The sequence below is a fragment of the Nannospalax galili genome, unplaced genomic scaffold (assembly GCF_000622305.1).
Source record: "Nannospalax galili isolate Female #2095 unplaced genomic scaffold, S.galili_v1.0 scaffold337, whole genome shotgun sequence".
NCBI classification, from domain to species: Eukaryota; Metazoa; Chordata; class Mammalia; order Rodentia; family Spalacidae; genus Nannospalax; species Nannospalax galili.
In genome coordinates, this window is record NW_008340932.1 from 1,096,442 (window position 1) to 1,157,166 (window position 60,725).

At 39.3% G+C, this 60,725-nt stretch overlaps 1 protein-coding gene across 1 annotated transcript; it reads left to right on the plus strand.

Annotated features, from left to right (window-relative positions):
* The first annotated feature begins 13,779 nt into the window (after positions 1 to 13,779).
* On the plus strand, positions 13,780 to 51,157 carry LOC103736614 (fatty acid desaturase 2-like protein FADS2P1). Its single transcript, XM_008836121.1, has 12 exons — positions 13,780 to 14,100; positions 23,737 to 23,847; positions 27,374 to 27,571; positions 30,238 to 30,339; positions 36,209 to 36,334; positions 39,182 to 39,242; positions 41,785 to 41,861; positions 42,028 to 42,125; positions 43,160 to 43,256; positions 47,133 to 47,212; positions 48,731 to 48,856; positions 51,109 to 51,157. Exons 1-12 carry the CDS (start codon positions 13,780 to 13,782, stop codon positions 51,155 to 51,157), a joined length of 1,446 nt encoding a protein of 481 aa, XP_008834343.1.
* The last annotated feature ends 9,568 nt before the right edge of the window (positions 51,158 to 60,725 follow it).

A 60,725-nucleotide genomic window follows, 5' to 3' on the forward strand; every position in this document is an offset into this window, starting at 1 on the left:
CCGCCTTCTTCATCCATGCCCCCGACTCCCACCCCCACTGGACTTCATGTATACCATTATACATGTTAAATCCTGTCTAGTCAAGCATTTGTACCCAGATGTCCTTCAGTGCAAATTCATCCCACTGGAGTCTAGTCAGCCTATCTAGAGATCATTGGTAAGGCCTGCTCTCCCTCACCCAGTAGTGATTAGTCTCCAGTAGTTTCCAGAGAAGGGCCAACCCACCACATATTTCCCTAGCTCTACTCTGTGCCCTTGTCTGATTGAGGTGGCAAGGGTCCTGTGCTTGATGCCACCATTGTCATAAGTTCATATGTGCAAGCTTCCAGTGACCTGAAAGCCTCTGTTTCCCTACGTTCATGGACCAACCCTGGCTCTTGCAATCTTTCCACCATTGCAAAGAGTGGGAGAGGTTTGATATAGTAATCCTATCTAGGGACACACACACTGCAGTCTCTTATTCTTTAAAATTTGACCTTTTGTGTGCATCACACTCTACTGTATGAGGAATTTCTTTTATGTAATAATTATAAAATGTACAATACAATTCTTTTATTGCAGTGCTTGGATTTGAACTCAAAGATTTGTGCATGCCAGACAAGCACTCCACCACTTAGCCCCAGTCCTAATATATATCAACTCTGTGCTGAAAATGATTTTTAAAATATACTAGAAGTCAAAGCAACCCAATAAATCCACAACCCCCTACTCTCAAACTATATGAATCACCACAGTGAATTCTTATCTTCACACAGAAATATCTATCTGGAATTTGCCATAAGAGCAGCTTACCCTGGCCAGTTTAATTGTCCCTCCCATGCTGCCACACGACAGACACTCTTACACTCCCACACATGAGTAAGGGGAAGTAACATCAGTATCTTGAGAAAAACATTTGTTTTCCATTTATCTGAAGAGATGTGGAGAAACAGGTCTTTATTATCCTCCTTAAGGTTCACAAAAAACACAAAGAATAAAATAAGGAGAAAGAAGAAGAGAAAAGGGTAAGAGAAGAGGGTAAGCAGAGGTGAAAAGGTAAAAGAGGGGTGAGGAAAGAAAGCAGATCAAGACACCATCAGGCTCTGTCTCAATAAATCATATTGCAATCATATTTACCCACAAACTTAATCCAGTGTGCCCAGAATGGGTGGATGGGAAGCCTGTAAAAAATTATTTTAAATGTGATCCTTCATTCTGGAGAACAGATCACACAAGATATATCAAACCTGAGACCCTGAGTCAAGGACTTCAAACATGAGGTAAAATAAGGGTGGAGTGGGGGAATACTGAGGGCTAAGGCATTAAGAGGAAGAGAGAGTAGAAGACAGGGGATGAGGGGATGGAGGATAGTTAATCAAAGCAAAGAGGTACAAAAAAGGCACTTGTATCTGATAACCCAATTAAAAACATAAAAGAGAATTTGAAAGCAGATACCCTACAAGGCTACACAATGTCAGGCCTAGAAGGAATGATTCACTAAACAAAACCCCAGTGTCAGGTGTGAGATTCTCCATAGGCATTATTGTGCAAGGGGGGCCACAGAAGACCTTAAAACAATACAGGCTCTTGTCACTCCTCTTGGTTGCCCAACCGAATAAATTGATAAGACCCTATTGCTGAAGACATCATACACTTTGGATACAAGGTATAGAGAAACTGGGCTGGAACTGAGCTGAAAGATTCAACCCTGTTGTGTAACTTATACAGTACTAGACAGGGCGATGCAGTCTGCTGGGGGAGCAAAATCATCAGCAGTATTACTCAGCTCTGAATTTTATGATCTATGAGAGCAACCTGCCAGGCAAGATGTGCCCCTTGGTGAAATAGTAACGTGACTGTTATAGGGGTAACCAACCATTCCCTGATTAGATTTGAGGTGCTCCACAAGGAAGAATCCATGCCTGGTACTTCAAACCCAGTTGAAAATCTATGAGATCTTCAGTACTGAAGAGGGACTTGTTACTGCTTTTCAGTTAAATTGACATAGCATCAAACTGTCTTCTAGTATCTATGTCTAAAATCATAAAGGATACTCTCATCCTTAGAGAAGTCTCTCTTTGCACTGAAAGAGGTGAATGCAGAGACACACGGCTGCACAAGACGGTAAGCATAAAAGACTGTTGAAGACGAGATTTATACCATCCTCTTGAGGCTCAAGGAGTGCCTCAAGAATGCCATCTTCTAAGGATAACACATCCATTGCAATTATGTTACAGCAACTACATCTACTGGCACTAGGCCCATGTAAGTCAAACCCATCCAACAACCAGTTATGGATGGGGAAGGGGCTCTGGGTTCCAATCATTTACTGCTGAACTAGTGACAACTAACAGATTCTTGGAAAAGAGGATGCACTATATGCATTTGTGCACTCATTGGTGAGCTCACTAGGTTCTAATGGATAGTTTCAAACTCATAGCCACACAAATGGCCATTAAATTTTGAGATAAAAAACAAAAAATGTCATGAATATAAGGAAGATGGATGTAGATAAGGGGAGCTGGTAAAGGTAGGAGGGAAATAAGTGAGAGTGGAAAAACTAGCATGCAATACGTATATATATATGTGTGAAATATATAGCAGTTATATATATATGCACATATTATATATAATTGTAAAAAATAAAACATTAATAAGCAACCAAAGGGAAAACTTACAGTGTCTTCCAAATTTAAGATGAGCAGGAAACAAATTGCTATTATATTTTTAAGTAAAACCGTATAAACTCATCACTTGAAGCCACCTGAAATATGACCCCCGAAGGAGAAATGTTAGGAATGCCACTTTCTTATCCACAAGTTTTTAAGTGCTCTAACCTCTGGCAGGATATTTAATCTATTTGAGTCTGGCTTCTTCTCCTGGAAAATATGCTAACACTTCTCATTATTGTGAGAATCAAGTGAAATGAGTTAAGTAAACAGGAGAGACACATGGTAAACATTTGACTGACAGAGGCCTTTTCACTCTTTCTTGCTACAAATGGCAAACCTGAGAGACCAGCTTTAGCAGAGGTCACTGGCAAATCTAGAATTCTCCTGACCCTTTGTTCGTGCATTTGTTCCCATACTTAACAAATATTTGGTGAGCATCTAATCCCATTTCAGGCTACACAAATGCAATAATGCACAAAACAGGCAAAAGCTTCTTGGTGCTGGGTATTAGGCTACAAACAATGCCCCTCTTTCCTCAATCTCTGTTCTGCTCTTCTTTGAGTGGCTAAGGACAGTACTCACAGGATTAAGTCTCCATTTCTGTCCCTTGGGTTGAGATAAGGCAGCACCACAACAGGAAAGGATAGTGTCGCCTCATTTGAATCTTACCTTGGCAGCTACAGGACCTGCCAATCCAATCACCAGCTGAGAGGGAACCAGCTAAAGCAGTCCATCCTGAATGTCTACCTCAACACAATGAGGTTGTTTTAACCCAAGGCAGTAGCAGCTAATTGCAGTGTTTTTCAAACAAATTTTGTTGAAACGATAAAGAACAATTGCCCTGGGAAAATGGGTGTGCTGTGTGAACAGTGGCTCATTCAGAGTCTGGGTGTGCCCCTGGTGAAAGAAAGCCATTTGGGAAGTAGCTTGGCCAGGTATAATGATAGGTGCACTCACACGTACATAAGAGCAGACCTCAGAGAACTCCAAACACAATTCAAAGCGAACAGGTGGATAGATGGTGAGTCATCACATCTGAATCCCCCTTACTGAGTCCAACTTTCTTTATAGTTCTGTGGTTAGGAAGAATAATTATATATTTTTTTCATCTGTAGCACAGTACATTCCAAGAAAATAATTCTCATGGAGAACCAGGAAAATCTTGCACTCATTACAAAATTACAATTATCATAATAACCATATTTCCACTTCTACTATCTCTCGTGAGTCTCACAACAGTCCTTTAGAGATAGTTATTATGGACACCCTACCTACTTTAACATAAAAGATAACTGAGGTTCTGAGAGAATTAGTGATGGATGAAAACACACAGGAAGTAGTATAAAAGAAATAAGAAGATCAGAGCTTTTATACTCTGAAAGGCCTTCACTCTCCATGAGTTACGACTGTAGTCCACAGCACTAAGAGTCACATTTGCTGGCATCTATACCTGCTGTAAAATACCTTTGTTTGTGATTTTCATTTTCACTGCCAAAGAGTGATGATCAGTTTAGAGAACATTGCTACAGACTGTACATGAGTTTTACCTCTTTGGTTGATTTAGATTATTACTGAGCTGGGGAATAGTCATACTGTAATCTAGATTTAAAAAAAAAAAAAATTGCAAGTGACCGGGCATGGTGGTGCACACCTTTAATCCCAGCATTTGGGAGGCAGAGGCAGGCGGATCTCTGTGAGTTCAAGACCATCCTGGTCTACACAGTGAGTTCCAGGACAGCTGGGATACAGGGAGACCCTGCCCCAAAGAAAAAAAGACCAAAAACAATTTGCAAGTAAAAGGATGACTACTTGGGGAGAGGAAGGAGTCCAGGAGATTGGGGAAGAAAATAAGACAGTAGTAGGGTGTGGTGCTTTAAATGACAAACATCCCCCACACAGGCTCAAGTATCTGTTTTGGGAGGGTCATGGAATCCCCAGGAGGTACAAGCTTGCTGGAAGAATCACTTCACTGGGGGTGGTCTTTTCATAGCCTTGTCCCACTTGCAAGTTGCTCACACTCCTTCCTGTGAGTGTTGGCGGATCTCTGTGAGTTCAAGACCATCCTGGTCTACACAGTGAGTTCCAGGACAGCTGGGATACAGGGAGACCCTGCCCCAAAGAAAAAAAGACCAAAAACAATTTGCAAGTAAAAGGATGACTACTTGGGGAGAGGAAGGAGTCCAGGAGATTGGGGAAGAAAATAAGACAGTAGTAGGGTGTGGTGCTTTAAATGACAAACATCCCCCACACAGGCTCAAGTATCTGTTTTGGGAGGGTCATGGAATCCCCAGGAGGTACAAGCTTGCTGGAAGAATCACTTCACTGGGGGTGGTCTTTTCATAGCCTTGTCCCACTTGCAAGTTGCTCACACTCCTTCCTGTGAGTGTTTGAACATTTCAGTGTTCAGCTTTTTGCTCTGGCCACCTCTGCCACCATGCCTCCCCCACCATGACTGACTCTAATCCCTCTGGAACGATAAGCCAGATAAACTTTCTTTGCTTTGGTTATGGTGTTTTATCACAGTAACAGAAAAGTAACTAATACATGGGGGTGAATATAATAAAAAAACATTTATGTACATTTGAAAACTTTACAATGAAAGGCAAGGAGAGGAAGTTAGCTCAGTCAGTAAAGTGCTTGCCGCACAAGCATTAAGACCCTTAGAATCTATATAAAAAGTTAGGTATGCTGAATCATGACAGGTAGATGCTTAAGGTGGATGCTCAGGCCAGCTATCTTAAATTAAGGTGCAAACTAGAGGCAAGTAAGAGACCCTGTCTCAGAAAGCAAGGTAGACTCTGTCTGGGCAATACCCAAGCTTCTCCTCTGGTTTCCACATGCCAGCACACGCACGTACCCACACACATACATATATACATAAAAGAAAATGACACAATGTAACCCATTAATTTTTACAATTAATATATGTTGAAGAAGGGGGGGAGGGGGGAGGAGGAGGCTTGAAAGGAGATTCAAAGCAGTACAGTTGAGGTTCAGAAAACCAAGTCTTGTCAGCGGGAAAAGCAATAATCAGACTGCCTCCAGCCTATGATTTATATTTGATATCCTTTCCAGCAATTTAATCACTAAACTCATACGTGTTTTTCCTTTTTCTCTACCCATTTGAATATCTTCACATTTCCTTCAGGGAAATCAAATTATTATAAAGACTCAGTACCTGACAAGAGCAATTGTCATCAAATATATGTTGTCATTGAATGGCATGCTGAATCACAGATAAATGCTGGCAAAGATTTAGAGAAAGGGGAATTCTCATCTATTGCTGGTAGGAATGAAAATTATTACAGCCTTTAGAGAGAGAGAGAGAGAGAGAGAGAGAGAGAGAGAATAGAGTTGTTTTATGAGTGAACAATCCCACTACTAACTGCATATCAGTCAGTAGAAAAGAGATCAGAAAGAAACGAGATCAGTAAGTTAAAAAGACATCTACAGGGACCAGGCTTGGTGGCGCATGCCTTTAATCCCAGCACTTGGGAGGCAGAGACAGGCGGATCTCTGTGAGTTCAAGGTTAGCCTGGTCTACATAGCAAGTTCCAGGTCAGCTGGGGCTACAGGGAGCACCTGTCTCAAAAAGACCAAAAAAAAAAAAAGAAACCACATTTACACTGTCACATTCATTGTAGCTCTGTTCATAAGAGCCCAGAAGGAGAGACAAGCAAGGTGTACGGTGGCAGATTAATAGATTAAAAATGTGATTTACAACACATACACACACACACACACACACACACACACACACACACACACACACGGAGGAATAGCATTTAACCATAAAATGAAATCTTTTGTTGCTACGTGGATGAAACCAAAGGATGTTGTTAAGTGAATTAAGGGAGATACCACACCTTCTCACATGTAGAGATCAAAGCTTAGTCTCATGAGTAGTTTGGTGGTCACCAGAGGCTAGAAAGAAGGGAGAGCATGAAGCAGGGAATGTGCTTATGGGTAAAAATGTGCAGATGGATAGCAATAATCTCTGTAAGCTATAGTAAGCAAAAACCAAGTATGTATTTCAAAATAGATAGTTGAGAGAATTTCAATTTTCTCAACACAATGAGTATATAAGGTGATGAATATACCAGTTACTCTGATCTGATTATTGTACATTTTATATCGTACAAGACCCCCACAATACATATTATTGCTATGTCAATTTAAAATTTTTTATTTTTTACCATGTTATTCATTAGATGTGTCCTTTGACAATTGCATACATGTATATAGTCTGTTTACTCTCGATTCCCCACCCTTTCTTATCTCCCTCCCACTCTGTCAATGACCCCTCCTCCCTATAGATTCCTTTTTCATGTTTCTATATTTTTATTTTATTTTGTGACCCACTGAGTTTGACCAGAACCATCTGTGTATCCATAGGTTTGGAATTAGACATTGAAGGCTGGTGAGCTCACCAGTGGGTATACATATGAAGATAATGACTCCCTCTTTCCCTGAATCCATTAGTAGCCAATAGCTCAGCAGGGAAGGGTAGGAAATCACGAGCCCCTCCCACATCCACTTCTGACTGGTAGGCCCAGTTCGTTCAGGCCTAGTGCAGACAACTGTGGTTGCTGTCAGTTTATGATTGCAGTTGGCAGGTCATGCCCAAAAGATAGCATTTTGGGCCCTTCTCCCTACCTTCTGGATCTTAAGTTCTTTCCATTCCCTTATTCATGATGTTCCCTAAGCCTTAAATGTATGGCATAACTGTGCTTGTTAGAGCTGAGCACTCAACTGTATTCTCAGTACTCAGAGCAGCCATGAATCTCAACATTCACTGGCAATCACTGCAGAGAAAAACTTCTCTGATTAAGGCCGAGAGTAACCTTTATCTATAGGTATAAATATTTAAAAAGCAATTTGATTCCATGTCGGTTTAGCTAAATAGCAGTACTAAGTTCCTTCCCAGGGCCTATGACCTCCTCAACCATGGGGTTTTTAATTCTATCTCTCTGTCTCACACACAGATTCCCATGGAGGAGGCCTCAATCCTTATCCAAGAGTAGTTGACTATCCCTATAACAGCTGTGCCAATACTATACCAATGGGCATGTCTTGCCTAGCAGGTTAGTATTGTACTTTATAAGCTTCATAACTGGACAAGACCATTTCTCCCACAGCAACCTGATAGCCTCTTCTGGCACTGTGAAAGTTAGCTAGTAGGCAGGGCATTTCCAGCTTGATTTCTCTATATTCTGCAACCAAACTGTATTGTGTCATTAGCTAGTCCTGTTGAGCAACCAAGAGTATGGCTAGATCCTGCATTATTTGAGGGGAGGGGACCTCTGATGCCTTCCTGACCAACAACACATAAGGAAGTATCCTACACTTGGCACTTGGAGTTTTGATCAATAATCCATGTCTTCTAAGGAGCATCATTATTCAACTATGCAAGATCTCTCCCTTCAAATCCCTTTTAAAAAATAAAATTTAATGCCAGGAACTGGGGAGATAGCCCAGTGGTTAATGTTCTTGCCAAACAAGAGTGAAGACTAGAGTTCAGACTCCCATTATCCACTCAAAAACCATGTGGGTATGGCCACCCACCTAAAATTCCAATGCGTAAGAGGTAGAGACAGGCAATTCCCTGAGTGAGCTGGTCAGCTAGACAAGGTAAGCTCTGGATTCAACTCAGAAACCTTGCCTCGGTAAATTAAAATGGAAAGTAATTGAGCCAACCTTGGACACACACACACACACACACACACACACACACACACGTGTACTCAAACACATGCCAACAGGCATACACATACACATGCAAAAAAAAAAAAAGGTTTTGTCTTAGGGACTGTACATGAATTCATGTATTTAATTGTCACAAAGGAAAATCTATAAGGCATTACTACTAGCGGCCTCATCCACGTTTCTTTGGTGAAAGATTTCATTTTTAATTATGTGTATATGTGTGTTTACATATGTGCTTATATACACATAAGTGCAAATGCATGAAGAGGCCAGAAGCTTTGGATTCCCCTGGAGCTGGAGTGTGTTCCCCTGGAATCCTGGTTCCTCCAAGGAGCAGGGCCTGCTGCAGAGAATTGACTGTGGAGAGTTAGCCAAGGAAGGAGGGGCTTGTAGCACTATCTTGGGATGGAAGCCATGAGCCTCCAGGAACACTCAGCAGTGGGGCATGGGGAATGCAGGGGGGGCGGGGCATGGAGAGAAAGATGGCTCTCACCCACGTGGACTCGAGAAGGGGCATTTACCAACCTAGGGCAAGACTGTGGGCCCAAGATGCATGGGTGAAAGTTAATGGAGAGTATGGGTGGGCCCAGGTGCAGTCTGAATTGGTGGGCTCTGAGACCCGGTGCAAGAGTGCTTGTCTCCTTGTAAGTTCCCCCATTTACCCCCTCCCTGCCCAAGGGCTAAACTATAATAAATTCACATAAAAATATATTATATGGTTTGTCTAATCACCCAAGAGACCCCTAGAGAACATGGAGTTACAGGCAGTTGTAAGCTCCCAAATGTGGGTGCTAGGAACCAAACTGGAGTCTTTAGCAAGATCAGTGTTCACACTCAAACATTGACCCACCTCTAGCCCCTTTGTCTGTGTTTCTAAATTGAAGAAATTGAGCTGGGTTTGTTGACTCACATCTGCCATCCCAGTACTTGAGAGCCTGATACAGGGGAATCGTGAGTTTACAACCAGCTGAGGCTTCTTCATAGTGAATCCACACCATCTTGGGATATACAGCCAGATCCTTTCTCCAAAAAACAAAAAGAAAAAATAAAGTGAGGAAACTAGGTACAGCCAACACAGAGACTGTCAATTGCCAAAGCCTAAGAAGCACATCTACAGTGCAACCTCTACAACTAAGACTCATGGAACACAGAGCAAAGGCTAAAGAGAACACTAATGCATCTTTAAATTCTCATCAATGAAGCTCCCTTGTGCAACAGAACACAAAAGGTCACAAATGGCCAAACCATAGAGAACAAGAGTCTGCAGAGTGTGGGTCTTTGGACAGGACTCATATATTAGATTCCACCCACCCAGGGCTCAGAGACCATTGCAGAAGAGAGGGCAGACAGGTTGTAAGAGTCAGGGAGGAGGTACATGACCATGTAGAAATAATAGTCCTACAGGTTCCTATAACCTTGCTTGTATGAATCTACAACCGTGGTGGCATCATGCACAAGACCCATGAAAGCTCAAGCAGACAAAAATCCAGCACAGAAATAAAGAAATGGACAGCAGGCCCCAATCTTAGTCAATCTATTGGGTGAGGAAGAGCTGATCTTAATGGGAGGAACTCTAGATAGGCTGACTAGGCCTCAGTGGATGAATTTTCACTGAGGCACATCTAGGGACACTAACTAGACACGATGGGCCTTAACACAAATGACAGAATGCATGAATTCCAGTAAGAGTGCTATGAAAGGGGGCCAGCAGAAAAGGAGGAATAAAGATTAATGTGTTCTCTATGAAATGCACAGATTTATGTTACTAGAAGTTCTTGATTTTGATCCTGGACTTCTCTCTATAAAGAAGTTGAATGCACAGGGAAGAAGATAGCTTTATATTTGCCTTGTTGGTTTTTTTTAGCATATTTCTATACAAAGAAAGCAAAGTGTTAAAGAAAAGTGTGGCTTATCTCTCATCTCCAGGTTATCTAGCAAGGCAACCTGAAAATACTTCGTTCTTGAAAAATATTTAATGGATCAAAGAAGTTTCTTTTTTAAAATATATTTTTATTTAATCTTTGTGTGCTTCATACATAACACCTTAGTCCTCTTTATACTCCTCCCCCACTGGCACACTCCCATAGCCCCTCATTGGATTTCATGCATTCTGTCATTTATGCTAAAGCCTATTGAGTCCAGTTAGTGTCCCCTGATGTCCCTCAGTGCAAGTTCATCCATTAAAGTGCAGTCAGCCTGATTAGAGTCACTCCCTTAAAGAAGGTCAGCTCTTCCTCACCCAGTGGTAATCAGTATCTAATAGTTCCTCAGTGAAGACTGGGGCCCACTGCCCATTTCCACAGTTATGTGCTAGATTTTTTTGTCTGCTGTCACCATTGCTGCAAATTCCTATGAGCAGGGTCCCAGGAACCTGTAAGACTCTATTTCCATATGGTCATGTACCTCCTCCCCTAGCTCTTACAAATCTTTCCACCCCCTCTTCCACAATGGTCCCTGTACCTACAGAAGAAGTTTCTTGAGATCAGGAAAAACTTCCATAACATCTCTAAAAAGCTCTAGGTTGAGTGCACACACAGGTGCACTTACATGTAGGAAAAATATTCATACACATAAAAAGTTATTTTGAAGTTCTGGGTTGAGAACTGGGCATGTGGCTTAGTTAATATTACATATTATACACAAAGACCTTGGTTCAACCCCTAGGACCATATACAAATGAGGGGAGTGCAGCGTGTATATGTCTGTAATCCCAGCACTCAGGAGGTGGAGACAGGGGACTCAAAAGTTTAAGGTCAGCCATGACTGCATCAGGGGTTCAAGGCCAGCATGAAATACATGAGACACTGTCTCCAAGCAAACAAGCAAAAAAAAACAAAGAATTTTGTGAGGAGAGAGAGGGGCACCAGAGTTTGGAAAGTTCACCCACAGATACTTTTTGGTAGTTGACATCATTAAGTCCTGTCCTTTTGAGTGATGATGTCAGATTCCATTGATTTTCAAGATGGATAGAATGCTAATCCACAGATGTCACTCAATACAGCCTGAGTGGATGGAATTATAAATAAATGACTGAATAACTGGCCTTTCCCTGACAAAAGAGGCTGATATTTCAAAAGGTTTTCTGTGAGATTAACATCTCATGATCATATCCTTTCAAGAAACTTTGGGTTTTACACATTTTGTAATCATAATTAGCCTGAGTATTACCTCTGAGACGAAGCTTTTACCTAACTTCCCCCACCCCCACCCAAGGAAGAGTCAGAATACTGTGAGAATGCCAAGAGTAATAACAAAAAAGATATCAGCTCTCTATATATCTGGGACAAGCTCTTCTGGGTTTCAGAAGGATTTGAACAGATCACAGACACCTCTACTCTTCTGGGGTTGCATTCAGTTGGATAAAGAGCATTTACTGGGGGACAGTTATGTTGAAGACCATAGCTATCAAAACTCCAATACCACTATATCCTGAATCTTCCAAATACATGAAAAGGCTGTGAGGGGTACATATGAAATCTGTAAAGATCTGCAGCTACCTGTCTTCCCAGTGTATCTGCATGGCACGATATGGGGAAAACATTATCTCAAGTTTACAGAAAGTACCAGCCAGCCTACTCCTGTGAAAAAAACTGACCTGCCTCAACCAAAGTCCTAAGCTGACTGCTGTTCCTAAATTTCCCTGATATTGAAATTCTGATGCTTTCCTGAACTTATGATCTACAAATAGTCAACAAATCTGTCACCTGGATTTAGGTTAAAACCTCTCCTTAGAAACCAAAACAACTATTGAGAGTTTCTGTAAATACCATGGCACTCACACAAGTTTAATGCAGCCATGAGAGTTGTTCCTTTTTTATTATTGTTATTTACAGGTGGAAAACTAGAGTCAAATGAACTAATTTGGGTGATGTCGTATAGTAATAAATGATGGAGGTGAAATATGACTCCAGGTCATCTGCCTTCCAAATCCATGCATTGTTTTTCTTTGGTTCACTTTAAAAAATTCATTACAAAATAATAAAAATAGCATATACTAACTTATAGAAAAGTTGGAAGTATCACAAAATTGTTTTAAAACATAACTGCAATTGCACTAGTATCCAAAGACAACTATGCCAGCATTTTGACCTACTTACTTCCCATTATATATTAATCAGTAAATACAATTTGTTGGATAACTTTTCCTTTGTATTAATGATACTGTGATCATGAGTGAATACCATTAAAAATTCTGTGAAGGTTTGTCTTAAAATATTTATATCCTATTCAGTATATGCATAATTAATGCAGCCTTCCTCCTTATAGCTGAACGTTCAGGCCATTTCTGATCTGAAGAGTTACAAATAACTAGGGTAAATGCCTTTGTATAACAGTTCTGAATTAATGTAAGAGTCCAAACAGTTTTCAAAGTGTAAGTCAGTTCAAACAGTTTTCAAAGTGTATAGTTTTACTGTTGTTTTATACAGCCTCTTTTCTTAAAACTCAGCAGCATCCACCCACCACTTGGGCATCTCCTCTTCTGTCTTGTTTCAAAACCATCAAGTCCAGTTTTTGAAACTGTCTAGAATCTAGATATGGGAAAGGAGGAAGAGTACTTGGAATTGGGGGTGGGAAAATCTGGGTTCTTGCATCAAGTTATTTCTCATTCACCAGGTGATTGTGGTGCTTTACCTGACACTGTATGCCCTTTGTGTTCTACACTGGAAAATGGAACACTAACAAGCTTCCCTGGAAAGGTTGGTGAGGGAATTGAGAGATAAAGCATGTGAGAGAGACTGGAAATTCCTGTTGCCTTTACAGTGCTTACATAGAAAGATTTCAAAAGGAAATGAAATGGGGGGGGGAGTGATTTACATTGTCAATTTAGGCTTTTTTAAGTAAAATTAAACTTAAAAAAATATTTAAACATATTTGAAAGTCCCCAGGTGAAATGACAGCTATCCAAAGATTATTTTGCAAGTCTGCAAAGCAATTCCGTACATCTGAAGATTCTGAAAGCTTTTAGTCTAATGTTTGATTTACAAATCTGAAAGTCTTTGTTTACAGGCACCACAGAGAGCTGGCAAACCCAACCCACCTTGATGTGACAGGAAAGTCACTCCTCCGAGGGGGTGGGGCCCTCTACATAGAACCAGATGGCGATTGGCTGGAGCTCGGTACCCTGGAACATTTAATGATGAAGGAGGATGCTGCTAAGACACTGACCAACAGAGAGGCAGGTGAAGAGAGAAATATGGTCTAGCCTCTCTCGGTGCAGAAAAGCTTCATTACAGACCAAAGCAGGAGCAGGTTGGGCAGGTGCTCATGGTCAGGTTGTGAAGAATTAATTGAGCTAAAAGTTTTCTGTATAGGCATCAGACTGCAGTGGAATGAAAGAAGAGGAATGGATTCTTTTTATGGCCCAATAAGAGGATTAGAAATTTCAGGAATTAGCCTAGATAATCTCAGGTATTCAGAGACCATGAAGTTGGAGGAAAAGCTTGAGCACAGTGAGAGCCTTGGAGGAAGGAGTCCACCATGTCTAGATGGCATGCCTCAGGCAAATGGGAAACTGAAAGCAAATGGCAAAGTGGAGGTCTCTGTAAAGCAGGAGGCAGATGGCAAGAGCAGCAGGCTGGGGAAAAGTCTCAACACGTACACCTGGCAGGAAGTCCAGAGGCACAATCAGGGGACTGACCAGTGGCTGGTGATCAATCGCAAGGTTTACAATGTGACTGACTGGGCAAACAAGCATCCAGGTGGGCACCGGGTCCTCAGCCACTACGCTGGGGAAGATGCCACGGTAAGAAGCTCCACGTGCTCTCTCGCACCCGCTGCCTCTTTCTGTCTCCTTCTCCCTCTCTCTCTCCCACTCCCAGCTGCTGAACGGCTGAGATCTTGGCTCTCTTCCCAAAAATCATTAAAGTACGTGCTGTGCTCCACTGTCACTATCTCCTTCCAAACCAACTTTTCAGGATTCTTGTCTAGCAAGAATCTGGAAGCAGATCAAGCTTCAAGGTCTAGCTGTTACCCAGTATGGGATAAATTCAGATACTAACAGTGGATACTGTGGTTTTGGTATTCTGGATTTTGTCTTCTTGATTTCATTTGTTGTTGTTGTTGTTGTTGTTGTTGTTGTTGTTTGGATTTTGTTTTGTTTTGGTTCACTTCAAAATAGAATCACTCTCTTATAAGGAGAAAATTACAAACAAGTGAGTAAAATCTGAGAGAAGGAATATCTGAAATTCAAGCAGAAATTTTTCAGAAAGCAATTCAAGCTGTGGCTATCAAATGACACTAATGATAAAAACGAACAACTACCGGGACTTGGGAAGTTCACAGCACTCTTCTGCTCAATGTAGCTGACACCATGCAGCAAAGGTGATGCAACACATTCAGTTGCACCACCTGAGTTACTCTCCTAAAGGACATGCATGCTATTCCCATGTTAAGGTGAGAAAGTTGATGTGCGAAGAAGTCATGTGCCACACAGCCAGTAATTCGTAGAAACAATATTTGGATTCAGGTTGTTTTGAACATAAAACCCTCTATATCTGGTTCTTTAACAAAAATGGGGGTCAGCAAGATGGGAAAAGGTAAGAAAAGGTGGGAAAGGCACGTACCACCAAGCCAAATTACCAGTGTTCAGTCTCCGGGACCAACATGGTAGATGGAGGGAATCAACTCCCACAAGTAATCCTCTGACTTTCACATGTGCACCATCCATGGTATGAGCATGCACGTGCACACACACACACACACACACACACACACACACTAAATAAATAGAAGATACATAGAGAGACAGAGAGAGAGATGTAATAAAGTTTACTTTTAATTTTCATTCAGTGTTTGGTAACTACCAGACTCTTTAGTACAGTGTAGAATCTATTTAAATATTCTATAAAAGATATATATTTTCTCTCACTTTGGAAATTTTATTTTCCAGCATTGTACTGATAAAGAAAAGGAGAGATAGATCCCCTAAACAACTAGGTGAGAAAAAATAATATATGGTAGAGCAGAAGTTTATACCTGGGCTTTAATTTTTTTACACTTGTTCATTTTCAAATTAGCATAGTTCTCAACTGTCTTCTAAGCATAAGACTGGCGATGCCAATCTGAAAGTGGTACATGCCAATAATGAGACTCGTGGGCTCCTGACAGATTTGTAAAATTTAAAAGATCTCTTCTTTTGAGACCATCAGCATCTTTCCCACAATTCTTTGGTTTTTCCTAGTTTCTCATCCTCCTGCACAAATTCTTGTTCTACCATTTTCTTGTATTGAAGCTCCAGTCAGATGAATGTCTTTCCAAGTACACCCTGCTACATCCCCACTACTTCTGCCACATCTGATACTGTTTTTAAACAAGGTTCAATCAACCTTTCCTTGGGAAAGTGAGTTTGAGCTCATAGCAAAAGAGGAGAGTATGATGGGTGTCAGAAAAAGACATCCCGTGGAGAACTCTAGAGACCAGGTGGTAGAAGAGGCAAGGTGAACATTTGTATAATAATAACAGGAGAACAATTAACAAATTTTAAATGACAAAAAATGCCCATAGATCTCTGTCTAGTTTGTCCCCTTATTTCTATAGCTCAGGGAAAATGGATGACTTTTTATTATCTATTTATTTATTTATCTCAAACAAGGTCTCATACATATCATACTGGCTTTGAACTCTTGACCTCCATCTCCCAAATGCTGGGATTACAGGCATACACCATCTTGCCTGGTCTGAATAGAGATTCTCTAATATAAATCATAGAATTAGCTCAAAGGTGTGCTGGCAAGGACTTGAAATTTCAACTATGTTTAAAATAACAGCCTCATATCAGTAACCCAGATGATAAATCTGAAATTTTCTGATCAATTTTATCCCCCTGAAATCAGGAAATAATTGCTTCTGCTTCTAGCCCTGTCTAAAATGAAGAATAAATGCTTAATATAGTAGATACCATAAACTCTTTAGGGGAAAAATACCCATGCCACCTTAGTATTGATATATATAAGGAAAGCAAATCATATGCTTGGTCTACCACATACCATAGACTTTAGGAAAATAAATCCAAAAACATTCAATTAAAAAAATTCTCCAAAGGATGGTGGCTCGAGAATGATAGGAGAGCCCAGGGGAAGCTCAGATCCAAATTCTCTCTGGCTGCTCAGAAGTCTGTGTACAAGCACTGAAATAGATTATATGACCTGAGAATGCTACTGAAATGCCCCACGCTTCAACTCCATAATCTGCAAAACAGAAGTCACATTGCCCCTCTAACTGGTGTATGGTAAATGAACTATATGCATCTATAGTGTCCCCAACAATAGCATGGATTAAAGTTCAATAAGTTATCACTATTATTAGTCAAGTCATCAGCATCCATATCCTCAGAAGTGTGATGGTCACTTTTGGATAACTTATTATTGGCATAGAAATTCTGTCACAGTTTGTGTCACTTATTTGGGAACAGAAGGTTATATAATGGAGACATGCTCCTCAGTCAAAGGGTCTGAGGCCAAATGCCACTCTACAACTCAGGAAGTATTACCACAATGTTGCCTGACAGGCAAATGAGGACCAAAGAATAATCTCTGTGTGCTAGGCCCTAGATCCATGACTGCACCTGCCCAGATGGGGAACCTTTCTCTTATGTACATGAGAATTCTGTTCCATACCTCATAAAAGGTAGATGGTGGTACCTAAGTAGTCAGCACAATATCATGGAGTCATTCATCCATTCATTCATTTGTTCTAAAGCTTTATAAAGAGCCTGGGCCGAGGGATAAAAGTATAAATCTTGAAATTGGATAGATTTAGAATGCATCTGGGTTCCATCCTTACTAGATAGTACTAAGGAGGCTATTTAAGATCCGAGTCTCAGTTTCTCATTTATAAAAGGAGATACTAACACTATAATCTTTGTTTTATAATAAAACTTGGAGGAGTTAAAATGAAGCCCTCTTTATGGTGCTCAGCATAGATTAAATAATAAATGGAAGTTCTTTTGTTTTATTATTATTATTATTTCATTCTTCTAAAATGAACTTCAGCATTCTCCAAAGTACTTTAATAAACCTATAAAACTAAATCGGCAATAAGCCCCTGCTATTGCATGTATGAATTATCTAGTTGTTTACAAGCTATAGAAATTTAAGCTGTATAACACTAGTATTAACCAGAGTTTGGGCTCAGTTCTTTTCACCTGTGTGAATTCACCCAGGAAAATCCAGTAACACCCTGTAAGTTCTAAAGAAAGAATTGATTATGAAGATTATTATATAATTATACAATGAGTCTCTAAAATGAAGATAATAAATCATTTTGATGATACACATATTAATACTTTGCCATAAGTTTTCTATAAAACAACAATATGTTTCAAAGCCCACAAAAGAAGTAAGTGCAGTCTTGTGTTAGATACACAGAGCAGCATGCTTGGGAACAAAGAAGGCAGGCTTACCAAGCTTTGTGAAGGTCAATCCACTCATCACTGGATACCACTCTTTAGAAGGGACACAAACCCTGAGAGGGTTTGAGAGATGGCTCACTAGTAAAGTGCTTACATGCAAACATGATGATCTGAGTTTGGATCCCCAGCACCCAGGTAAAAAGCTGGCCATGTGACACATGGCTGTAATCCCAGCACTGAGGAGGAGGAGGCAGAATCCCTGACCAGCTAGCCTTACTGAATCATCGAGCTACTTCCTGTGAGACCCTGTCTCAAAGAATAAGCTGGAAAGTGACCAATAAAGGCACCTGAGATCAACCACTAGCACACACAGATGCACACGCACACACACACATGCATATGCACATGCACGCATGCACACATAAATACATGAATACCTACACATACATACATGTAGCACACACACACAAGCATTTTCTTATGAATATTAAAGGTGGAAAAGACAAGGAAAGGGTGACAAAAGTTTACAGGAAATGTGGCAGTGTCTTCAAATACTTGGAAGACACCTATGGAGAAAAATATAAAGCCAAGTACAAATCCAAAAAGCACTTCGTGTGGTTTTGGATGTGCAGGGTTGACAGAGGCAAGGCTAGGGCAGAGTAAGGGTGTACACAGAGGTGGAGTACATGTGTGATTAGTGTCATGAGTAAGGGCCCAAACAGCATGGGTATCCGCTTCCTCTGCCAAAAATGCACATTCAATTAATGTCGACACCATCATAGTGAGGTGGTGAGAGGGAAGATGAAGGGAGAGGAGAGGGAAAGGAATAAGAAACAAACAGAAACAGGAGCAAACAGAGAGATTGTGAGTGTTGAGTTTGAATTTTACCCCAATGCACAGCTGTGTCTCCCTCCACTGTACACAGTGCCTCCCGGTACAGCATCTGTTCTCACCCTCACCAGCACAACAAAATCAAGTATTGTGTCTAAACTGTTGGTGAAAAAAAAATTAATAATCAATAAAAATGCATCTTTCCTGGGTTGTCAAAAGCTTGTAAGAAATAATCTGATTTCCATTTGGATCTTAGTTCCAATTGTAAGATACATAGAGGTAGACAGATAGGAGAGAGCCCAAGTTCTAACAGAAAGTGGACCATGATAGCTGGGGATGAGGAGACACATGAGGCCTCACTCCTTCCTCCATGCGTTTGGTCAGCTGATGGCTGCTGAGAAAGGGAGACATTTTCTTCAGTAGCATAAGCTATGGGTAAGAAGTCCATCTTCCTGTAAATAGTCTCTCACTCAGGCTCCTGTAAACACTCCCAACGGAACGCATTTGTGTGGTCAAGCAAATTTAATTAATTAATTAACATAGAAGAACTAAGCAAGAAGAGGAAGGAGGCCAGTGGGAGGACAACAAGAGAGGGTAATGTGGGTAAGAAATATAATATATATAAATGTGTGTATGAAAATTCCATAATGAAGTTCATTACTATGTATAATTAACATCTACCAATAAAAATTACATATAAAAAAGAAAAGAAAACAGATGTGTGAAGATGCTGTCTCCCTGAAAGGCCAGCCCAGCAGTTAAGTGAGGAATGAAATGAAGAAAGAACCAATCAAAAGGAAGGAAGCCAGGATGGAGTCCAGGAAATATGTTGGAGGTCCAAATAAAGAGTGAACAATAAGAATGGAGAGAGAAGAGGGATGGAAAGAGCATTTAAGAGAGACAATTTAATATTTGATGAGTAGCTGGGTAAGGAAGCAAGATAAGGGGCTAAATTGATGTGGAGATCTCATTATAGGATAAGAGTGCCAGGAAGATGCATAGGTTTAGGAGGAAGAGAGGGAGGAAAAGAGGGAAGGAGAAGGAGGAAGGAAGAGAGAAAGGATGGAAGGAGAAAGAAAAAGGCTGCTGGAGCTTAGCTGAGAGCACCACGGAGTAAAAGCGAACACCTTCAATTCTGAGAAGTCTCAAGCAAAAGTATGAACTGCCCCCAAGACAAGGAAAAGATGCATTCTCACCATAAATCGGTCTATTCACAACTCACCCCGTGTTTGAGATATTAGGACGCTTCTTCTAGTCGGTGCCTTGGAGCCCACAAGATCTGAGCACACAAGAGGAGAAAGCAGACTACCAACCGGAATGTAAACTATAAATTGTGAGCTTTTAGTCAGTCAGTTAGTTTTGAGACAAGGTCTCATGTACCACAGACGGAGCTAGAACTCACTATATAGCCAAAAATAACCTTGAACTTCTGATCCTCCTGCCTCTATTTCCCAAGTACTGGGATTATGGTTATACTTGTGAGATTTTAAAGTTAGCAACAAAAGCCTTTGTGAAAAAGCTACATTCTATAATGCCTTGTTTTGTGATGCACATTCTCTTCATTGGTGCTTTACGAGTTTATGTTTGTCTCTTAGTATACTTCCTTGGGGAAATTTAAACCCTTATTAATGAACTATGTAATACTAATGATAATGATAATATACAATTATTTATTGATATCTTATTTCAAATACAAAGGTCTTAGTCACTAGGCTAGGTCCTAGATATATTTTAGAATAATATCTGAGTAAATTATTGAGGGACATAATAAACTCATGGGGATGACTAGGTGGTATTTTGTACATTTAGATAAAGATTGAGATATGGGGAGTGGGTAGCAAGGTGGCTCAGCCAGTAAAGGCACTTGCAGGCAAGCCAGATAATCTTGAGTTCAGTCCCTGGGACCTAATGGTAGAAAGCAAGAACCTATTCCCCACAAGTTATCCTCTGACCTCCATGGATGCCCATAGATACATAAAACACACACACACACACACAATAAATAAATAAATAAATAAATAAATAAATAAATAAATAAATAAATAATACATACATACATACATAAATCAGTACTTTTTTTTATAAAAGCTCTAGAAACAAAGTGTCATGAGTATTCAGGGGTGCTTATAAATAAGTTTCCTGAATGGACAAGTGTGTTAACACTTAATATTGATCTTAAAAGGTATGAAAGAACTTCGTGCAGAGACAAATGGAAGAAGGAAGTAAAGGGAAAGGGTATGACATCTACAAAGTTTCCGAACCCTAAAAGGGCATGGAATTTTACTGCATGCAAGACTCTGATTGAGAATATGGTACATGAAAGACACAGAGTGAAGTCAGCCTGAGGAGGCAGATTGGTGCCAGAGCCAAAATACTTTACGAGATTAAGGCCTACAGTAGAGAAACACCATTGCATCATCTCAAGATGATCGAGCAGCATGCCTTTCAGAGAAAGAATCATTAGACGTGTCAAGGCTGGAATGGAGCTGCTTGGTGTCATAGCCCTAAGTTCAAACATTCATTAGCTCTACTGCCATCTGTGTCATTTGGGGGGGGGGTTCACTCGCTATTCCCCAAGATTTGATGTCTATCTGTACATTAGAAGTGATGGAACTTCAGAGCAGTAAGTCGGTAGCAATGAATTGTCACATTCCTTATACATAGGATGCACTCCGCAAATACTGGCACTTTCCCTTTCTGCCTTCGTTTCACTCCCCCTCCTTCAGCAGGAACACACTTGCCCAAGTATGTGAGTAACAGAACCTGTTTTTGCAGGCTTCCAAGTAGGGATTTCACAACTTAGGATACAGATTCTGTTAGAATATTCTAAGGCTACTTAAACTCCTTTGTTCTACTGCCCAAATAATGTGAAGAAAAGGACTTCATGTAGCACCAACCATACTGTTCAGAGAATCTCTGTAGCTCTTCAGTATCTGTTCCAAGGTACTGATCTCTAATCATTCCTAGGGTTTGAAAGTAACATTGAACTCAGAAGAATATTATTATCAGCACATTTTGAAATTGTGTTAGGTTACTCTCTTGTAATATGTGCTGCATGTGTGCCACACAGTATGAAATCAGGCCATATACTTCTGCACTCTGAAGATTGATCCACCAGTATGCTTCCCATTCTAATCTGCTCTGAAACAGCAGACAGAACATGATTTAATCAGTAGAGTTCATCATGAGGTACATTGATCGCTTAATCACTGAATCATTCTTTGCTTGGTAAGCTTTAGTTTCATAGACTGTGGAATTCTTAAAACATCTTTGAAATAATATAGTCCATCTTTGTCCAAAGGGTTTGTAGGAAGTGTGCAGAGCAAGAAAGGACAGTAGAGCCTAGATTGAGTCAAGCACTAAGTTTATGGTGAAGTGAATAGAGTCACTATTGCACACTTCTAATTACCATATTCATCATGTAAACACCTTCTTACAAGTAGGCTCATGCATATTTCCCTGATCCTGAAGTAATCCAAAAATTACTTCAGGACTCAATGATCTAGGACTCATTACATTCACTTGTATAATTCAGAATTCTCTTCACATTGGTTATCAAAGGATAGGACTAAAAATCAAATTGCTATCTTAAAGAGAAGGTAGAGAGTGAGTTCTTATCACTAGAAGTATGTATAATAAAAATAGTTAATGGGATGGAGAGATCACTCAGCAGTTAGAGCACTGGCTGCTCTTGCAGAGGACCTGGGTTCAGTTCCCAGCACCCATATAACAGCTAACAACTGTCTGTAACCCCAGTTCCAGGGGATCTGAAGCCCTCTTCTGACCACCACAGGCATTGCACAACATAGGTGCACTTACATACATGTAGGCAATACACTCACACATAAGATAAAAATAAATAAAGTTTTAGAAACATAACTAACAGGCATTGTAGTTAAGGCTGGAGAGACAGATCATCAGTTAAAAGCGCTTGTTGCTTTTACAGAAAACCAGAGTTCAGTTCCCAGAACCTGTGTCAAACAGCTCACAATCACCTGTAACTCCAGTTCCAGAAATATCTAACACCCTCTTCTGGCCTCCACAAGTACTCACACTCATATTCCCATACCCATACATATATAACTAATTAAAAAATTTTAAAGTATTGTATCATTAAAATATACCAGTTCTAATAAATAATTTGACCCTCATACTAACCACTGAATTGGGTAAAGAGTCTCACTCTCATTTAGGGAAGGGAATACCAGGCAATTTATGTGACTCAACAGCCTTGCTCATGATTACATAGCTAGTAAATGGAAAGCTAGAACTGAGGTATAGGAAGGTTGGCTCCGGGGTCCACTTTCATAATCAGTGCAAGTCACCACTCCAGAGTATTTGCATTCCATCCATATATTCAAGGTACAAATTTGGTTTTGTTTCTTCAGTTTGAATCACTCCAGCCCCAGTGTCATAATAGCAGGAAGCCCATCATCTGCCTCTTATAGAATCTTTCTTCCCCTCAAATTATAAAAATAGTTGGGAGAAAAGAGCCTTTTTCTTACAAACATAAACAGGATATAGGAACCACACTGCTTCCCTTAGTGATGTAGAATTACTACTTAACTACAGTACTTTTATTGAGCAATGAGAGTCCTTCAGTGATGAATCCAGCTAAGAGTGTGCTACTTTAGGCAGCCCAGGCTCAAGCACTATGCTCCCATGATTGCTCATGTCTAGATTTTAAGCTGCTGCTACCAAATTTAATCTACCCTTCTCTAGAAATAATTAATTGAAGAGGCCTCATTCTTCTAGGCCTCAGTCAAAAGCCAAAAGGGAGCCTTCAAGAGAAAATGTGATTTGCATAGATGATCTTCTTTGCTGCATGCTTGAGACAATGTAAGAAAATTTCACATGAAATCTGATGCTGGTTGTAGAGGAGACTCACCATGGCCAATAAACTCAAGCAGTATTCTGTCTAATGCTTAATAAACAGTGATATCATAAGTATTCTAGGAATTGTGCATGCCTAGAGAAAGAGTGGCCACACCTGTGGACCCCCGGAATTATACTTTTAAAGAAGAATCCAAGGATAATTTTGATTTGTCATCTTGAAGCGGCAACATGGAATTAGAAGCAAACACTCTGTAACAAAGTCTATGTTGGTTACCAAGTTGGGCACAAGACGAGCAAGGAAGGGGCAGCTATCTATGGGCAAACACATTTTTGCAAGCTTCTAACAGGCTCTTCTATTTCCAGGATGCCTTCAAGGCCATGCACCTGGATCTGAGCATTGTGCATTTGTACCTTAAGCCACTGCTCATTGGAGAGCTTGCCCTAGAAGAGCCCAGCCAGGAGAGAAACAAAAATGTAAGTAACATTTCAGGATCCAAGTTTATAGAAGGATGGGGATAAGGCACGTTTCAAGGCTCTTTCCTGTGAGAAACCAGCTGTCATGCCTGGGTAAGTCTATGACAAAATACAGTAGTTCTTGTTACCCTTAGATATACATCTTAAGACACCCTGCAGTGGAGGCTTGAAACACTGGGTAATGTGAGTAATACTGAACACTGAATGCAAGCAATGCGAAATCATGAAAATAGTTATAATTACTAGGATGGCTGCTAAGTAACTGACCCGAGGGTGGTATATACACTGTGGATACAGTGGATGAGGAGTAATTCATATCGTGGACAGCATGGAGTAGTGTGGTAGAAGATCCTAGTATGTTATTCAGAACAATGCACAATTTACATACTGGTGAACTTTTGCTTCTGGAATTTTTTATTTCATTGTTTTTTACTGAGGATGACTGATAAAAACTGAAACCATGGGAAAGAAAAGGGGGATTACTGTAAATGAGTGGCTTCTTCACATTTCAAATGCCATTCTCTTTTTTTCTAGGAAGACTTTTATTTTTAATTTTTCTTCTATTTTTATTATTTCATGTATATTCTCAATGAAATATGATTGTGTTTGGTTCTCAGAACACTTAAACCTCTATGAAACAAGGGAATAGAATTTGTAACACTCTGTCCAGTGCCAGGTCTCTGTCTCTAGTACTCAATTCATTCCAGGCCACTTGCACATGTTTTATTTCCATGGCTGCTCGTAATTATGTATTTGAACTCTGTTTCCTGACAAGCTAAGTTCCACGAGAGCAGAGTCTGTATCACTTATGCTGTGTCTTAAGACCTGCCTGTGCAGAATCAGCCCTGTATCAAGATCTCAATATTCAACTGTTGAATGACAGTTGTAAATATATCTTAAGATATTGAGGTGTAGGAAGGTTGGCTCCAGGCTTCATTTTAATAATCATTACAGTACAGTCATCAGACCAGAGTATTTATATGCCATCCATATATTCAAGGTACAACTTTAGTTATATTTTTTCATTTTGAATTTCTTTAATTCCAATGTCATAATAGCAGGAAGCCCATCGTTTGTCTGTGTTTTAAGTTTGGGGAAATTATCTTCATGGAGAATAAATTCGTTTCTGAATGCAGCTGGTGCATCAAAGAACTGCGACTCTAAATTACTTCTCTCCGGCCCATTTTCTTAACAGTTCCCCAAGATGGATATTCATTAATATTTTAACTGTATTTAGTATGGTCTTTCAAACACATAATTTCTATTAGACCAAAACTTTTCTTGGATGGCTTTGCATAAAATTAAAGAGGTTTTACTTAATAGCAAGAAATTCATTCTTGTAATTTAATTTTTTATTTTTAAAGATTTATTTATTTATTTATTTATTTATTTTATGTGTGTGAATATTTGCCCGCATCTGTGTATGTGCACCAAGTGAGTGCCTGGTGCTCACAGAGGCCAGAAGAGCGTTTCAGGTCCCCTGGAACTGGGGTTGCAGGTGATTGTGAGGTACCATGTGGGTGTTGAGAACCCAACCCAAATCTTCTGCAAGAGTGTTTTTTACCTCTGAGCTATCTCTCCATCCCCCGCAATTTATTTTCATAAGAACTTAAATGTGTCTGATTTGTAACCTTGAAATTATTTGTACAAAATACTGACCCATATAATACAATGTAGTTAAAGAACTTTATTAGCTCTTCAACAAATGAGGAGACAGACTCATGAGACAAGGGTAGTTTGAAGAAATAGAGCTAACTATGTACATATCTGGAAGAAATGCATGGGCTCACACTCTGAAGACATTCATTACCCACAGCTATGCACCAGACTAGCTCTGCCTAGAAAATTGAACTCTGAGGATGTACAGCCTGACACACACGCTAAACCTGCCCTGTCAAATTGTACCCATTTAGACCGGTTCTCAAACATCTCTGTGGCCCAGTTTCTTTCCATGTAAAATAAGAATAAGGCTACTAATCCTTCTGAGTTGTCAGGAGGATGATTGAAAGAAGCATAGTTTAAAGAGCATGGCATGGTGTTTGGAGCACAATAATGCTCAGTAAACTTTGAATATTGTCATCATTATAAATCTAATGATGGTCCCAGTTACAACATCTACACATGTTCCCACCACTTGGGACAGGAGTCCCTGGATTAAAAAGGAATAACAAAGTTTAATCATTACTCCTACTTTCAAAAGGCAAAGAAAATCCAACCAATTACCGAAAACTGTAAAATGCTCACTGTCTAAAACAATGTTCTTCTTTGAAGATAAAGGTCATCTGCGAATCTTGCTTTTGATATCCATGTAACTACTCAAGCTGCTCTTACAGAAAACTGATGAACCTGGATGTCAGGAGGTGTGGGCTCTAGTCCAGTGTTTATCACTGGTTTGTTAGTGATTGCCAGTCAATTATTGCTCTGAATTTCGGTGACTTTCAGGACAATCAGTGGACTGTAAAAGATGACCAGGCTCTATGAAAGCAGTCCTGGAAACAAATCAATACAGAAGGTTATTGAAACTACCTAAGGCCACCAGAGTTCCATGGTCAATGGAGCTTGGGTGATGAGGCTATGGACACTTGGCTGGCAATGGGTCCCTTGAAAGTTACATCAGTGAATTTTGAAATGAGATTTTTGGTTTCTGTAATTACCTTAACAACTTTTTCCTTTTTTTACTTCCAATTACTCTCCTTTGTTACATCTCTAAAATTCTATTTTATCATGTCCTGGTTACATTTTCAACTGTCCTATTATATGCATTAAGACAAATTATGTCTCTACTCAAACTTTACACTCTTCAGTATGATGTGACAATCTTGCAGACTAATGCTAATATCTCCCATGAACACATGAACTCGTACACACATGCACACACACACACACATATACAAAATCCATGTACTAGTCCATGCTAGCCAGGAAACCCACACTAATGCTAACAGAAACCTTGTTTTGTTTTATGGGATCCACTGAGAAGATCTCTGAGTTCATCCTTAGAGCTAATCTATACAAACGCTATTGCTCCATGTTCATTAGAACAGGAAAAGATTCATTCGTTTATGATAAACCAGCTGATGACTGAAAAGCATTTGCTCACTATAGCAGTAAGTATGGTAATACAGAGATCCACAATGACAAACAAGTCCTCCAAATATAAAAGCAGAGGTCAGTCAACACCTGAAATAAGAGTGATGATTTCAAAAGCAACTGTTGGACTTCTGTATCTCACAACTATCTTCTCCTTCCCCATCCCAGAAAACAACTACTTTCAACTTCCCTCCCTAAGAGTTGAGGAAAAGTTAGTAAGTCACTACTTACTCTTTTTCTCCAGAAATACAAAGACAAAGGTCATCAGCCCCTTTTCAAGATTTCATTTGTTTGTTAATTGTTACTAGTTTTAATTTTAAGTAATTCATATTAATAAAACAATGTATTGCTAACTTGGTAAGTTATTACTCATATTCACCTATCTTTCCATTTCCCTTAAGGAATTAATCTCCATCCTTGAATATTTATTTCACAGCCACAGTTGGTAGAAGATTTCCGGGAACTGCGCAGGACTTTAGAGACTATGAACATGTTCAGTGCCAACCTGGGGTTCTTCTTTCTTCACCTTGCCCAGATCTTGACTTTGGAAATATTATCATGGCTAATACTATATCATTTTGGCAGCGGCTGGATGGTTACTATATTCATTTCCATTCTTCTCACAGTTTCTCAGGTAAGCAGCTGTCCTAAGCCCAGTCAGTGGCCCCAGAGAGAAGCTTGGATATTCTTCATCCTCCTAGACAATATGTCTGGATCATATCCATCCTTCTCTCGCTCCTCTCCCTCCAACTCCCCACAGGAACCTCCACATCACATCTCCTTCCCAACTTCATGTCCTGCTTTTGAAGCTATTTTTTTAGTCTACTGAGTCCAGTTAGTGCTCCCATGTGTGCGTAGGTGTAAGATCATTCACTAGGCCATGGATAACCTACCAGTGGCCAACCCCCCATAAAGAAAAGTTACTCCCAGAAGCCATTAACTGCCAACAGCTCTTCAGTTAAGGGTGAGGTCTTGGGAAGCCCTCTCCACTCCACGATGGAAATTTTAACTGGCTTGATCTTGTGCAGCTATGTGCAGGTAAGCATACATGCTGTAAACTTATGTGCACAACAGCTACATCCTGTCCAGGGGACAGCAATTTAGAACTCTCCTCCTCATCCTCCACCTCCTATATTCTTCCAGCCTTCTCTTCCACAGTATTACCTGAGCCTTTTTAGATGGACATCAACAGCTGTGTGACACTTCTTGGCATGCAGCTTGTGAGGTTGAGCAGTTATCCAAAGTGCTCTGGGCTCCAGTTCTCTCATCTATAAGATGAGGATAGTGATGGATATGGAATTATTCTGAAGATTAAGCAAACCAATTTATAAACAAGCAAGCACAATATCCTACATATGGCAATGATTAAATTAATAACAATTGATACTGTTCACCCTCTTTTATCCCAATTGTAATAACTAAGATCCTATCTTCAACCATGTAAAATTCATCCTTATCCTTCATCAATTAGTCCACTAATATTTATTAATGCATCAGACAGTGAATTTTTCAAGGTCAGAAATTTCACCTTATTATATGAAAATAAAATTACAAAGTTCCACAACAGGTCAAACACAAAGATGTGGCTGTGAGATACCCAGTCCTAATGGACACATCTACATGTAACCTGTACACCTAAGGCTCAGGAAACATCAGAGCAGAGGGTGCAGAGTGATTGTAAGAGCCAGAGGGACAAGACACCTGCTGTTACCTAGTGCATTCTAGACACGATGTGAATGCTACACCAATGAAACCGCCACAGTATGGCAATCTAACAAGATCTGAATAATGGCAAACCAGTTGACATGCCAAGGTGAATAAGGGAAATTTCAAGGTGTCCTACCTCAAGATGAAGAGCCACAGGAAATCAATGGATGCTGAAGGATGGCGAATCAGTTTTCTCTAGGGAATAGCTCTCGAGAGGTTTTCTAATCCCATGTGGATAGCCCTAAACACATGTACACATGAGCACCACTAAATTGACTCAGTAATACTATATGTGTGTGTGTATACATAGTTTCCATCATTTCTTGTCCTTTATTACTGATATATATATATATATATATGTGTGTGTGTGTGTGTGTGTGTGTGTGTGTGTGTGTTTAACAATAATACTCAAGGAACAAGAAATTGTGAGGGATAAGGGGGACATGTGAGGAGCTGGTGGGGACTGGGAGTGATGGAAATAATGCAAAGACTCATGTATGAAATTCTCAAAAATAAAAAAAAATTAAAATTAAAATAGAGATGGCTCAGTGGTTAAGAGCACTAACTGTTCTTGCAGAGGACCCAGGTTCAATTCCCAGCACCCATGTGCTGACATGGTGGCTACGGACCATCCTGAACTCCAGTTCCAGGGGAATCTAAAGCCCTCTTCTCACCTCCACGGCATTGCATGACACAGATGCACTCACATACATGCACGCAATACACTCATACACATAAAACAAAAATAATAAAAATAAGTTTTAAATTAACATATATATAAATACACATATATATGGCACTTAGCAAAACATTCACTAAACCTCTGTTGAATACACTATGACTCTCTGAATGTGGACTCTGATGAGTACAGACTGTGTTGCAGATATGAAAGGAAAGGCACAAGCTCCCTATCCTCAGATAAAGGAGTCCTCCAGGAAGAATCACTCAGCTGAACACACTGTGAGGCAGAGTGGTTGCAGCAGGAAGAGCCAGCAAGAGTTCTTGGAGAAGGGAGGGGTGTTCTACTCTCATTAGAAAAACTGGGGAAGGTTTTGCCAAGAAGGAAGAATAAGGTTTCCAGGTTCCAGAATTTTCACATCAATTTATTTCTTGAAAAGCTAATATCTTTATTCTTTAAATAGTAATTTTTGGAAACAATTATTTATTTGATGCTTAGTATAAGCTGGGCACTTTATACTAAGTGAATTGCACAGCTCCATGAGTTGAGCGTTACTGTCCCTGTGTATCAGATAGGAGCTGAGGGTCAGAGATACTGTGTTGCTTGCTCAAAGTTGTACTACTGAGAAATATTGAAATCCCAAATGTATGTGACACCGAAGTCCATGCATGGTCTTTCTATTCCACACTAGAAGTCTTTGAATGTAGCAAGAACAGTGTTCTGGGCAGGAAGAACCACTTGTACAAACACATGAAGCTTAAAGGGGAGGTGATATGTGCGGGAAATAGAAACTAAACTTGGACTCAGGTTCAATGTGGCCTCCCACTGCTCTCAAAATGACTCATAATTATACTGGCAGCCTTATGAGTCCTTCTTGACTTCTAAACTCTTCTAACCTTCTTAATCTCTTGTAGGCTCAGAGTGCATTTTTGCAACATGACACAGGACACCATTCTATGTTTAAGAAGTCCAAGTGGAACTACTTGATGCAGAAATTTGTGATGTGTCATCTCAAGGTACAGGATGTTGGGAAACATGATGGAAATTGTTGAATGTAACTCCTTATGGACAGAGGTTGCTCTGTCTGATTATGTACTTGTGTCAGCAAATGTTACATTGCATGTTATTATATAAGAAATAGGGTATATATAATAACATGCAATGTAACATTGGAAAACATATGACAAAGTAGAATTTTAAAACATTAAATGAAAAATGTTTGGTTTTTATTTGGCAATCACTTATATTTTTCATTAATCTGACAGACTATTTGGCTTAATTCCCATTGTTCTGTGGAATTCCCCTAATGGAAGAATGTTTGCATCTTTAGATATCTGGGTATGCACTATAAAATCATGAATCAGAATGTTCTTTAAAAGGATGTGAACATCCTTGGGGCTGGAGAGATTGCTCAGTGGTTAAGAGCACTGGCTGCTCTTGCAGAGAACCTAGGTTCAATTCCCAGTACCCACATGGCAGCTAACAACTGTCTGTAACTCCAGGTCCAGGGAATCTGACGTCCTCTTCTGACCTCCATGGGTGTTGTATGACACAGGTACAGGCAATACACTCATACACATAAAATAAAAATAATAAATAATGGACTGGAGAGATGGTTCACTGGTTAAGACCACTGGTTGTTCTTGCAGAAGACCCGGGTTTGAATCCCAGCACCCACATGGCAGCTAACCACTGTCTGTAACTCCAGTTCCAGGGGATCTGATAGCCTCCTCCGCAGGCATTGCACGGTACGGGTGCACTCACCTACATGCAGGCAATACATATATACACATAAAATAAAAATAAATAAATAAAATTTTAAAAAATAAAAAATAAAATAAAGTATATTTTAGAAAGGATGTGAACATTTTCCTTAGGAGACTTCAGTAAGCCTGATTAATCTTGAAGGGTGCAACTGAAGAAATAAAAGAAAAAGTCAGGCAAACAGATTTTAAAAATAAGAGAAAGATAAAGTGCAAAAAGCAACAGATAATGGTGGAGGCTGGCACAGTTTTCCAGGCAGTAGGTGTGCTGTCTATGCAGCACCTAGGAAAGTTCCTATAAGCAACTCTTCAGTAAACTTGTGAACGAATAATTGGAGGAATACACAAACCAAAGTATCAATACAGTTACATGAAGGGCTTTGGGCCCTGGCTTTAACAATGTTCACTATGCAATCCATGCATCCACCACTTCTATTTCTGACCTTCAACAGCCTACAAGAACCGCAGTTAAACCAGATCTGTGTTTTTCTATAACTGTGTAGTTATTTTACTATGTCTTCAGGCTCAGAAGGTGAGAAAATGCCCCTGAGCCTTCTTCTCAACCAAATCCTCCCATTCAAGCTAAGACTTCCTAGGAAAAGTCCACAGGCCCTCCCTCAGAGCTTGTTTGTTCTTTCTTAACATCATATTTGTTTATATTTTTAAAAGAAACAGGTATTTGGTTTCCCAGCCCAGAAGTAGTCAACTAATAGGGTGAGGAGAATGCTGAAGCCAAACCCTTGGAGAACAGTGAACCGAGGACAGCAAACGATAAGGAATGCTGGGTAGAAGCTTGCGAGTGAAAGCCACCCATCTGCCAGGTTCAGAGCTATTCCATTGAGACTATTTACTGTCTCATATAAGTCTCATTGGGCTGGGATTATAGCACCCCTGTTTACCTAATAAAATAAATCTTAAAAGAGGTCATCTACTTAAGCCAATGTCTGCAAACTGGTTAAGCAGAAAAATTGGTAAGACAGTATTCAACAATGCAGGCTAGAGTGGTCCTCAATTTGGGCTATCGTCTGGAGGCTCCTGAAGGTCTTAGTAAAAGCATATATATATATCATTGTAGATGATCTAAATCAACTTCTTTGTAGTGGGATGTGCATGTCAGTATGCTTCTAGAAGCTTCCCCAGGGAATTCTAACTTAAAGGCAAGACTGAGAATTACTATTCCAATAACAAACACACCTACCATTGAAACTTAGCTGTTCCTGATCTGGGTCACTTTAAACAAGTTATTTAATGTATTTGAACTTCAGTTTCTTCACTGAAAACAAATGAGGTTAGTTAAATAATGGCATCAGCTTGTGAGTCTATTGTGAAGATTATATGTTATGTTTGTGTAATATGGTTGGCACAGTGCCTAGGAATGTTTATTATTTTAGCTGCTGCTAACATTAGGAAAATATTTTCACATTACAAAGTGAATACGGAATCAATTAAAAATGTATAATCATGGTGGTATTAAGAAGATAGGTCAGATTGCCATTGGTTTCTATTCTTATTAAGCAGATGAAACCTTAAGTAGGTTAACTAACACAAAGTTGGATTTTGAATTCCTATAAAGATATATCTGTCCCTCAATGTGATTAGAATGAATAATAAATGTATTACATGACAAGGTTCGTTTAATCAGAAAATTCCTGTAGGCATACTCTTCCATACTCTATCCAGATGAGTTTTCTGAATTCATTCAGAAATACCGCAGTGTTGGATTAAAGGCGTTTTCTTCTATCACTATGAGATTCAGGTGGTGAACTTGCCTGTGTCTCATCCCCTGAGCTGAGTAGTCATAGGTACTAAGAGTCATTTATCCTAAAGGTAATTGGCAGATGATTTGGTACAAACTATGTGAAATTTTTCCAATCATTCCCACTCTTACTGGCTCTTTTAAAATTCAATGTTTTCCCATTGGTCCAAATTCATACACAGCTCTTCCTGTACTGCATCACCAGAATGTATTTTGCACTTTTGGAATGCATAGAGCCTTGATGACTCCTAACCAGAATGAGAAAATGGGAAATGAATGGCTCTAAAAGCAAAACCACTATACTTTGCCTTTTTCCAGGCAAAGCCAGTGATTCATGAACAAAATAAATACGGGCTTCTCTGTGTGGAGAAGAGAAAATTACCCATGTGGAGGAAAAGAGGGTGAGAAAAAGGTGACAAAATTATGAGCAGCAACATCCCTACCTCTTACAATCACCACAAGTCTACATTTCAAAACATCAGTTCCTGCTGCATCTTAGAAAAAGCATGGAGAATTAGGCTCTTTGGGATAATTATGCACTGGATCTACAAAGTGTGTGTGTGTGTGTGTGTGTGTGTGTGTGTATCTGTTTCTATGTGTCTGTGTGTTCTAGTCTTTATAGCATATGCACAAAGAGCCCTTCTGAAAATAAACAATGAAATGCCTGCCTATATTTAGCACTCCTGTACAATACAGATTGAGCAATCCTAATTTAAAAACCCAAATATGAAGTATTCCAAAATCCAATCATTTTTAACGTGAGTATGACACCAGGAGTGAAAAATTCCATGCCCATAGAACTGTTTCATACAAAATAATTTTTAACTACTGAATAAATTTACCATCAGGAACAGGTGTATATGACACATATGAATTTTATGTTTGGACTTAATTCTCACTTTTATATCTCACTGTATATGTACAAATATTCAATAGTTTTCCAATGAAATTAAGTATACTTATGGTCCCAAACATTTCATATACAATGCACTCAACCTGTATTTAAATCAAGATGAATTCCATTTTGAATTTTTCCAAACTCCGTGCACAAATATTTTACAAATAGTAAGAATCAAGCATCATTATAAGAACAGGGGAGCAGAATATTTGAAATTAAGACCTTCATAGAAATTCTGACCTGGCCTGTCTTCTGTGACTACATCTTAAAACATTTGTTGGGAGGGGAGAGGATCTGTCAAGCAGTTGTTTCTGTAATCCTCTCAATAGGCATAACCACTTTCTGAGACTCACACCTAGTAGGTAGACAAACAAGAATTTAAATTCTAGTAAACTTTAGTCTGAAGCCTAGATTTTTTTTCTCCTGCACTGAATAAAGGGCCTAACTTAGAAATGAGGAATGACTCAGGGAGGGCCCTACCTAGAGCCCTCTCAGGAGCAGCCAGGCTTGCAGCTGAGAATCCTCCCTTGCTCAGGGAGTGCTCTCCTTTGTCTCTGGTAAGAGTGTTTTCCAGACCGAGGAACCCAAGCGGAACTGGTTGTTTAGATCACACCCATCTTTATGCTGGCCACTGTCCTAGCCTCTAGGGCTTTGTACTATTAAGATCTGTTCCCTGGTGCTGTGACACAAAACCTGTCTCCCATCTTACCAGTTACCACAAGTTATCATTGTCTAAAAAAGTGTAGTCAGCTTGCAGAAGAGGCCAAAATGTTGGCTGTGGAGGACCTAATTTTAAAGAAGTGATTTCTTATCAAGCTGTGTTTGGTTATCTACTGTTCCCATTAGACTGTATGTTTACTAGTGTGGGAACCTTATTTTCTCATGCCCATCTTAACATTGCAAATGCTTAGCTCAGAATCTGATATCTAGGATGTTCTTTAAAATAAATAACAAATGGGTGAATCAGTGAGTGAATGTATAATCGTAAGAGTGTAATTTGCTAGGAGGTCAGAGTGCAGGGGGGTCCAAAGGGGGGGGGGTGCGGCTAGCAACTGATAAGCTCAATTTGAGACACACTGAGTCTGAGGAACCATAAGATATCCCAGAAAGAAATATTTAGAAAACGATTTTTCAAGCAATCAGGAGAATGACATGAGTTAGACATGTGTTAGAATGGGTTGGGGCAGGGGGGAATTCCACATGCCACTCTGTGTGCTTGGAGTGGGTAGGTAATTGCTAATTCTCTTAGCAAGGCCTGAAGAAGGATTGTGGGAAGACAAGGCATACAGATTTTCAAACCACACTCCTCCCCTCCTAGGTAGTGCCTAGGCCAGCATTCTCCAGCAGAAATAAAATGTAAGCCACATTAAAATGTCACCTGTCATCTTAAATTCGCTAATAGTCATATTTCAAAGCCAATATGTAGCTATAATACAATATTGAAGATATTATGACTTCAGTCTGTGAACAATGTAAGAACTAGTGAAATATTTTGTATTCATTTTTCATATTGATTCTTCAAAATTTTGATACTTAATTCATCTGGCCACATGTAGCCAGTGGCTTCCATAGTAGGCAGTGGAGATCTGTGATATGTCTACATTAGTTATTAAGAGATGGCAAATATGCAATAAAAATTACGAGGACTTCTTAGTCCCCTATAGATGATTAACACAAATGAGAACAAACTGAGTACTTAATGTGCAGGCATCTTGGGTACAGCAGCTCATATCTCCCTGAGCTGCCCATAGAGCTAAATACCATCGTGCCACCTTTACTAGAGTAAACACTGAGCTTCAGAGAGGATAAGTGATTTGCCACAGTCACACAGCAGCATTTCCACAGCTAATATGTGGAACCATTTAATAGACCTCCAAATATTTGGGTCTGTTAAAACGCTCAGACTAAGAGTAAATCAGCAGCAGCTTAATCAAAGATGATTTCAGCTTGGCACCAGTAAGAACATTTTTATTCTCATTTGTTTTTTTCATGAGAGCACTGATCTGGGGCATGCAGTGATCTGAGTAGAATCCCCCAAGGACATCACTTCAGATCGACAATTCTTCAAAATGTTCATTGAATTCAGAGACCTGGAGTTACTTTTTTCTTTTTTCTCAGAACTAATTAAAATTTTAGCACTGATGCTTTTTTATATGTAAAATAGGAATAAAATCCTGTGTTTCACTTACATTCAGAATCATTTTGAAATTAGGATCCAATAAAAGAAGGCTGGAGAAACAGTCCGTATCAGTAAAATGTATTCATTCTCAGTTGGTTTTAGCCTGAAGCTTTGTTCCTGAATTAGAGGATTGTTTCTTCACAAGCTCTGAGAGCCTTTTTCCAGATTTAGCAAAGCTAAATCTCTTATTTTATTTGCACTTTGAAGATACATAAAGAATATTATTACAGTTAGGTGTATTTGGGAAGAAAAAAATATATTACTAAGCTAAGCTCTCTCTTATCCTTAGGGCCTGTCAGCAAACTGGTGGAATAATCGACATTTCCAACATCATGTAAAACCAAACATCTACCCCAAAGACCCGGATATTGATGTGGGCCCACTTTTTCTGGTTGGAGATACTCAACCTGTCAAGGTACATTTAGCTATCATTACAAAAATGTTCCTGGAAGTGGTTTCTTGAAAGGTTACCATCCTTGTCACAGAAAGATCAAGATGGATGCTTTGACTTCAAGACTTTCAGAGCAGCTCTCCTTTTCTAAGTCCAGGCTACAGACCTGAAATACGTCTGGGGTTGTAAGAATAGAAAAATATTCAGTCATGACTCTAAGACTATAAAGGTCATCCAGGCCAGTCTCCCACAATGGAAGATATGATAACCTGTGTAACCCTGTTTGAGTAATCCCAGTGGCAGGTTCATTTACAGAGCTAATCACTACCTCTGAGGCATTTCTCGGAAACTGAAATCAGATGACAGGGGCCAACGTACGTTACTTTCTGAAGCAAGGTTATGGCAAGGGATGTTCCGTAAGAGACGTCAGCAGCGTATTTGCTTAGCACTAGATCACAAGCATCTTGAAGTCTGGCTAATTCAACTAACTCCAGTCCAGTTAAGAGAGACTGTGTTATTATTTTTAATTCATGTTCATTTTGGTATATTTAATTTATATGAAATATATGACTCACTGCCTTGTAAAAAGACACCTGCAGATCCCATCTATAATTTGGACTTCTTTTATAAAAAAGTGTTTTAAGTCTTTGAGAACTTCATACACTGTATCTTGATCATACTCACTTTTCCCTCAACTCCTCCCAGATCCACCCTTACCTCCCTACTCACACAACTTTGTGTCCCTTTTGTTTTTTGAATCATTGAGTTCAATTTATTTTAATTACTCTTGAGTGTGAAACATGCCCTGCACCATGGTCAACCTATCAGGATTCACAGCTTTGAAGAAAACTGACTCTTCCTTTCCCAGCAACTATCAAATGCAAATGGCTCATCAGGTAGACTTGGGACTTAGTTCCTACCTCGCCCATCTATGCTGGGAGTTTGTCTGGTTTGACATTGAACAGGTCTTATGCATGCTGTCACAATACTAATACAGGAATAGAAAAGTAATATCAAACATTTTTGTTATTGATTTTTCATTAGAGTCTCAAGTCTGTCATATAAAAGACTATTTAAATTACTGAATTATTTTATAAGAAGGAGAGTGCTTTTTAAACAAAGGTGGTATAAGGATTACCACAAAAGCTTATCTCTCCTCTGGGAAAATGGGCTTTTCCAGTTTGAGGAGACTTATCTTCTGCTCCAGAAAAATAGAAAACAAGGATTCTGTTTTTTCAGTTATTATTATTACAAATTAATTGCTTTTCACAATAGTTCTACAAATACTTTGGTCTTTTCTGATGCTTGTAGACATATGTGCTCATCACCAAAATGGTGCTATGTTGATGTCTCTATGTTCCCGCATAGCAAGGGGCATGTGACTCACACAAGATGATAAAGTAGCCTGACTCCCTCCAATGTGCCATCCACAGAGTTGTACTTAGTATACTGCTGCCTCTGCATTGATATAGCTACCTCTCCAACTTCTTCAGGCTACCCTTGGGGCCTGTTCTCACAACTTTCAAATTTTAGAACCTGCAGTTTAAAACTACTGCCTGATGTATTAGTATACATAATTCAAACTCTAAAATTCATTAACTTCAGATCAATAACATTTCTTGAGAGTTCTGAGCTCTTCCTTTCTTACCTGTTTCCTGAAAGTCTTTCTAACACTTTATCCAAGCATCAGTTTCTTGACCAGCATTGATTAAATCTTCTGTGTCTTGTGTCTATATCCTGAGAGACTTACCATTCTTCGTTCAGGGTAATACTCAACCAGTTTACATAAGTTTGCCAACATTCAAGCATCTTGTACCTGATTTCTTTTTCATGTTTCTCACTATAGAGGTTTAAGAGAAACTGTAAACAGTAACAATCTATCAAGATGATATGTCCCTTTATTTATGAAAACAAAAGGAGGAACTAACTGCATTATCCAAATAAAGGAAGACATCTATACATAAAAAGGAAAAGAGCAACTGGGTAAAATGAGTCCAACATTTCCTAAGTGTCACAACTCAGTTTCCATAAGAGAAAATACAGAGTACATGTGAATTATTATTCACCCAGTCATTCCTTTAATGAATGTCAGCTAGGACTAGAGATACATGATCATTAATCCTATGTCTCCTATCAAAGCAATTACTGTCATTGTGTCCTGATAAGAGGCCAAATTAACCAGGAAGCAGCCTAGGAAATGCATCAAGTTCTAATTAGTCAGTGAGTTATTATAATTATATATGGTGAGTAATTATAAGAGGTAGATATAAAATATCATATAAACTATCATGTCTTAGAATAGTAAATCACAATTTAAATTCATGATGATAACTCAGAAGGGAAAAGATGAGGCAGACAGGAGGGATGATGTATCACAAAACCACCTAGTCAATATCCTTTGGATAAAGTAACAAAGATGGAGTCTGGTGTTCAAGCAAAAAGCCTAACCACTACAGTTGAAGAAGAGCTTGAGCTTGAAAAGCTTGCCAGAAATGTACATTTTGAAGTTCCCCTTTTGAAGTTACCATTGCACTCCATATAAGGAGAATAAATTTTAAAGTGATTTTCATGAGAATTGTTTTGAAGTGATAATAAACCCCATAGTAAAGTGGAATAATTCATCTGGGCAAGAATTTCCCACATTTAATTAAAATAAAAAATATGCCTCTGTTTAATTAAAGCACAATATCATTTCCCAAACCCAGTTCTGGTTTTTCTAGTGTCTCAAGTTTGGCAGGCAATGAACTCTAATCAGATATCATGTGCACGCATGTACACACACACACACACACACACACACACACTCACCATACCCTGCAGAATGATATGACCAGTGACATTCTCTCTTACTTTTATTCTCTGTCCTTTCAGTATGGCAAGAAGAAAATCAAATACATCGACTATGAAATACAGCACCTGTACTTCTACATGGGTGAGTCTACTTCAGCCCCATTCCTTACAAGTACGAATTAAGCCAGAAAACATCATTAGAATCCTGTCACAGAAACCAGTCCACATCTGATCTGTTATTGAGAAAAGAAACATGTTTTATTTCAGACTCACTAGTGGGAAAATATGAAAATGAAAATGGAAAAACAAATGGGCATTTCTAACAGATTGCTTATCATACTGAGTGTTAGGCAGGAATAAAAGGATGTGCCCAAAGAGGGTCAGAAAGCAGAATGTGATTCGGGGGTCTGGCATCCTGGACTCTTGCCTTGGAAAGATTAAACTATCAAGGAAAAAGAACAGTAACATTTGTATAGCTAAGAAATGGACTGGATTTAAATTTGATGCATTTTCAGTGTAATGCCAGAAGAATGCCAAGAATAAAGACCATCAATGGAGCTTCCATGTGACATTTGCTACTGCTGGAATCTGCATATAGCTATAGAATATTCACACATACCAGATACATGACTGACAGATGCATAGGTAGATAGGCAAATAGATGATAGATGATGATGATAGATGATAGATAGACATATATATATAGACAGATTAGATAGATAGATAGATAGATAGATAGATAGATAGATAGATAGATAGATAGATAGATGATAAATAGACAGATGCATACATCACCAAACTTGAGAGCAAATCAGTTTAACTTAGCAATTCTGATACCAATAAAAGAACACTGTAAGCAAAGAGGTTCTTCTGTTAACCGAAACCAAACCCTATCAGCTTATGAACAAGTTTCCAAGGAATCTCCAAACTATTTGTCTAAAACATACTTCCATATTTGGTAACTAAATCAATGCCACGGAAGGAACCAAACATCATCTGTAACTACAGGTTTGTAACTGAGGGCGGTTTTTCTCGCCAGGGGATATTTGACAATGTTGAGAGATGTGTTTGTTTATCACTGTGGAAAGAGAGGGGCAAAGACAGGGAGGATTTCAAAAATTCTACAGTATACAAGTGTAGCCCTTCATAATAAATAATTACCCAGCCACATCATCCAGTAGTCCTAAGATTGAGAAGCCCCATTACAGGCTACCCCATTTATCCATGTAGACAAGAAGTGGTCACTTGTAGCATGCCTGTGCAAGATAACCATTGGTAAGTCATTTGGAAACTGGGGCTGTCCACCTCTGGTCCTTCTTCCACAGTGGGATTCAGTCTCTGTACACGCATCATCAGCCCCTTCTGTCTGTACCCTATTCTGACAGGTAGCTGACTCTAACCCAAAAAAAATGCAGTTCACAGATAAAGCTCATTTTCTGAACTTTACTAAATAATATACCTTTACCTCTCCTCTCTGTAGTGGAGTGATATCTCCATAGGTTTTTGACAAATGAGTGTACGGTGTAGATGTCTGTCTTACAACCTCAGCTCCCACCTCACCTGTGACACCCCATCCACACATCCCCTCACCCACCTCCCACCCCTGCCAGACACTCAGCAGCTGCTTGTGTCCTTTCTCTTGGAATTCCAGCTTAGCCGCTCAGGTACAAATAAATAAACCAAACTCAAATTCTCATGCATTTCATAAAGATGGCTAGACAAATTTTATTCAGGCCAATGCATAAGGGGAAAGAAATGGTGGGAGGAAGGCTTTTCAAATGCCTTGACTGTATGCTAAAGGAAAAAATACCAGAGGTGTGCTTGGAAGGTAGAATAAAGGGAGGGGGTGTTGATCACTGTGATTAGGTAAGGCCATCTTTGTCTGCAAACTGGTGTTTGTTGGTGCTAGGCTCTGGCCCTACTGGGAACAAAAAGGATGTCAGGTGCTCTTGTCAGGTTGGATGGAACAAAGTACAGTCCTTTGGCAGAAATCAGTTTTCTTGGACCAGAACTTCAAGGAGGCTGAGGGGATTCGAGTTTGAGTTGCTAAAAATGATGTTGGTGTTTGCCTCTCAGTACAGATGTGGGTTAAATCATTTTTACTGAGTACTTGCAATCCCCAGGTCAAACTTGAGATCTAGCTGAGAACAGAGCTCAAAAGGTGCTCTAAAGCTCCTTTTGTCAGGAAGACAGCTTTTGTCTAAAGGCAAAGGGTCTACTTGAGATCGCTCTGTGCTCTTGGAAGCCTTGCCGTTGCTATGAGACTAGCAGGTGCATGGCTCTCTGTCCTGGAAATGAGTATACTTTCTTCATTCCTGCCATATCAATGTGTATGACAGAACTCAATTCTCTGTATTTAGGAGTACTAAAAGCCTAGGAAAATCTTGAAAACTCATAATAGATTTCAGAGAGGGGGATACTTCCATCAAAATGACTCCAATCTTCAGTTTTTCACTGGATTCTTTGATGAGAGAATGTGAACCTGGAGCTACTGGTCTGATTCCTCACCCAGCTTCTGAGGTGTGGAAAGCCCAGGGGAGTCTGGGTTGGGCTTCTATATTTCCACCTTGCATCTCTTCTCAGGCTAACATTCTGGGAAGAGAATACAGAAGACGTAGACTCCTGCTGGCTTGCGTGGCCCATGCTGCTCCTCTATTAGTCATTTTTTCTGGTTCTTTCTACAGTGGGGCTCCCCCTCCTCATGCCGGTGTACTTCAATCTCCAATCCATGCAAGAGATGTACCTTCGAAAGTATTGGACTGTGAGTAACTTGGCTCATTTTCTAAAACACCAGATAGAAAAGTGGAGAGTTTGCTTCCTCGTGTGTAGCTTCCTAGACTAACCCAGACATCAGACTGGGACCTTGCTCAACGATGAGGATTTGAAATTATGCTCAAGGCTTCTGACTAAAGCCCTTTTCTCTGCAGGACATAGCCTTGGTCAGCAGCTTCTACATTCGGTATTTCATCACCTTCGGCCCTTTCTATGGAATTTTCGGAACGGTGCTGCTCATATATTTGGTCAAGTAAGAAATTTCTCTGATTTCTATAGCCTAGATGGTCATCTTACCATTTTTTAATCAGAGCTATTTGTAATTAGCAAAAAAATTATGACACCATGACCCCCCTCCTCCAGTGAAAGGTTTTAAAGAAAGTCAAAGAGCCAGTGGTTCAAACAGTTGAATAATACACGCTCCCTACAAGAAGATTTCACCCAATCTGCCTTTTCCCCACTTTCTTGGATTTCATCTGATCTTTAAGACCTCAAAAACTGTAATCTACTTTGACATCAAGAATCACCACAACAGAACAGGACATTTTGAGTTCTTTCATGACTACACACTGTTGCAAAACCAAATTAGCTACAAACTATAATTATGCCTAAACAGCCCTCTCTGAATTTCTAATTCCTTTCCTCCTCATCCAGTTGCATTGTTATGCTAAACCCTAACAAGTTATTAAAATAATGGCAGTAACTATGCATCAGACACTTGGTTAAAGACTCTCTCTACATGTATTCTTTTGTTTGATGTAATCCTGACATAGCCAGCCCTACAATATAGATAGTATCATCATTTTTTCTTTCAGGGACTAAAGCTCAGTGAGATTAAATGACTCACCTGAAGTGACAGAACAAGGAAGGGCCAACACAGGTGCCCAACTTGAACCCAGCTCTATCTGATGAAAAAGTGTCAACTGCTTTGCTAATGCCCTTAGAGATCCTGGTATTTTTATTTTTCTATTCTGGGAATCAAACTGAGGGCTTCGTGCATGCCAGGCAAGCATTCACCCTTAGTATCTCTTATCCTGACACCAAAACTATAGACTCATTACAGGCACTGATCCCATGAGTTAGAACGTGGACAGAGCATATGGCCAAAAGCATGCCAACCCTACTTAGAAATGCTATCTGAAGAGGAAATGAATGGCCATCAGGACCTTAGAACCTCTTTCATCACCACCAGTGTTTGTCCAATTCACCCAGAAGTTTTGCAAGCCCAGTGGTTGCAACTAAAACATCCTAAGGAGTCACCACTCCCTTCTTTTTATTCCTCAAAAGGTTTCTTGAAAGTCCCTGGATTGCATATGTTACCCAGATGAATCACATACCCATGAAAATGAGCAGCGAGGAAAACCAGGACTGGCTCAGCACTCAGGTAATGATGGAGTTCCTGAGGGAGAATCCTTCCAACCAGACAGGCTTAGAATCTAGTTCAAATAACAGTAATAACTCACCTTCATAAAGTGCTTCTGTGACGTGCTTCTCATGTAACTACACAAGGTAGAAACAATGGTTATTCGCATGTTACAGCATGATAACATTGAGTCATGAAAGGGTTCATTAACTCATATGTGATAACAGCAGATTTTAAATCTGAGAACTTTGATTATAGAGCTTTTCCTGTGAACCAAATATCAGTCAACTGCAGTCCAGGAGCCAAATCTGGTCCACTGCTTGCATGGCCCTTAACCATGTTCACTGATTTGCATATCACCTATGACTACTTTCATGCCATAAAACATTGCTTGTCTATGTTAGAACTAAAATATTTACCAACTGAAACTTTATATTAAAGATTGCTGGCTTTCTACTCTAATCACTCATATAACATAGCCTTTCAAGTGAATCAGAGACACAAAATTATAGGATGATTTTTATACCGATGAGAACCCTACAAATCATATGATCTCATTTTATAGACAAGACATTTCAAAAATAAAACATGGCATGCTTTCCAAACATGCTGTTAACACTTAGCAAAGTTATGGTCCACACAAAACATCCCTGTTCCCTAAGCCATGGTCCTTTCCACTGACTGTGCCATGATTATAATGAAGGAATTCAGGCATTATTTTGCTTCTTCTCCAAGCTCATACTCAAACTCAAACCCACACAAAGTCCAGAGGAATGACCCCCATTCAATTAATTTGCCATAGAATGACTTTTGTATCTTTTAGTTGTAATTTATCATTTATTTACTCATTAGTTAGAACAGATGCTTTTCAAGTATTGGTTGGAGATTTGCATTTCTTTTTCTGCGAATTGCTTCCAGTGCCCTTGACCTGTTGTTTATCTGGATAGTCATACTTTGTTATTAGGTTTCAGTAACTCATTATAGAGTACAGATATTAGCACATTGCCCATAATATGTGTTGCAAATGGTTTTCTATTTGGCTGTTGACCCTGTAATTTTATTATAGAAGGCTTTATTAATATTTCACCTTGTCTTACATGGAACATCCCTGGGAAAAAAAATATTACAGTGAATCACTTGATCTTCTTTTTCCATTTCTCCTATTAAGTGATGATTCTGCATATTAGAAATTTAATTAGAATAATATGCTATCATATCATGCTTGTAGATAATAAATAAAGCCAGCAAAACCTCTGCACTAATCCTCCAGTCTGGGTCTTCCACACATGCCCCCACCTCATTTGTAAGAACTAAAGCCAACAAACACTTTTTTCTCTTAAACATTATTCAAAACCTCAAAGAATTTTGTTTATATAAGATCTATAATTATTGATAACTACTATACTTGAAATTAAAACTGGGAAATTTATAAGCATTTAAATTATTTTATTTTATTTTTGAGTATTTCGTACAGGAGTAATGTATCTCATTATTTCCACCCCTCCTTCTGCCCCCTCCAGCTCATCCCACATCCCCCTAGTCCCTGTCAATTTCTTATCCTCTTCTTTAATATTGTTACATATATACATACATTTGCATATATGGGTAGGTAGATAGATAGATGATAGATAGATGATAGATAGATAGATAGATAGATAGATAGATAGATAGATAGATAGATAGATAGAGTATACTTAGTTCATTTAGTGGTGCTCTTCTGTACTTGTGTTTAGAGCTGGTTACTTGGTACTGTTATCATCTAGGAGGCTTGATTAGGTTCATTTTCTCTACCAATTAAAGAATTAAAAAGCAGGAAAAACCTCAGACATAGCAAAGAGCAACAGATAGACTTTTTTAAAGGTAAAGGAACACACATACACACACTGATACAGAAATAATAGCTCTCCAAAAATGGAGAGGGGATTTGCAAACCAAATAATCCTGGCCTGGCACTGGGATTTTTGTTAGATAACCTTCAACTACTCATAAGCACTCACAAATGTGTAATTTTAAATATGCTTATTGGAGGCTAGAGGATGACTCAGCAGTTAAGAGCACTGACTGCCTGTCAAAGGACCTGGGTACAATTCCAAGCACCCATATGGAAGCTAACAACCATCCATAATTTATATTCCAGAGGAATATAACGCCCTCTTCTGACCTCCACGGGCATTTCATGACACAGGTGTACTTAAACACTGGCAGGCAATACACTCATACACATAAAATAAAAACAATAAATAATTTTTTAAATAAGATTATGAAATACTACGTTTCCCTATGGTTTTAGTATTATTTATCTCTTCTTTCTCCCTCTCCTCCTATACTTTCCTTATTCTCCCCTAAAGTTCCCCACGCCCATTTTTTCCATTTTCCCCTTGATAGTGCTTGTGTCTTACTATTCCCCCAACCTCTTCTCTAGCTCCTTCTTTCCCCTTCCCTCATGGTCCCTTTCTACTTTCCTGGCTTCTGTGGTTACTTTTTTAAATAATAATAATAATTAATATCAATAATAATTAAGCCAGCCTATTTTAACATTAGATGATGCATTCAGTGTATAGTGCATTCTGTAATATTTCACTATACAAACATGAGAAAATAAGAAAGATAAAACCAAACAGCTTAAAATGTATTTGAAATAGTCTTGATCTCAGATATACCATTGAAATGATTGGGGAAGAGCCTCAAAATTCCTAAAACTATACGTTAATATTACAGATTAACATTCAAAATGGTACCACTTAGCTAACACTAAACCATAAAAAGACACTCTAAAAATGTCTAAAAGTGGCATCTATACAGGTTCTTAATACTGGAATTCTAAAACAATTGTTAACTCTCTCAGGACAATGCTTTATAAAATGAATAGAATACAGTTAAGAGATTAAAAGGGAAAATACTCCTATTGGAATGCACTTCTTTACATAGAACCCTTGGTTAAGACTCTTGAAAGCTTCCTCCTCACTCAGAAGTCCTCAAGTCCTAAGATAACCACTCAGTTTCCACCACAGTCCTACAAACCCAGCTCCATCTGCCAAGCTCCTCATCCATGACAGCTTAACTTTGTATGCCTAAGGATTGATTTTAACCTTTTTCTCCTCAAATCCTTCATAGTCTTTCATATCTGTTGTCTGGAGAGATGGCTTAGTGGTTAAGAGCACTGACTGCTCTTGCAGAAGACCTGGGTTCGATTCCCAGCACCCACATGGCAGCTACAGCCAACCTTAACTCCAGTTCTAGGGGAATCCAACACCCTCTTCTGACTTCTGGGGCATTTCACAACACAGGTGCACTCACATACATGCGGACAATACACTTACACACATAAAATTTTAAAATTATTAATAAAATATTTTTTAATAAGTACTTCTTAGCTTGTAGGACTCTGTTTTCATATGGTCATGTGCTGCCACCCTGGCTCTTACAATCTTTCTGTCCCCTCTTCTGCAATGGCCCCTGAGCCTTGGGTGGGTGAAAAAAAGGAGTCCTGTCCAAGGACCAGCACTCAGTAACCTCAGTGAGTGACTTGTGCTGGGAAATGTCTGGGGACACTGACTTGACACAGTGGGTCTTAACAGGGATGACAAAGAATATGGGCTCCAGTGGGAGGGTGCCAGTGAGGACAGGGGTATAAAGATGATTAAGATTGTTTGAGATGTTCTGTATGAAATACACAATAATTCAATAAAAATAAATTTAAAAACACTTCTTAGCAAAATACCTTAGTATCTTTTTAAATGGAAAACTCATTGAGAGCTGAGACTTTGTGTGTTTTATATCCATCATCGTTTCTTTAAAATAAGCTCAGTAAGCTCATGTCAATAATTGATTGGATTTTAAAATTAGCATTTTGACACCTGGGATTATTTATACCTAATAGAAGCTTTTTCTTTGCAGATTGTGTCCACCTGTAATGTTGAACAATCCTTTTTCAATGACTGGTTCACTGGGCACCTGAACTTCCAAATCGAGCATCAGTGAGTGATATAAATGGTCCATGATGGGACAGTGGCTATCCCTTAACAGCCCCCCAATACACTCTAACCTATAGCATTTTAGCTCAGAATCTCAGAAGATTAAGATATTAACCAGTTCTGTAAAGACTGATACCCATTAGTGTCAACAGTCAGGTTGGAAGGGAAAGAAGAGAGGAAGATGTAGCAACTGTGAGAAAGTAAGTGGAATCATAGAAATGTACCAGTAGATTAGGTTCTAGATACATAGTCTTAGGAATTGGTGATGTTTATGTGAGGGATAATATGTAGGGCTGGGAGATTGCATGTGGAGATGGGAGGTGGTATGTGGGGGTATGTACATGCATACTTGGGTTTATTAATGCAACCTACAAAAAATTGTACCACTTGAGTAACTCAGTTTTGTTGAAATGTAATTACAATTCAATGTAACTATTATGTTAGAGACAACATTAAAAAAGAGTCAACATGGGGCTGGAGAGATGGCTCAGCAGTTAAGAATACTGGCTGTTCTTACAGAAGACGTGGGTTCAAATCCCAGCACCCACACAGCAGCTAACGACTGTCCATAACTCCAGTTCCAGGGGATCCGACAGTCTCTTCTGTCCTCCATGGGTATTGCACAATAAAGGTGCACTTACTTACATGCAGGCATAATACTCATACACATAAAGTAAAAATAATAAATTTTTTAAAAAGATCAACAATAAAATCCGGTCCCTTCTACAATTACCAAATAAATCTGGAAATACTTTACCAACAAGTCAGTTAAGTGGGCATATAATAAAGAAATGGAAAATATGAAGAACTGATCTCCCCAGAACATTCAGAAAGATGCTTTTCATGGCTCCTTTTCTGATGCTGATCTAGGAGTCAGAGAAGGATCTAGTTCTTTTGCATCCCTGTGCAATTTTCTCATTCTTTCTTTTTTGTAAATCCTTAAACACCTGGTAAGGAGAGATCATGATTCATATTTAATTAAACAAAGTGTTCATCTGGCTGACTAGCACCAAATCAGAGATAAGAACCATAACTCTTCATTAACTTTAAGGATCTTTTATTAATTTTTCTTTATTCTTGAGAATTTCATATACATATGCAATTGAAATACGACCATAACCACCCCCCTTCATCCCTCCTGTACCTCCTCCAAGTAAATGGCACAGGACGGGTGGAGTAAAAGAGATACAGAGATGAAGGGGACTTGATCTTCTGTTCTCCTAAGTAATTCAAAATGCTAGCTGATCCATGTTTTCATTTGACCTGAACGAAAATAAGCATACGAAATAGATCTCATATTCATTCTGTTAGCATTTCCCATGCATCTTCCACATCCATGGCTCACAGAGGTGTTACAAGATGAGAGTGTATGTGGAGGAAATCTGGCTTCCTAGAACTGTGCAAGGTCAAGGTTGGGTCTCCATTACTGATATAATTTTATTTGGAAATACAGCAAATAAAACTCCTTTGGCCTTCTCTTTAGGTATAAGTTTCATATTACCTGTCTGTTTTTCTACCTAGCCTCTTCCCCACAATGCCACGTCATAATTACCACAAAGTAGCGCCTCTGGTGAGGTCACTGTGTGCCAAGCACGGACTGCAATATGTGAATAAACCCATATTGAAAGCATTTGGAGACATTGTCAGGTAATAAAATAATTTGCAATTACTTGTAGCTCTCCTTACCCTGCATTCTCAGTCCTCAAACTGTTCACCAGCTTCTGAATCATTCATCTACAACCATTCAACAAGAGCCACCTGTGAGCCCACCATAAACAGAACTACACAGAGAATAATGCCAACCACAATAATGATATATAAATACCATTTACCTACTACCTTCTAGCTTTTTCCTACTGAAAATGCCTTACTAGTCTACATATTTCAAAGTTCTTGAATCCAAGGCTATGTATGTATCTTTGTAGTCCCCATAGAGCTCTGAACGTGCTCTAAAACTTACAAGGAGGGAAAGGCTATCAATTCTTCTGATCACGGGGCAATCTTTCAGTCCCTGAAGGGTCTAGGGAGACATAATGCATAAGTCATGGGGTGACCGGCCATGAGTAGTCAAGCCAGCAGCAACTGCAAACTCATACTTAAGCAGTTTCCTAGAAGACACAGTACAGGACAAATTCACAACCAGAAGTCTGAGTTTAATAACATTCTCTTCCTTTTGTCTTGAGGCTTATTGTGTCAAGTTAGTATTCCCAGACATCCCTCAGTGCAAGTTCATCTACTGAGGTCTAGCCTATGTAGAATCTCTCCCTTTAGGAAGATCAGCTCTTCCTCACCCAGCAGTAATCAGTTGCCAATATTTCTTAAGCTACAGTTGGGGTCAACTATCCATTTCCCCAGTTCTATGCTGTGTTTTGTCTGGCTTTGCATGCTGCTTCTCCATTCTTGTGGGTGCCGCTCCTTTGTTCTCATGGGCATCGAGGCTGCTCCTCCATTCACCCTGGGCTGAGGCTGCTCTTCTGCCTGCCCTGGGCTGAGGCCGCTCTTCTGCTCACCTGGTGCTGAGGCAGCTCTTTTGCTTGCCCTGTGCTGCCTCCTGTTGTTGCTGCTTCTGCCCAGTCCCAGACTCCAGGGCTGATGAGGAGACTGTATCAGCGGAGCCTCATTCAGACACAGGAGACCAGGTTCAGTGACACAGGTCTGCTTTATTGCAGGAAGGCACAAGCTTATATAGGGATAGTGGTCCAGTAACAGCACAGCAAGTATGATACCTCATTAGCATAACAGATTTATTGTCCTATCACAGTACAGCAAGTAGGATATCTTATTAGCATAACAGACTTAATGTCTTACCACAGAATAGAGGGTAGGATGCCTCATTAGCATACTGGGTTTCAGATTACAGAGCCAGGATTCCTGGACCCTGACAGTTGCAATATCACCCTAGACTCAAACCTGTCTCCCACACCCGTGCATGCTGACACCATTGCTGTAGGTTCATATGAACAGGGTCTTAGGAGCTTGTGGGACTCTATTCCCATATGGTCATGCACCTCCTCCCTGGTTCCTACAGTCTTTCCATCCCCTCTTCTGTAATGGTCCCAGAGGCCTAGGTGAGTGTAGTTTAGACAAATAACAGAATGTGTGAATTCCAGTGGGGGTGGGGGTTACGGGAGGGTATTAGTGTAGAAGGATGTATAAGATGATTAAGACTGATTGAACTGCTCTGTATGAAATACACAAAAATTCAATAAAATAATAATAATAATAATAATAATAATAATATTCTCTGTCTTTTAAAATTAGAGGCATATTGTGAAGGCCACCATGGCCAGGCTTGATCTCATCTGATTACTGCAGTCTCTCCACCCTCTCCTTCCTCTCTGATCAACAGATATCTGGTCTACCTTCAGTTGCTGCAAAGCTCCCCACTCCAGGATATTTCATCCCTTTGCCCCTTTTTCTCTTGCCTGTAACATTACTAGAACCTCATTCTCATCATTGATGAACCCTGTCACAACCATGATTAAATAGCTTATTGACTAATCAATTATTTAGTACATGACTTCCAATCTAGTGGACAGGACTCATATCTGTCTATCTTATTAGTGTATACCCGGAGCCTAGAAAATGTATACCTTCCTCACTATAAAATAAGGTAGGAGGTGAATGTGGGAGGTGTTGGTATTTAAGTACATGAGATAGAAGAGAATAAAATGAAAGTAAAACTCAAATCTTCTCCATGAAGGAAAGGCAAATTAATCTTCTGAAAACAATTCATCATATTCAATTCCCTCCTCTACTAGTAAGAATGAAATTTATCAAATATGGCTGGAAAAGACATTGCCCTAAAGCAGACAGAGCATTAAATAAACATTTCATGAGGGATCCCTTTTCCACTGAGTTTCAATCACTTCTCATAATTTTGTTTACTCTTCTTTCAGGGCCTTGAAGAAATCTGCAGCACTGTGGGTGGATGCTTACTATGAATGATGCAGAAATGTGCATTTAGTGTTATCTCTAAAGGGGGTGGTGGCTGTGCAAGAATTAACTAGCAATATTGGCAGACTTGATTATGCCAGGAGTGTGAATCCCAAAGACACCTCTTTCCTGAAGGTCTTCTCTGCAACCAAGAAGCAGAAGAAACAGAAGATGACTTTGGTCAGAATAATAAGAGGGAAATGGGGGCTTATTGTTTCTAATTTTTCATTGGGATTTTGAACCTACACCTACTAGGACCTCAGTGTGATTGTCTCAGTGAGGGGTGAAGTAAAGCCACCAGTTAATTCTTTTAGTTGAAGAATGCATAGAAAGAAGTGAGCCAAAGGAAGAACTCTGATAGAATCTTTTGGAAATCAGTGCAATTGCTCTTAGAAGAGAATCCTTTATTTAAGAAACGCCTGTTGATTATATAATAATCAATAATTACTGATTATTTCCTTTCAAATATGTGTGTGGACTTATTATTTTTCTTCAAAAAATTATTATAATTAACATTAAAATATCTGCAAATGTTTGTCTTCACTTTGGGCTTTTATTGTGGCTACATGTGTGCAATTAATGTACGTATGTACTGCGTTACCATGTGGATAATTTAGAATTTCTATGAAATCTCCTAGATGAACATCCTACATCCAACCCCAATAGCATCTGACAATGATGTTTAAAGTTTTTTGTTTGACTAAAGAATAATTTGTACCTTGAGTATAAGGTTGGGTGTCCTACTCCCTACCGAGCAGAACAAAAGTACTGGGCATCCTTACTGGGTCACCAGGATGAAGGAACAACCTTGGTTTTCCTATAATGGGGACCATAAGCTATCTCAAATCATTTTCTTCAAGTTTGGCACCAAATTAAATATATTTCATGCATTTTTCTCTCACATGAGAAAACTTCATTAGTGATCTCTAGTTCTACATAAGCCTTGCTACCATTACATATTTCTACAATTTATTCACATCTTATAGGTTACCCAATTTGCTGCTCTGTGACTCTTTGTAGTGATCTCCTAGAATCCTCTGTTTGTGGTTTGCAAACAGCCACATTAATGAGTAGATATTGACTAGACCTCAGTGGATGGACTTGCACTGAGGAACGGACTTGTACTGAGGGGACACTGACTTAACACAGTGGGCCTTAACATAGCTGGCAGAGTATATGGGTTCCAGTGGGGGAGCTATGGGAGGGTGCTGGTGGGGTCAGGGGTATAAAGATTATTAAGATTGTTTGAGATATTAAGGCTCTGAAGCCAGGATTATTATGTCATCTTCATTTTTGTCTATACAAGAGAACCCTGTGGTAAAAAGGACAGAAGTAAAGTGATCTACAGAATCAGTCACTTAAATTCTAATTTAGTGGTCATTAGTCTAGGAAGTTATGAAAATAACTAACTTAGGTTCTCTAGCTCCATGAGGCAGTTAAATAAGCAAAATAAATATAGTCAATACCTCACTTAGTACAAATTGCCAGTCACCACAAAGTGAGAAACAAAATAGTTGAGGTCATACATTTGGAAAAATGATAATTTTATTGATTAGCAACATACTAAGTAAGTTAAAATTTACTCCATAGTTACAGCACCATTTGGAAGACTTTTCTGATTACAAAAATATGTTAATGTGATTCTTTCCAATCAGACATAAACTTTATTGAGTATTTAAGAAATTTCTAGAGCTGGCATGATGGCTCAGCAGGTAAAGCCCTTGCCACCAAAACTGATGACCTGTGTTGAAGTCCTCTAACCTCCATATGCTGCTATGGCATGCACACACTCACATAATAAATAACAAAGTAATTAATTAATGTTTTAAATGAATGCAAAAGGGGGCTGAAGAAATGGCTCAGCAGTTAAGAGCAGAGGACCTGGGTTCAGTTCCCAGCACCCAGATGGCAGCTGGCAACCTTCCACAACTCCAGTTCCAGGGGATCCAACGCCCTCTTCTGACCCCTAGGGCACTGAATGACACAGGTGCACACACACATATGCAGGCAATACACTCATACAAATAAAATAAAATATTTTTAAATTAATACAAAAGAAGCACTTCTACTTCTTATTCTGTTTAGTATAGTGTCTTCAAGGTGAGCTTATGCAGCTGTTTATTGCAGGATTCTCTCTCTTGAGGCTGGATAAGGTTCTGTTGTATATTCATACTACGTTTTTGTTCATTTATCTACTGATGAACGTTTAGATTGCATCCACATCTTACCTATAATGAACACTGATGCACTGAATATGGGAACCTAATATCTCTTTAACCTCCTAATTTCATTTCTTTGGACACTCAAAAGTGCTTCATAAAAATCTTACTAATAATTTTGAACATCTACTAGCCATAAGTACTGAGTTATAGCCTTTATGGACACTTCCATTTGATCCTCACAACACGGCTATGTGGCAATTGCTGTGGTTAACCTCATTGTATAAATGAAAAATGTGAAGCTTAGAGAGATTGAACAATTTGCCTAATTTTACAAATAAAAATTGGCGGGGTAGATTTCAGATCTAGGAATATATGACTTCACAGTCAACGTCCATTCATTCCCATGCCAGGAAACCCAAAGTAAAAGGTAACTGAGTGAGGCAAGAAGTGAGTATCTTAGATTTCTAACAGCTTTCTGGAAGCTGATTTAAAGCACACCATGACACTTAGTTCTTTACATCCTTGTTCCACCAGAACAGAGCCTACGGTGGGGCTGGGGAAGACTATGTAACAGGCATCAACAGTACCATACCAAAGGTCTTTCTTAGCCAACTTCCATTCATCTACCCTTATAGTCTACCCAGCTCAGGACAATTTTTCTTGGAGAGAATCAAGATGAGACTGAACCTCTCTTTTAGAAAGACGGACATGCATTAAATATAGAAAAACAGGATAATGAGATTAATCTGAGATTTTGGAATGACAGCAAAAATCAACCCAGGGAAAATCCACACTCCCTAAGGTGCTGTTTGAATGACTTTCCCAGATACGCTGTCTCCTTTAAAGAATCATTTTTCCTATAAAATTAAGCAATGAAAATTTCCCTGAGTTTTCAGCTAGGTAGATGAATTGCTTCTCAGGAACCTAGATTCTAATTTCAAGTCATTAGCTTTATACCATGCAATGAACTTGGCCAGATCACTTACCTCAACCTCAAACCTCAATTGCCACATCTATAAAGCAGATGTGGCACATAATACTATGTGTTCTTATGCATCATAGCATGGTTGCATGAATCAAAGGAAATAAGGCAAACAGAATGATTTCATTAATGGGAACATCCTTAGATTTCCATTATTATTACTACTATTGCTATTATTATTGGTTTTCCCATCCTAGAACTACCAATATCTAAAAAGGACAGAGTTACATAGATCCACAGGACAAAAATCCACTGAATCATCTTAACACTGATGAAGACACTATCTTCATATGAAAGGCTTATGGAGTCATAAATAAGAGCATGATTTCTCCTGTTGCAACATGTCACAACAATGAATAACCTTCCTCTTCTGACTGTACCCAATTCTCTGGAACTAGCATGCAGATCTTGGGTTGAAAGGGTAAAAGAGAGCCAAGGTTCTAGTTGCCTATCCTTCTAGTTAACCATGTGAGTACACAGTTCTAAATGTAGAAGATCTTACCAAACCTAAGAATATTATTTGTGGGACTGGAGAGATGGCTCAGCAATTAAGAACATTGGTTGTTCTTGCAGAAGACCCAGGTTTGAATCCCAGCACCCACATGGCAGTTAACAACTGTCCATAACTCCAGTTCCAGGAGAGCCAACAGCCTCGTCTGTCCTCCCATGGGCATTCACAACACAGGTGCACTTACCTACACGCAGGCAATACATGCATACACATAAAATAAAAATAATAAAATATTTAAAAAGAATATTATTTGTTGCTGAATCTGTATAATGAAAATTTTCTTGACGGAGTCCCTGATAACTATCTACTCTACTGATATAATCTTAGAAGTGGAGAAAGTACTGGAGCTTGAATTTAAGTTCTGTTGAGACCAGGACTATATTTGAGTACTTATTCTTTCCTAATGTTGTTCACAAAAGTTTGGAAACAGACAAACATTAAAGGAATCCTGTTATGAACATCTGTTTAGCCATCTTATTATTTCAACATCAGTATTTAAGTAAACTTGTTTTGTCCTGTATCTATTTAATTAATGACTTCTCAGTCTACCCAGTAATCCATTATAATTTTTATGTGCCTCAAAGCAAATTTCCAAGGGCTTACTTTTAAAAATAAACAGGTTATGCAAACAACAGATGAATTTGTCCTCTTTAATAAAGAATTTATGGAAATTGTACAGCAACTTTACTTCTAAAGAAATATAATAACAATAGAAAACAAACCACTTGTGTCTATGTACACACAGTGTGTGCACTTTTCATCCTTTTTCATGTATCCACATATCATTCATTTACATTCAGCATTCACTTTCATTTGGCAATATTTCTTGAGTATCTACCATTTGTCAGGTATGAGTCAGGTAATATGATGTGGAAAAGACAGGAGGAAAACCCTAAAACTTCTAAGAGCTTTCCTACTAGTGGAGAAAGCCATCAGTTAACAAAAAAGCAAATGCAAGAAAATCCAAAATAATCAGATATAAAGAAAATAAGCAGGGTGATGTCAGGATGATGATAATCAGAAGACTACTTAGGGTAAACACAAGGTGGATTTGAGTAAAACATTGAAGGAACCTAGATCATAAGAAGTGCAATAATAATTTTCTATTACTCATATTAAATATAGTTTCCTCTGGGAATTCTTCCCTGTACTAGCTTATTAGGAATGTTCTCACTGCATAAGCTCCCGTGCCCTGTGCATCGCATTGATACAGCTGATCTCTGTCTTCACTACCCATTAGACTTTAAACACTGCATAGGCAATGATTTCATATGCTCTATTCATCATTCCATCCCAGCCTCAGCTCGTTGGTTAGTGTAACATGGAAGATCAATAAAGATTTTATTCATTAAAATAATTTTCAAAGAATATTTTGCTAGAGCAATGGTATATAAACCTGGAAAGTAAATTGAGTTCATTCTGGAAAATCTAAAATCTAAATTTTTAATCTTGGAAAGTATAGACAATTTAATAAACTGTATGGTTCACTGAGAAGAATATGAAGGAACAGCCCCCATAAGATCATATTGGGCAATATCAAGTGGAAAGACCTGGGCTGAGGAGCAGTTTAACTGGAATTAGGCTTTAAAATGTCTCCAAGAAAGAAGCTACAAGGTAGTGGTATAAATGTAAAGAATGAATAAGAACACCTGGTAACGTGTGGATTCAATAGGATATGCTAAGTAGCTAAACACTGGGCCCAAAATTTGAACTATAGACAACTTTATTACTCAAGGGAGGAAAAATAAGAGACAGATTAAAATCAGGGGTTGTTTTCAAACATATACGTTTGTGGTAGTAAAAGAAAACATAAATAGAGATGTCTACCAAGAAATTGAAACTTGGTTCTGGGAAGATAGCTCAGTTGGTAAAGTTCTTTCATTGCAAACAGGAGGGCTTGAGTTAGATCTCCAGAAATGACTTGTTAAAAAAAATCCACCTAGTATGGTAACTCTTACTGGTAATCCCAGAGCTGAGGAGGCTGAATCAGACAGATCTCTGGGGCTTGCTAGCCAGTCAACATCATCTATTTTGCAAGTTCCACGCTACTGGAGACCCTGTCCCCCAAAAAATGGTGGGTGGTGAGTGAAGTATGGCACCTTAGGATGTCCTTTGACTTCCATATGCATGCACATACAAGACTCATGTACACACACACACACACACACACACACACACAAAGAACTTCCAGATCTTAGAATGTAAATAAGGGGGAAAAAAAGATACCATTTGTATGTATATTCTTAAGAGATTCATCAGGAAAAATGGTAGAGAACGAGATCTGAAAGTGAATCTTAAGGATGTTTCTCTGCAGAGGACAGGGAGGAAAGAGGAGCAGCAGAGATGATGATTAGCTGAGACTTAGCGGGAAGCAGAGAGTGTAAGGTACAGAAGGGAGGAAAGGGGGAAGAGCAGAAGTGTGCCCAGTGAGCAAGGACAGAGCTGAGAGATGCCGTTACAAAGGAAGTGGCTGAATCCATTCCTTACTACCTTTGTTCAAGCTCAAAAAACCTTGGATTAATATCAAGAAGAAACTACTAGATGCTATAAAGAAAAGAATGGCATTGGGACCACCTAAGACATCACTCTGAAAGTTCATTCCTCTTCATAACTAGATTCAAGGATATTGAGATGGTCGAAATGCCAAAAATCAAAGTCTTCTACAAAAGAAAAATGAGGACGAACCCAATAGAGGGATGCTTCTGGAAGCCCTTGTCAAGAAATTCCAATGGACTCTCATATGAACATTTGAAAACTGCCCTATTCTGACTTTTTTCTGGTTCCCTGTCTAGAACTTGTAATGCTAATTACTCTTGCCTTTACTGCTCCTTCACATCTCCTATTCATGATTCAAGGACTTTCTTCTCCCCTTAGAGACAAGAGTTATGCAATTTGGGAGTCTTAGATGGACCCTCTGAAAGGTTACTCCAATTGCCTCACCCTGTGTCCCTGTTCAGCATGGAAGAAGCCAGAGCAATCTGTGTCCCTATTCCCCACTGGCAATTTGGGTAATCCCTTCAGGGGATGGTGTGATAAGAATAGGAGGTAGGAACTGGCTAGGCAGTCAGGGCAAAAAAACCCCAAAGAAATGTAGCCAGTTTCTTAGCTAAAAGTCAAAATGTCCTTGGGCCTGTTAGCAACATACTCTGTCCAAAAGCCAAAAATTTCAAATGTATTTGGGGGTTTGTATCTAATCCTTAAAAGATTCTAGGGCTACCTCTTCAGAGGGGGGAATATTGGAGGGGAGGGAGTGGGCATGGATTTGATCAAAATACCTTATATGCGTGTATGAAATTCTCAATAAAGTTTTTGTAAATTTTTTTTAAAAAGCCAGAAACCCCTTTTCTGCCTTAAAAAAAAAGAAATCAAAGTCATCTTTTAAAAAAAGTCATTGATCTCAAAGAGGATTCAAATAGACAATGCAGCAAAGGAGCAAATTGAAGATATATGTGAGTGGTTGTAAAACATTGGTGAGAAATTTAAGATGTCTTTGATATTTTCAACAAAAAGATTCTGCAAAAGGATAGAAAATTGTGTAAATTAGAAGTTCAATAAATAAAAAATTAAATGGAAAGCTTTTCCAATAGCAAAAAGCAGGCAAAAGAAACAGTATCAGAGGGGCTGGAGATATGGGTCAGTGGTTAAGAGCACTGGTTGCTACTGGAGAGGACCCAGGTTTGGTTCCCAGCACCCACATGACAGCTAACACCCATCCTTAACTTCAGTTCCAGGGAATCTGACATTTTGGTTTCTGCAGGTACCAGGCACTCACGTGTTACACTTAAATACATGCAGTCAAAACACTCATAAACATAAAATGAAAATAAAGCAATTTTATAAAGAAAAAAAGCAATATCAGAGTGCAAAGAAGAAAATTAGAGCTGTTACATCAGAGACAGATAAAGAAAATAATCATGACCACAATATTCAAGCCTCTGGGATGTACTTAAGGGAGAACAACCTATGAATCTGTGATGGGAAAAGAAATACCAACCAAAGTCATAAAAACTTATATGATTAACTCATAGAAAACTTCCTGTCTAGAGAAAGAAATGGACATCCAACTACAAGATTAGAATCCCAAGTAAACATAACTAGAAAAGGTCATATCATAAAAGAGATAAAATGCCAACAGGAATTAAAGAAAAATTGGAGCTACAAGATAAAAAGACCAAGTTACTGGCAAAGGTGAACCTGCCAGGGTAACATTGGGCACTAAATACAAACTGTAAAGCCCAGGAAAGCATGGATAGATTTCATGTCCTCAACAAAATAACTGCTAATCAGATTACTGTGTCCAGAAAAGTTATCCTGAATTGGTGGATAAATAATGCCCTTCTACAATAAGCATAAATCAAAGCAAATTCATGACCAGTAAGCAAGTGTTGCAGGAAGTTCTTAGGGGGATTCTTTCCCCAGAAAGGAGAAAGATATATATGAGCATGAGAGCTTGGATAAAGTAAGTCTCCCTAGAGAAACAGGTGAACGAGAATTTAAAAAGAACCAAATCTCATCTACACACTGATGGATAAAGGGGAGGGAAGCCCTGCATCCCTCAATTCATGCTGTCAAGGGGTGTTCCCTGTGACTGTTTACTCTGAAATGTCCACCGAGGAATTCATCTAAAATACCAATTACAATCCTGTCTTCATCACTTGAAGACTAATCTAACTCTTGATAGCAGATTTTTATAAATTTTACATTTGGCAAAGTCAAACTGAGAAATATCCACAAAGAATTTTTGTGCCAGAGGTAAATGTAATGGCACAGACCAGTATTCCAGCTACTGGGGGAGGGGAGCGGGGCAGGGATCACAAGGTCAAAGTCAGATTGGGCTACATAGGTAGTTCAAGGCAGTGTGGGCAACAGATAAAGCACATGACCAAAATAAAATGAAAAAGAGTTGGTATAGCTGGCATGCGTGAACCCAAAGGAACATGCATTACTTTCAGAATACGTCTATAGTAGTGTCCACTTAATGTTAAAATTAAAACACCACAAAAAAAGAGCAAGAAACACAGCTGACAACTAACAGCAATTGTGCCTTTGACATCAAACATTAATGAGTCAGATTTTCTTCAATGACGAAATGCCTGCCTTATCTGAGGAATGATTCAGAACCTTTAAAAAGTGCCTTCTTTACATCAGTGCATAAGAAATCTCAGGATTTCCACTTAGTTTGCTTCTCTATCGCTGTGATAAAATACTGACAAAACCCACCTTGAGGGGGAAAAACAGTTTATTTCAGCTCACAGCTCACAGTCCATCGTCAAGAGACATCAGGACAGGAACTTGGCAGGAAGCGAAGCACAAATCCTAAGGGAGTGCTGCTTACTGGCTTGCTCCTCTAGCCTGTGCTTGGCCTGCTCTCTTATACCACCCAAGACCACCTGCCCAAGGTTGCACAACCTACAGAGGGCTGTGACCTCCCACATCACTCAAAAATTAAGAAAATGCCTCACAGACATGCCCACCAATAGAGGAAATTCCCCAGCTCAGGTTCCCTCTTCTCAAGTGTCAAGTTGACAATTAAGGCTACTCAGGACAGTCTCCAGCCTCTACATGTAAATTTTGGCACCACAAATGTAAATGCAAAGATTTTCTTAGAAGCAGATAGCAGACATGTAGTGCATACTTATAACCCCAGAACTCAGAAAGCTGAGGCAGTAGGCAAAGTCATGGCCAACCTGGGCTACACCATGAGTTCAGAGTCACCCTGGGTACATACAAGATCTGTCTCAAATAAAAGAAGGAGGGGAGGGAGGGAGGTAGGGCGGAAGGGGAAGCAGGGAGGGAGGGAGGGAGGGAGGGGAAGGAGGGAGGGAGGGGAAGGAGGGAGGGAGGGGGTAGGGAAGGAGGGAAGGAGGGAGGAGAGAGCTATAACTCAGTTGGGTGCGGTCCCTTGGTGGCAGACGTGACTGGGGG

Excerpts from the sequence above, each read along its gene's own strand:
- LOC103736614 (XM_008836121.1), top strand. The coding sequence starts at position 13,780 with ATGAAGTTGGAGGAAAAGCTTGAGCACAGTGAGAGCCTTGGAGGAAGG. Across the intron at positions 30,340-36,208 it reads TTGTGATGTGTCATCTCAAG|GGCCTGTCAGCAAACTGGTG; the intron begins GTACAGGATGTT and ends TCTTATCCTTAG. Across the intron at positions 43,257-47,132 it reads AGGACTGGCTCAGCACTCAG|ATTGTGTCCACCTGTAATGT; the intron begins GTAATGATGGAG and ends TTTTCTTTGCAG.